Below are 72,089 nucleotides of genomic sequence, written 5' to 3' on the forward strand. Positions count from 1 at the left end.
GAAAATGATTTCTTTTTCAATTAATGAATTCTATTTTTTATGGGCACGAGCACATTTTGCAAGTTTGTCCGCATGACCATTGCTATTGCGGCGAATGTGCGAGGAGGTAATGTCTACAAATTTCGGAATGAGTTTTCTGATTGTTGAGATGTGAACTTTTGATTGCCATTGTATCGTCTTTTTGGAGTTGCGCATATGACTGATAAGACTTTAATTATTGTTTTTTAAATGGAGAAATCTCATGTTCTTTTCCAATGCCCATAAGATTTCACATAATATTGTTTTGTATTCATTTTTTTGTATTTCTAGCCTGAAGATTTCTGATTCGTGTCTATAATATTAATAGAAATTGGTCTGTAACACCGCCTCCCCTTCTTACTCTAGGTTGTCATTATACTTTAGTTTGGTTAGTGTATCCTTATTTTTTGAGCAAAAAAAAGAAAAATGAATTACCATTAGTTGTAAATGGAAATTTCTCATGCATCTTTATACTTGTAATTACTATTTTTGTTTCTTCTATTATGTAATTCTTTTCTCTCGTAGAAGTTCATTATACTTCTTCGACGTATGAATAAAATCAGCTTTAACATTATTTGGCTGGTGTTATTATTTTGACATGGTATCACGAGCATAAGGCTTCTTCAATTTTTGATATTATTTGGGATTCTTATCATTATTGTAAGCTTTTCTATTTACACTCAAAGTTAGTATTTTTATTTTGGGTTAATTCCGTTTTGGCCCCCAATTGATGACCAACTCACTATTTTGGCCCCAATAAGTGTCCGGCAGTTCGATTTGACCCCAAAGACCACTTTTCGAGCAGTGTTGACATCATCAAGTCAAATACAATACTTTTCTATACCCGAAATACCCCTCTGACCATATCTTCTCTTTCCTATTTCGAATCCCGAGCAATCACATCAATCCGGCAAATAAATGCCTTATTCTTTACCTTTCCAAGAAATTTACTTTCTCTCCATTAACTTCATCAGACAACCACAACTGTGAAATTAATTCTTCTTCTCTCTACTTTCCCATACTTTTTCTCTCTAGAAATTAATCTCCCTTCATGAAGTTAATAGAAACCTCATCTCTTCACATACTCACTTTATCTCATCTTTCTTCCTTAATGCTCACAAAAGAGAAAAGAAACATTTCTCTCTTAAAAAACTTTCATTAAAACAAATTTGTATATATACTATGTTGTTCTTCCCATATAAAAAGATTTATTTGTTAAATCACAAGTAAAAATTATTTCTCTCTTTCTCTCCCCCTCTCTCTCTCTCTCTCTCTATATATATATACATATATATAGCCAAACTTGATTATTTTGCCCTAGCTAAGTTAAATCTGATAAAGAACCCAGCTTCATTTAAACAGTTAGAGAAAATTTTGAAACTTTAATTTACGATAAACTAAGTCAAACGATAGGAAAAATATATGAACTTTAATTACTGTTTGTATACTGTAATGGTGATAACCCACAATTGCTCAAGCAAGCTATTTTGGTTAGCTATTGACGAAATACTTTAATGGGAACATGTCTGCTATAACCAAATACTGTTCTTGACTTAAAAAAAAAGATATTGTTCTTGAGGTTTATTTCAGTTATTTCATGTAAATCTTACTTGGGTAAGTTTTAATATGATGTTGCACTAGTATTGTCTTTATCCTTTACCCTCAAGATCTGCCTATCCTTTATCTATGATAGAGAGAGGAAGTTACAGAGAGAAAGATTTCAGTAGCTTTTTTCGAATCAAGCATCAAACATATCATCACGAAGTTCATCTTCGTAAAAAACAAATGCAGGAAAATTAAATCTTACAGAGTGATCTCTTATTTGGTTATCTAATTTTTGCTACACCCATTTTCCCATCCTTACAGTAGTTTACCTTCATTTCTTTAATGGAGATGATGGAAAGAAAGTAAATGTCTTTGGGAAGGTAAAGAATAAGGCATTTATTAGTCGAATTGATGTGATTGTTCGGGATTCGAAGTGGGAAAGAGAAGATATGGTCAAAGGGGTATTTCGGGTATAGGAAAGTATTGCATTTGACTTGATGATGTCAGCACTGCCCAAAAAGTACTCTTTGGGGCCAAAACGGTGAGATGGTCACAAATTGGGGGCCAAAACGAAATTAACCCTTTATTTTTCATTATTATCATTTTGTTAGTTCCATTTAAACCAAATCTGGACTACTGTACCTAATTAGACCTAGAACGGTTAGATTTAATTTTCTTTGCTTCATTCAGGCGTTTATACGCACCTCTTTTGAACCTGACTCAGACGTCTACAGGCACCTTTTTCCTGATCCGGTTCAACCCAATTGAATCTAACCCGAGAAAATTCTTTTCAGTTTTAGAAACCCTCAAACGCTTCTTCCCCAACGTCATTCGTCGTTCCCTTCCTCTCTTTTTTCCACGTTAACAACATCAAACACTGGTAAAACACACATTATATTATGGACTGTAGTTTTAGTTTAAAATCGTGTCGGTCCCTTAATAATGACAAACCAAGATTGTAGAATTCCAAATGTTTGTTCGACATCTTTTCGTCGCTTTTCGGCTTATTGCAAAACTTTTTTTTCTTACTTAAAAAAAACATTTTTCGTTGGATTTCGAGAGTACTGTGAGATAGTTTACGCAAGAGTTGTCCAGTTAACATATATACCATTAACCAATTGATATATGTTATCTTACTCATTTCTTTTGATATAAATGATCAATTTTAAGAGTAAAATGAAGTAATAAAAAAAAATTCTAATTCGGTCATAAAAATAGTAAATTTGGCAAATCATATTTTGAATGAGTGAAATTTTTGTCAACAAAAAGGGTTTTTTGGTGTGTGTTTTCGCCGACACACGGCTGCAAGAGCATCCCCAACGGCCCTGGAGATCCCCAAAAATTTGGTGATCTCCAGGGCCTTTGTTACCCAACGACACAGCAGATTAGCAAATATCTCCTGTGCCGTGAATAGTAACCAAAATGGTGAGAGGTGGGTCAGGGGTATTAATCACTTAATATTTGGTCCTCTTTTTGTTTCTTCTTTTATTTTTGGTCCCTCTTTATTTTTTTCGTAACCCTTTAATTTTTTTTTTTTTGTGTTTGGTCTGATAAATTTTTTAATTACTTAACTAAATTACAATAAAACCGAAAGTTAAACATTTAATCTTAATATTCGGAAAAAAAAACTACCTAAATATTTTTATTTATACCCTTAATAACACATAATCGAACTATTATGATTTTTTCATCTCCACCGCTATCGATTTTGAGTACTCCGGGTTTTCGGAGACATTACAATATTATTAGTCCTAAGTGAACAACTCATTGAAGAATCAATAATATTCATCATTGCCTTTTTTTCATAGATGATCAATCAAAGCGTCTTGTAATTCAAAATGAACCTTTTTATCTTTAATTTGCTTGTGCATAGCAAAGGGACGCTATTAACGAATGAAGTGATAAGGAACGTGAACTTGAGATGGAGAAAGTTATTTATGCACGAAAAAAGATGGAGTATAGCGTTATGCATATGGACGTCAATACAATTACAAATGACAAACATACTTTCGAAAAGAATAACAACAAATATATTAATTTGGAAAACAAAGTGGTAATTCGTTTGGAGGTCCGTACGGAGGAGGAGATGGAGGTGAAGGTGGAGATGGAAGTGGAGATGGAGGTGGCTATAGCGGTGGATGAGGAAGTGACTACCGAGATGATGATTTACATTCGTATTAACGAAGTAGTTTAAATTCGTAATTTTAGTAAAATGTCGTATTAGTTTCAATTTGTAGGTTTAGTAAAATGTTGTAGTTTTAGTAAAATGTCGTATTAGTTTCCGTTTATAATTTTAGTAAAATGTCGTATTAGTTTAATTTGTAGGTTAAGTCTTGTAATTTCAACTAGTGAAATTTATTTTACAAAAAATTAGTTGTTAAAAATGGTATAAATGAAATTAAGTGCAATTAATAGTGATTTGGTGGGACTTTATAGTGTTTTGTCTTTGAGTTCAACAATTTGAAAACACCAAACCATTTAATGAAGATTCTTTTTTGGTGATATCTTTAGTGGCAACCATTGGAGATGCTCTAATCGGTCTTAAAAAGCTTTATGCAAGTGAATCAAGCAAGCAAGACAAGACACTCGTGATGGTACTCATCATGATTATTAGTAGTTGTAGTTCAATACGAGACCAAAAAAATGTGAGAATTCCTTTTGTTTGATCTTCCAAGGTACATGACAACATCAATTATCTCAATTTTCAAATAAGAAATGGCAAAAAAGTCTTGGAGGGTGCTTGATTAATACTCATACTAAGAACACCAACCATTTGTTGGTGACATCCACTTAATCTTGTCGTATTAATATCAAATCTCTTAGAGAATCATTTTTAAGATTTTTATGGAGGGTGAGAGACTGAAAGTTTGGTAAGAGAAGAATATCCTATCTAACTGTTTGTCATTTTTATGGTGGAGATTAGAGTGAGAAGGGAGAAAGCTAAAATTGTCAAGTGGGGTTTGACTTCCAAGAAAATTAGATCAGTAAATGTTTATGAACCAACCAAAAGAAAATTGACCCGCGGTTCAGCTACTATTTTGGCTTAATCCAGCTGGGATATGTAGCCGGACAAGAATTAGGAAGAGAAAGTATGCTTTTTCTATTTAAATTTTGCACGACCAGTTCTCCAGCTGGGATAGTGGCTAGCATAGTATCTCGGATGCAACCAAAGCAATGCTCTACGTCTATACCTTCGCCAAATCCTAACACTCCAGTCCCCTTAGTCTTGGTCCACTTTCTAGGAGTAAGTCTAGGTTAAACTTAACTCCACCACATATAACAAATAAAAAGATCAAGAAGAAGAAGACAACAGGTGATGCAGGCGCATAACGGGACGGACCCGCAATCCAGCGCGCCCGAGGCCTAGTCGGCCAATCTAGTTAGTTTAGAAAGTTTTAATTTAAGAAGGATTCATAATGACTCTAGGTTTAGGAAGTTTTAGGTATTTCTATTATTTAGGAATCCTAGCTTATGTCTATCTAGGAAAGTTTAGTAATCTATAAAAGGAGGTCCAGTCTTGTTTATTATTCATATTGAAGAGAAAAACCCCTTGAAGTTTAATAAAGTTTAGTTTATTTATAGTTATTTACCGTTCTTCGTTTATTTATATTGTTCTTCTTTTAATTCCGCTGCGTCTACATCAAGTGGTATTCAGAGCCATCAAAATTCTGGAATTTTTTCAAAAAAAATAAAAAAAAATCTATGGATACATCTCCTCTTGAATGTTGGAAAATTTTTCCACGTTTATGTTGGGATCCCATTAGAGATACAACTCAATTTTATATTGATCGGAAAGATAAAAGAAAAATTCATCAAGTTTCTAAAATTCCACTCTTCCATGGTCAATTCCATATAAATTTCTGGATTCAACACATGGAAGATTGGTTCCGAAATCAAGAAGTTCATGACAATGATAAGGTTTTTTTGGTTGAGCAACATATATCCGAAAGAATCTATGAAGATTTCAATACAATGCAATGGAGACTCATTAATGAAGGAAAATCGATCGTAGATGATTGGAATAAAGTGAAAAGTATTTTTCGATACGCTTTTCTCTCTTTACATGAATACTTATCTTATATGGAATCTCAAATCCAATCGACCAAATTATTATCCGAAATTCCTTCGACTACCATAGTCAATATTATTGAAGGAGAGGTTCTTGATTAAAAAAATCATAGTTTTTCAATAGGAGGAAGATGATTTATCTTACCAAAATATTTATTTCAATGATCTATAAGAAGATAACTTCTCCTACTATGAGGCAGAAAATTTCTATGAGTCGAATATGGATGATTTTGGATACGAATGGGACGATTCAAAACATAACTATGAAGACAAAATACATATTGAAGAAAATCATCAAAAGAAGAATTCGACATGTTCGTATGATTGGGAACCCGGAGACGAATCAAGTAAGTCATATTTTTTTCTTCTCCTCCATCTTTGTACTATTCTACAGAACAACCAAATCAAAACCATTCTTCTACAAAACCCTTGCCGACACAACCACCACTGTATTCTCCTCCACCATATCCACCGCCACCAACGTATTCCCCTCATTATGTGACACCAAGCCATAACCTGAAACGTGAACAAAACCCTAGCCATGTATACTATAACACAGATTTTATAGGCACCCCCGGTTTTCACATACCCAATATTATTGTCCCAACTAGAAGCACCACCAAAACTCCATCCCTACCCAATCACCACATCCCACCCCAACACCACCAATCGTTACTTGCTCCATTCCCAACCTTAGGGATTGCAACACCAACACCAACACCAACACCATCACTAACACCAACACCAACACCAACACCAACACCAACAATCAATTTATTAGGAGAATATGGAGGTAATAAAGATGGTATTGGTGACATGGAAGTTTGGAGGAAGTTTAGACAAGCAGGTTTATTGATTGAGGCTTCTTGTGAGAAGGACCATGAAGCCTTCATTAAAAGGATTTCAAAACTTGAAAAAGATCTTTTCACATATCAATACAATATGGGTCTGCTCATGATTGAGAAGAAGGAATGGACATCAAACAATGACGAGCTTTGTCAGGCACTGGCAGAAGCTCGGGAGAGTCTTAAACGGGAACATACAAGGCACTCCAAGGCAATAGCTGAAGTAGAGAAGCGTGAAGAAAATTTTAGGAATGCTTTGGCCGTTGAGAAACAACGTGTTTCTGATCTTGAGAAGGCTTTGCGTCATACACGAGCAGAATCAAAAGAGATCAAGTATACATCTGTTACACAGTTGATAGAAGCCCATGCTTTGGTTACTAACCTTGATGAGAAATCTCTGGATGTAGAAGCCAAGCTACACATTATTGATGCCAAGATGGCTGAGGCAACTAATAAGATTTCGGAAGTGGAGAGCAAATCGATGGAGGTGGAGGCTCGTGAGAGTACACTTTGGAGGGAACGCCAGTCTTCTAACGCTGAACGAGAAATGCACAAGGAAGTTATATATATACAAAGGGAAGAAATGCGAGAATGGGAAAGTAAGCTACGAGAGCGAGAGGAACGACTGCTTGATAGCGGGGAACTCTAAATCAACGAAAGGAGAGAGCAAACGAGATCGAGAGGACTTTTAAGCAGAAAGAAAATCATATAGAAGATGCTGAAAAGAAAATTGATGAAACCGGCTTAAATTTGAAAAAGAAAGAAGATGAGTTGAACATACGACTAGCTAACCTTATTGGAAAAGAGAAGAAAGTTGATGGGCAATATGTTAATCCAAAACAATTTAAGCAATTTCTTTCGGCTTTGAAGATTGGTGTTTTGATGAATGATGAGCGTGTGGGTTTGAAGTCGAAGACGACGGAATTTGTCTCCATTACATTAAAGAACGAAGGAAAGGAGGTAGAAGCAGAACACATCAGGTTTGGATGGTTTGCAACTGAGAGAATTGACAAACATATTGATGTTGATCAGTCAAATTACATAAGATTGTTCATTGACGTCTCTAACGTGCTCGATAAAATACTTCTTAGAGAGAACATTGAGATAAGTATTTTTGCTACGATACCTTCTACAAAGAGGAAAACTTCGGCCAAAGATATTATTTATGGTGCTATGTTGATTAAGAAAGTAATTAAATTTCTACGTAATTACCGAGTTAGGGTATATAAACTTCACGAAGATGAACGTGGGAAGACCATTTTTGAGTGGCATATCGACGCTACATGTTTCAACATCATTAACTTTTTGGGAGTTGGTTATGCTTATACTTTGGCTATTGATGAAGTATTTTGGAGATTCGTTACAATTACTATTACTTCACATTTGCTCATAGTACTTCACACTTTCTTGAGGATTATTAAGTGGCTGAGCCTACCATGGGAAGTTGGCGAGATGTACATTATTTATTCACTAAGGCTAATTTTGCGAGAATCATTGGCATATGAGTTTGAGTACAAGGTTGACGATTTTTTGCACATTAGTATCCTTCAATTCCAGTTCAAACTTCATTCGAAGTGGGAATTACGGATCGCCTTGACAGAGTTCATCGTATGCGGGTGCATCAACTTGTTTTCTTCATCGAATCGGTTCGGGATGAACCTTCTGGGGAACGGGGAGCTGATGCAGGCGCATAACGGGACGGACCCGCGATCCCGCGCGCCCGAGGCCTAGTCGGCCAATCTAGTTAGTTTAGGAAGTTTTAATTTCAGAAGAATTCATAATGACTCTAGGTTTAGGAAGTTTTAGGTATTTCTATTATTTAGGAATCCTAGTTTATGTCTATCTAGGAAAGTTTAGTAATCTATAAAAGGAGGTCCAGTCTTGTTTATTATTCATATTGAAGAGAAAACCCCCTTGAAGTTTAATAAAGTTTAGTTTATTTACAGTTATTTACCGTTCTTCATTTATTTATATTGTTCTTCTTTTAATTCCGCTGCGACTACATCAAGAGGCCACACGGAAAGGAGAAAGAATCAAAAGAGAAAGCTCCTCCTATCCTATGTATGCCGATTGTCATCATTAGAGAAACCCCTTTAATTATTAGTGGGCTGGGGGGCTGAGGCTGAGGCTGGGCTGACACCCATATTTTTTCTTTTTCTTCTTTGGTTTCAAGGTTTAGTGAGTAAAGCATTTGGCTGAATAAATGAAATTTGGATGTGTTCTTATCCAAGGCTCGGCTTTGTGACAATGGCTTGAGGCCCACTTCTCTATGGATTTTCTATGAATTTGTCTGGGTGCCTCTAAAGGCGTTTTTCTTTTTTACTCAGACCATGCAGTGTCTGAAACATACGGACTATGTAGTCCAAGGGCATTCGGGCTGACCTTAGCCTGTGTTGTTCAAGCCCAGTACGGATCAGACTCAGTTCGAACAAACTTGGACTCGCCTAATACGTGGGGTGCAAAAGAGAAAACATACATGAGTAAGGGGCCTATAGTCTATAAACGCACCCATTTGGGGTTGGTCAAACAGTAAGCATTCCAAAATAGAAGCCAAAACCCAGATAAGAATACATAAACATAAGTTATACAAGACCCAGGTTTACAGTCCGAACTGTCTTATACTCTTATTTGGGGACAGTAGTCAAACTCAATACTCCTTTTTAAATACACCTTTTTTTTTGTTGAAAGATATGAATGTACACCTAATGACCTAATATACTTTTTTTTGAACAGGAAATTGGGCAGAAGGCCCAATTCCTATTTTTTTTTTTGTTAAAAAGACACCTTCTTTATTTAAGAAGCTAGGGCCCAAATAAAGTTTCTAAATGCTCTTGAAGGACAATTCTGTAGGCACTTACATTTTCAAGGTCAAAATTATCCTTTGTCTAATCAAATAATACCCAATAAACCAATTTAAAATAAAAAATATCAATTAGTTCCTCTTTCTCAAAAATAGGAAACGAGCACCAGAAAAACGAGAGACTTAGGGCGATTTTCACCGAGTTTGGTTGCACTTGATTTTATGATGTTATGATCATCAATCTATTTTAGGGTTTTGTGATTGAATCTCTTTAGTTGTTTAGGGTTTTGAGGTAGTTTTTTCTTAAAATTCTAGTGAGAGAAAGTTGTAGATTGTTTGATTTTGTTTATGTTGGATAGATGTGATTAATTTTCATTGTTCAGAGATTAATATTTACGCACGCTAACTGCTTGATAAAAATACTGAATGAAGATTGAATTGTTTGGGAACCTGACAATAGGCAACCTTAAATCTTGGTCTTGGCAGCTGATACATATTGTAAATCAGTTTCCAATCCGGATTGCAAATCAATTTGCAAACCGTAGTGCAAATCAGTTTGCAAATCGTAGTGCAAATCAGTTTGCAAACCCTGTTTGCAAACCATATTGCAAACCACTGCATACCAGTTTGCAAACCATATTGCTATTCACTTTGCATACCAGTTTGCAAACCACTGCATACCAGATTGCAAAGTCATAAAAAAAACAGAATCCATGTGCAACTTAGATGGAAATTACTTTTAGAAAGACTTACATATCTTTCAATTCAAAGTAACTCAATTTATGTACACAATGTATGTTAAACTTTGATGAATTACAACGTAGTTGTATTACGTAACGTTTTACAGGGGTTCGGGGCACAATCCTGCATCTATTGAAAAAAATTTAAAGAAACGTGTGAGGATGTTGTAAATATCCTGCATCTAAAAACCACTACAAATCAGTTTGCGAACCACTGCAAATCAGAATGCAAACCAGATTGCAAACCACTGCATACCAGATTGCAAACCACTAAAAATAACCAATGCAAATCAGTTTGCAAACCACTGCAACTTAAATTCATAAGACCAAATAAGTAAAAAACACATTCATCAAAATATTCATCAAAATAAGTAAGCAAATATATACTCAACATAATAAGATCAGAAAAATATTAAAGATTCGTCAAAATATTCACAAACACATTCATCAAAATATTCATAACAAATATTATATTCAAACGTTTTTTTAATTGAATCCAACAATATTTTTCATCTGAAACAATTTCAGCGACTATCTTTCCTCTAAGTTTCGTAATCTCATAGGGTTCAAACCTCTATTTCTTCAAAATTCTGGCCTTTTGTAGCATTCGAAATGAATTGACATGCGTATAAACCACAATCAACTCTGTAAAGAAAAAGACAAGTCATTTATTTCCTCCCTGACTATCTTCATTTGCACCATCTTTTTCATCTTCACCGCTTTCTTCTTTTTCGTGATTCATTTGTTGGAACTCATTATCAACCTGCATTAAGTACATTATTGAAAAATCTATTAAGTTTTTATCTAAGATCAGTTTGCAAATCAGTTAGCATACCAGTTTGCAAATCAGTTTGCATACCAGTTTGCATATCAGTTTGCATACCAGTTTGCAAATCAGTTTGCAAATCAAAACCTTTGCAAATCAATACTCGAGCAAAATAGTAACAACAAAGATCTTACATTCCAAATCATAACCATTGCAAATCAGGGAGCATACCATATCAAGATAGAAAGGGCAAACACACAATAATTTAAGGGCGTCTAATAGAACCTGAACCTATATATGAATTAACCGGAGAAGAATTAATTGGCTTTAAAGGCCGAAATATAAAACAAACTTGAACAACATAGTTTTTGTATTTGTCTTGTGCCGACATACAAACAGATTGAATCCATCCCACATATGTCAAGCAAACACTAAAGATAATTGAATCAAGTTACAAGAATGACTACATCGCCTTAGATATACTAGCACAACTCCATATGTGCCGAATTTAGACACAAAAAACAGGATGCAAAAAAATGACAATTAAGTGGTATCTACTTTGATATAGCAAAAAGCCCCCTGCTGGGTTATCACTTTTCTCCACATGGTTAAAATTCAAATGGGTTCCTTCTAATTGCCAAACATTTTCTTAACGATCAATAAAAGAACTTTGCAGGATCTAGTGAAGTCCAAAACTTAATGTAACGATTCCATGGAATGATGGAAACTAACCGAATTTTTTAATCGTAGAATCTTCCCCAAATCGTGCATCAAAAACTACTTCGAAACTGATTCCCACTTAAATACTTAATGATATGTTATCTGAATGAAAAGTATATTACTGCGAAACAACTCTTAGTTGATGCTTAATAAGCTACTTTTTCAGTTTTTTGGTGCAAATCTTGCCAAACATGTTTCTTTTGAAGCATACGCACTAATTTGCCAATAAAGAAGGGGAGACAGATCCTATATACTTGCTGTATGATAACATTTAAAAATAGTTGTTGAGTATAAAATGAAGTCGATAAAATAGGGGAAATGACTGTTTCTCAAACAAGAACATAAAATGATTTGGTTGAGAAATTTCAACGAACAGTTGGTAAGCAACTATTACTTTATGCATACCACGACCATTTGAAACCCCAAATATCTACCATTGACAACAACATATCATATACGAAAAGAGAATACACAATTAGTGAGAAATAAAGTAGTAAGAGAGACAGAGGATACCTGAGCTATGGAGGAGGATTAGAAATCCAAAAGTTTAAAATGAACAGCTCAAGTGAGAGAATTCAAGGGATCAAAGTGACCTGGTTGAATTTGAGGAATTGTTGAAGATTGTTGCCAATAAAGATCTCTGGTTTGAAGAATTCGTCTGAAACCATAGACAAGTTCGGTTAGAGAGAGAAAGAACGAGAGAGAGGAAAAATATTATGAAAATAAAAGAGTTTTAATTTTCTCTAACTAATAAGGTTAGTTTTGTCTTTTTCCTATATTTAATAATTTACAAAAATACCCTAGGGAGCTGAAGCCCACAAAAAATTGATAGATTTTTTTAACCAAACCCCTAATTTTTTAGGGAGTTTTGGCCAAATTTCCCTTTTTTGAATTGGGGTAAATCCCACCGATTCAGTGGATTTTTGACCCACCCATAACCTGATGCTCTTAGAAGAGTTTCATAGTTTGAATTATCCAATAGGATTAAAATAATCAAAGTTTTATAACTTTATAATCAAAAGCATGTGTCCAAGAAAATTCCTAATATACAAATTAATGAAGTTTTTCATAATTTTAGTTCAGTGTGTACTTATTAGAAGAACTACTCGAAAAGGGTAAACGTGGTTATTTATTAACGGGACAAATGTAGTGGTCAAAACTCGTACTAGGTCCACTTCGCCTAAACGTCGCCTAGCCCTAGCATATTTCGAATAAATATCACTTGGGCCCAACCCACTCGCCTATTGGTTGGACACTCTCCAACGTGGAATTTGACCCGTTAGAAGTCTAAATGGCTCTAAGCCTTTGCAAACGCCATCTAGACGAACAATACTCCATCAAAAGTAATAATACTCCAAAAACCCCTTGGCCGCTCAACCGAGCCTACGAGGTACTGAGTCAACCTTAACTCCGAAGATTTCACCACGTATCCATTGACTAGGTCCCTCGAAGCCCCCACGTCGCCTCAAATACCTTTAGGCTATCTCAGATTACGAAGAGTCTAAAGTCGAAGAGGCATAATCATACGATCAAGTTACTTTATGCGACAGATCGACAGCTAGAATGAGTCTCCCTTAGGGTTCGGAGTCACCCTCGACCCCAAGTATTTCGGATCTGACAACCCCCACGAGTCCATCAGTCGCCTATAAATACAAGGAATCGCAGACTCGAAAGGCATCAGATATCACCTAGAAATCTACTAAACCAATCTTCACTTATATTTTTCAATCAATACTCTAGACGACGATAATCTACCTTCTCACTCTGACACTCTCAAAGGTCTGCTAGACTCTTTGACCGATTCCACCTCTCGCTTTGCCAGTATCTCCAATCAAGTCTTCCTCTTGACCTACTCCAGAAAAATAACTTAACAAGATATCTCGTAGAGTCGAAGTTTCGGCCACTCTATGAGTCTAGCCACCTCCAATGATATGACATGGTGATACCCTCAACATTCCACCATTTATTTACTTTCTGTCTAGTTTGCTGACTTGACCGTCGGAGCCCCTTTGGCTGGCACCATCTTGGTGTCTCTAAGACTTTACGGCTCAACTTGTTTTTTTCTCTGTCTACAGGTCCAGTCAGAACTTCATCCATCTAGAGGTCTAAAGTCCAAGTTGTTGATGGCCCACCAATCAACGACCTGTTAATTGTGTGATTTTCTATTGTCCACAACAAACATCACACAAAATTTTATTCAATGAATTAGATTTAATACAAGGAAATTGATCTAAAACGAATTTAAACCACACTAAAGATGGGTGGCCTAATCACCGATGTCATACATCAAAATTATTCGAACTACTAAAAACTGAAGAAAAAAAATCCTAGGTATCATGCTAAGAAAATAGAGGCCATCAAGCGGACCACCAAGTCAATCATCCTTGGCATTGCTTAGTCCTGAAATGTACAAAAAAAAATGAGATAAATGTGACTTCACATTTGAGAGATTTTGTATTTTCGAGAACAGAGATAAGACTAAATTTGAAAGATGGAATATGTAAACATTGGTGAGAAAAAATCCTTAGAAAAGGAGATAGAACTGATATGAAAAACCACTGATCGAGAACCATAAGGTAAACGGATATAATAATTTGGAGGGGCAACCAACATTTATAAAGAAAATAAGAAAAGGTGCAACGAATGTTTTCTGTTGCAAGGGAATCGATTACCCAAGGAAGTGAGGTTAAGGACATACATGTCAAGTTGAGTTATGGGTCTGAGGTACCTGTAGTGATGGTGCTTGCAGAGAATTTTTGTTGTTCAACCAAGGTGACCAGGTAGTTGTATGGGTTCGTGGGTCATTGATGTCACTAGAGGAACCCCCTATTGGGGTTGTTCACTTGTAATCGATCCAACTAAATTGGCTTGTTGGGTGCAGGGTGGGTAGCCGTGCAACTTGTAGCACGTCCACTGGAGGTGTCCATGCATGCGGATCACCAAGGTAGTTGTCCTTGTCGTTGTTTGGTCTTGAAATATACAAGAAGATGAGTTAAATGTGACTTCACATGTGAGATATTTTGTAATTCCGGAAACAAAGAAAAGATTAAATTTGAAAGATGGAATACGTAAAACATCGATGATGAGAAAAAAAATCCTTAAAAAAGAAGATAGAACCGATATGAAAAACCTGTGATCAAGAACCATCGGGTAAACGAACATAATAATTTTGAGGGGAAGCACATAAATATAGAAAAGAAGAGAGGGTACACCAAATGTTCTCTACCACCCGTGAATCGATTACCTTAAGAAGTGAGGATAGACATACTTGTTAAGTTGACTGATGGTTCTGAGGTGTCAGTACTGGGGGTGCTTGCAGAGAATTTTTTTTGTTCAAGCAACGTGGCCAGGTAGTTGTATTGGTTTTGGGTCGTTGATGTTGCTAGAGGCACCTCTTGTTGGATTTCACTTGTAACTGATCCAACTAGATTAGCTTTTCGTGTGCGGGGTGTGTAGCCGTGTAACTTGTAGCACGTCAACTGGAGGTGTCCATGCATGCGACAATGTTCACAATAAGGTAGAGGCCATTTTCTAGCAAGGGTGGTCCGATCGATCAGAGCGCTCTAATCGAGAAGAGGTGGTGGAGTCGTGGTGGCCGACGGCTAGGGCAGCAGCCTTGGTGCCCATTAAGACATCATTTATCACCTTTTGTTGTATTTCTTCTTGTTTAACAAAACCATGGATTCGAAGAATCGATTGAAAAGGATCCATGAGTAGAATTTGACTCCTAATGGCGGTAAATCAATCATGAAGTCCTTCAAAGAACTCCATACATCCTTCTTGATTAGAACGTCAATGAGAGACTTAACATGCCCACACATGCACGGATCTACTCTCATTAATGACTAAAGTTCATCTTCGAAAGATTTGAGATGAGTAAAAGAGGTTTATAGTTAGACCATCCTTGTTTTAAAGAAGTGATAGCAAGCTTGAGTTGGATAGCCTTAGGAGCGCTGGTTTGAAAATATCGATTACATAAATCTTGCCAAATATGGCGGCATTGTCAGCGTAGAGAAGTGAAGCCCGAATATCTTGAGTAACTGAGTTAATGATCTAGCTTGCCACTAAATCATTACACCTTTCCCTAGAGGGTAAGTCAGCAAAAGATCATGCTTTTGGAATGCTTTAATCAATAAAACCTAGTTTTGTCTTTCGCTCACAAAGCCATCTTCACACCACAAGACCAGGAGGCATAGTTATCTCTCGTAAGAAATGATGTGATTAATACCGTAGTAAGAGAATCCGAATGGTGGACGTTGAAAAGAGGTGAAGCTTGTGGGTTAAGAGGGGCAAAATTTTCCATGATAAATCATAGATCATTGATCGAAATCATGATTGAACGTAAATATCAAGAGAAGAAAATAATAACTGGCTCTTATACCATGTCAAATATTATGACCCGAGTAACTTGATCGGGTGAAGAAGTAATTGGGAGAATGAGACAGAGAAAAAACCGATAGCTAGAAGAAGAGAAGTAAAATAGAATACTGTTTTTCTCATTAATATCTATTGAGTTTACAAATATATATATACTGACAACTTAGGGTAATTCTATACATTTACATAAGATTGAGAAAAATCTAAAACTAATTAGTGGTTATCCTAAAACTAAATAATGGTTATCTCAACACCCACAATGGGCAGGGCCGGCCCAAGTATATCGGAGGCCCCATACAATGGATATTAGAAAAAAGAATTTAAACAATTCAAAGAGTAGGAATCGAACCCTTGACCTTTTATTAAAGATCTAAAATCTTTACCATTAAGCTACACCTTAAGATACGTTTGAAATTGATTTAAAGTATACTTAGTTTTTCGAAAGTTACATACGAAATAAGAAACATGAGGCCCTTGATTATTTGGGGCCCAAAGCGACCGCTTTGGTGGCTTTGGTCACGGGCCGCCCCTGACAATGGGTTAGCCTAGGCCATAAGAGCGGTCATGTACCCCCTTTCGCATCTATATTGTACTTAATGGAAGTTGGTGGAGTTTTTTTTTGTTGCAAGTACTAATAAATTAATAAAGAAGAGTATTATTACAATAAAGTTGCATTAGAAAATGGGGAATAACAGTAAAAGTCCTATTATAATAAGGATTTTTGAGTGAAAAGTCCAATTTTTGGGGGGTAAAACCAAAATAAATCTAACTTTGTCAAAAAATGAGTTTCCAGTCCAAATGTCAGGACAGCTCATTGTTTCTTGATTTTTCTTTTTATCCCCCTCTAGCCCTTAGACGGGACATGCTGACGTTTCCTGACAAAAAAAAAAACTGGATGGTAAATAAAATAATTTCCCGTACACAAAAAAATTCAAAATTTCTTTGAAAATTCAAACGAAATTTCAAATTCCCACCCAGCAAACCATCTCTTCCTGGTAAATAAAATAATTTTCCGTACACAAGAATATTCAAATTTTCAAAATTTTTTTTAAATTTAAAATTTTCAAACGAAATTTCAAATTCCCGCCCAGCAAACCATCTCTTCCCGGTAAATAAAATAATTTCCCGTACACAAGAAAATTCAAATATTCAAATTTTTTTGAAAATTCGAAATTTTCAAACGAAATTTCAAATTCCCGGTACAAAAGTGTCTAGTACAGAAGAAAATTTTCGGTAAATAAAATAATTTCCCGGTCACAAGAAAATTCTCGGTACAAAAGTGTCTAGTACAAAAGAAAATTTCCAGTAAATAAAATAATTTCCCGGTGCGTCGGACAATTTTTCAAAAAAATTTCGTTTCACGAAAATTTTTCGGTGGCAATTCCGTAAATTTCTGAACAGTACAGATTCTGATGGACGGGTTGTCAGATTCTTTTTCAGAAAAAAAATCGTTTCCCGAAAAAATTTCGACGGCAATTTTGTAACTTTTGATGGCATGAACCGTAAATACTTTGTTTTCCAAGGGCCATTTCGTCATTTTTTTTTTCCCAACCTAACTCTTTGGACCTGCCTTTCATTTTTTGGCTACCTAGGATGGGAAACCTATTTCTTCCCTCATTTTGGATGGTTAACCCAATCCCTTTTATAATAAAGTTGCATTAGAAAATGAAGAATAACAGTAAAGATTCTATTACACTTATGAGGAAGAAGAGTATTATTACAATAAAGTTGCATTTGATATTGTGGAAATAAGGTAGAAGCTTTCTGATATTGGTGATGTGATATTGAGACTGCCATTGAATTGATGCCCTTGTGTCTTTGAGTCGATTGATAATTGCCCGATTGTCACTTTCCACCTGGATATATTTATGATTGTTCTCTACTACCCATTGAATACTAAATAGGATAGCTTTTGCCTCCAGGGGCGAGTCCACATAGGGGCCCGTGGGGGCGCAGGTCCCCACGACCTTAACGTGGCTCGTTAATGTTGTGTGATATTTGCCACTATATTAGATACATATATATATATATATATATATATATATATATATGTTTCCGTATTTGAAACACAATTCTTCCCTAGCTTAGTTGATGAAGTGATTATGTTTCAATATTGAGGTTAAGGGATCGAGTCCCACACACAACATTCTTTTTTATTAGAAAATTTCTACTACTTACATTTTTTTTTCTAAAATATCTACTACTTAAGTTAGTTGAAATTATTGTTTGGTTTAAGATGACTACTTATTAAAAATACATTATAAAGACCATGTTTGGCTTAAAATTGGTTCTTATGAATTGAGATAACTCAATTTTGACCTCCACAAAGTGCCCCCACTCATAAAAGTTTCTGGCTTCACCACTGCATTAAATAGGCAACTTTATTAACCGTGCACCTCTTATTCTCCATTAAAGAGGCCAGTTTCTTTACGGTCCACTGATTCCCATTTACTTCACTTGCCAACGGCAACCATTAAATAGAATGTTTCTTTTATCCTTAACTTTTTTTAATTAGAAAACTCCTAAATTCTTAAATTTTTATAGTTGTTATTTCTATTTTACCTTCTAATCTACCATTATATACTAAAGTCCTAATTTTAATCCAAATAAAAAACAAAGATATAGAAGTTATTAATTTTAGTAGTCGTGTTTCCTTGCAAATTTGCAGTCTCATCTTATCTTTGTCGTGACATCAAAAGAAGTCATAGAGAATTATTTTAAACGAAAAGTTATGGATGAATCTTCATCACAATTCAAGAAGCCTCGTAATAGTTCACAAGAAAAGAACAAAGACAAGAATTTTGAAGAAAATCATGATAATATCCTGTTGCCATCACCACCAATGGAACAAGAAAATAATTCAAAAGATGCAAATAAGGAAATTGACCTTACTACTCTTCTTGCAGATCCTGGATGTCGAACACGTATTTTAGATTATCATCCTAATATGGAGATTGTGAATGCTATGAAGTTAGTAAAATATGCAAGTTACGACTACAAGAGATGCGGAATAGTGGTTGGAATTCTTTGCTTATTCAAGTGACTTCTTTTTGTGACAAACACAACATTGAAGTTCCTAATGTGGATAATGTGTTCAGACGTGAAGGTCGTCCGAGACGTAATACGAAGTCTAGCGATGAGTTCATAGGATTATATAATGGTGCTTGAAGACCAACTTGAGAATTATATAATTGATATGAAGTCTAGCGATGATTTCATTGGATTGAAAGGGATCGCTGATCTTGCAAACAAATGGTAGAGAAAAGAAAAGATAAGGTGTACCCGCTTGTTTACTTACTATTGATATTGGCATTAACACTTCCAGTTACAACTGCTACAGTAGAAAGAGTGTTCTCTGATATGAGTATTGTGAAAAACAAGTTACGAAATCGAATGGGAGACGAAGGGATAAATGATTATTTACTTGCGTACATTGAAAATGATGTATTTTGATACTATTAGTAATGAAGTTATTATGCGACGATTTCAGAAGATGAAAACTCATCGAGGACAACTATAAATAGGTAAAATATTATGAATAAATAAAAGTCATTTTCTTATAGCATATGATATTGTTATTTCTTTTAACTTAAATGTGCCCCCACATTGAAAAAATTCTGACTTCGCCACTGTTTGCCTCGCTTTCTTCGGATTTCTAGCTCTGCTCATGTAAGTCTTTTCTAAATTTAACCCTATGATCATGTATAATGCAACTTGTACCAATAACATAATTAATGTTTGTTGCATCTGTATTAATCTTGATATAAAGAGGCATAAGAGGTGACCAAAATTTGGAACTTTTGCTATGTTGTTGAGGTGTAACATGTAGATCGGGAAATGTCAAAATTTGGTCTATAACTTGTTTAATAAACACTAAAGTTTGTTCTAAACAGTTTTTTCATCTAGCTTCCCAAATGAACCAAAGAATAGTCGCATGAAAATTGATTTGAGCGTTGTTACCTGCATCCAACATTGGTTTCGAAGAGGTGATCCATTCAAGTATAAAACTGATTTGCTTAGAAATAATATTAAAGTAGAACTAAATATTTTTTGCAAAGGAGCGGCGAAGTAAAGCATGCTCTATCGATTCAGGGAGTTGACATCGAGAAAAGTTAAAATTATTACTAATAAATTTACCAATGCGATGTTTAACAGGAAGATTATTTGTACAAAATGTCTAGAGAAATAGGTGAATCCGAGGGATCGTTCTGGATAATGCCCCATGGAACCTCTATCTGTAGAGTTGGGTTACTTTCCGCTGCTATTTGACGGTACATAGTTCCAACTAAGAATTTTTTTTACTTTGTTAGAGACCAATGTATAGTATCCTCAGCTTCAGGATGAATTTCAATCGATCTAATGTGATTGTAAATATTCGAGTTAAAAGTATTAGTAAGAAGATATTCATTCCAATTTTTTGTTTACTATGAGTTGCAAGACATGAATTAAAGTAGAATTGTGTTGGTTTTTGAAGAGGGGGATGATTTGGTTCTATTAGTCACTCCAGATATCGATGGTTATCCCTGAATGAACCTCCAAGACAGTGAATTCTTTTAGACGGGTGGTCTGCTTACAAATAGATTTCCAAATCCAAAAGTGACCTTGTGTAGCCGGACCTGGGTTGTTGGTATTCCAAAAGTATTTTGCCTTGAGAAAGTTTACTCAGATGACGTTTGGTTTTGTTTTCATCTGCCAAACAAGCTTGTTAAGAAAGGCTTTGTTATCCAAATGAGGCACTCGGGTGTCCAGACTCCCATGATTCTTAGGCTGACAAATGTAAGTCCATGCCTTAGTGAAAATGCCTTAGGATTTTCCCCACTAGAAAGACTTCTGCAAAGTCTCAATGTGTTTGCATACACTTTTTGGAATGACGGAGCTTTGCATTTGGTATCGGGGAACGGCTGCAGTTATTGCTGAAAGAACAATAGTGCGACCAGCTCGAGACATAAAATTATTCTGCCACCTAGAAAGCTTGGAATAGATTTCCTCGACCAGAGAATCGAAAATCTTGGTTTTATTTGCTCCAATGAAGAGTTGAGAACCCATGTATTTATCCGTGAAGGAAGCTTGTTTGACTTTGAGATTTCTAATTATCATTCTTTTGAATTTCGTGAGGAGTTCTTGGAAAAGAAGATATTGTATTTAGTGTAGTTCATCATCAGTCCCGACGTAGTATAGAAGATGTTCAAAATTTGTTTTAGGTTGTGAATGTTATCAAGGGATTTTCGTTCGCAGATGATTACTCGTTCACAGATGATGTAATCATCTGCGAAAAGGAAATGTTTGATAACGAGATTAGGGTTCGTTGTTGGAAAACCAACAAAAGGGACTTCTAAATGATTTGAATCTAGGAGCTTACTCAACCCTTCCATTGCAAGGGGTGAATAGAAAGGGAGATAGAGGATCACTTTTCCTAATACCCCTACTAGGGTTAAAGGTGGGTCTACCAATAATTAAGACTGTCATGGAGGAGGAAGAGATGCAAGTATGAATCATTTTAATCCATCTGGTAGAAAGGCCAGTCTATGCATGATTTCCATTAAAACTGACCATTCAAAGCGATCAAAATTTGGACATATCAACTTTGAGTCTGAAGTAGCTTTTGCACCTTTGGATTTTTTTTATATGAATGCACTCATTCCTGACTAATAATAATGTTATCTGTGATTTGTCGACCAGGAATATATGAGCTTGATATAGAGAGATAATGTTCATGAGAACAGGTTTCAGCCTAACCGTGAGAATTGTGGTAATAATTTTGTAGGTGGTATTGAAGAGACTGATATGACTATAGTCAGCAGGAGTTTGAGGGGTATTAGTTTTAGCTAATAAGAAAATGTGAGTATTGTTTGTGTTCTGAGGTAGCTCGAGGTAGATGAAAAATGCACGAACCATCTCTATGATGTCATTATTGAACGTGTCCCAGTTTAAGTGATAGAAGAAAGGGGAAAACCATTTGGGTGTGGAGCCGCATCTGCACGAAAGTGTTTGGCAGCCGTACGAATTTCTTCTTTAAAAGGGAGAACAGTGAGAGTTCTATTTTGGGAATCGGATATTGAAGGGTGAAATAAGTCTATAATCCCATTGCAGAAAAAAAGAAATAAGTCTATAATCTCTTCATGGGTGGAGGTATTACTAGAGGTAGAGATGTTCTAAAGGTGGGACGTGAATATCTTAGCAATAACCGCCTCTTTAGAAATCCATTCACCAAATTAATGGCCGAATGGATTTAGTTAAAGTAAACTAAATCATTTTAAAGAAGTGGTAAGCCATGGAAATCTTTTAATAATTAAAGCAAGATTGCTATTTAATTTTGGGTTGGTCTTTTCATAACTGATTGGCTAATTGCAAATAACTCTAGAAGCACGTCTTACTCTCTATAAACTAAAGGAGCCCACATTTGGATCTGTGGGGGCCTGTGGCCCCACGGGCCCTATGTGGGCCCACCCCTGTCACCAATGTCGTTTTTAACGGTAAAAATTCTATTAATTTTACCTCCGTTGATGGTAGTGTGGGAAAATTTGGTATTTATGTCTGCGAGAGTGATTAAATTATTCCTCGATTTCTCCTACCAAATTTGCTCTTGGTAGCGGTGCAGTTCCTCAAGCTTGTAATGGAGGGTTGTCTATTGAGACATATCTTATGTGTTCTGAAGGAGTTCGAGATTTTTGAGATCTGTTAGTCTATGTTACCAAATACAAATTTACTCCACTGAGCAAGTGATAGGCCTAAAAATAGGTCTATTCTCGCAAGTATACGGGGTCAAGTTGTAGTATTTTAGTAAATCGGGAAATCGTCCCAAGGACAAGCTATTTTATCTAAATCTCGAATTAAAACCCGCTTTCATTAATTTTGATTTGTTTTTAAGAAACTATTTTAAAAAGAAAGCAATACTAAAAGACTAATAAGAATGAAATCAAGATGAGAAGAAGAATCTAGGGTTTTCGATTTCACCACATAAATGGACTACTTAAAACATGCATTAATTAACAAATCCCTTTTCTCATGTATAACTCAAAATCTAACATAATAAACTATTTAGATTTCGGAATATATTCTTTAATAACACAATTCAAAATCAAGAATGTATGATTGACTACCATATAAAACTAATTTCCTACACTATCATTCAAGATCTAAAAGGCATATCTCATCTAATAAATCAATAAAAGCATGAAATATCTAATTATAATACATGAATGATAATAAGGTTATAGAATCAACATGAAATGACAATCAATAGGCATTGAAGCTCAAAATAAGGATTCATTGATTTATAACATATCTCAAAATAAGCCCAAATATGGGTTTCCTCTACACCCTAGATACAAAATTTAGCTACTCATGGAATCTAAAATAATATTCATTGAATTCATAAAATAAATGGAATTACAAAAGATTAATGGAAAGAAATCACCAAGAATGTTCACAATCCATACTCCTATGTATCTCCATTTTGATGTCCAATTTAAGCTCCAAGTATATCAAGAATATTGCCCAAAACTCCAAATAATAGCTTAGTAGAAGATAAAAGAAGAGAAATTTAGAAGAGAGATAGAAGAAGAAGAGATTTTAGAGAAGAAGGTAGGAGAAATTAGAAGGTTAGAAGTAGAAAGAAAATGTAGAGAATAGATGAAGGTGGTAGAGAAAGTAGAAGAAAAGAATGGGGGATTAGGGTTAGAAGATAGAAGAGGTAGAGAGAAAAGGAGGCTAAGAGAGGATAAGAAGTGGCTTAGAAATTAGGTAAGGAAGCCTTTTGAGAGGGTTGTTGAAGTCTAGGTTTTAATGGAGGAGAAAGGGACTTATTTATAGGTGGGTTTTGGTTTTGGTTGGGTTAAATGGTAAAAATGTGAAAAAGAGAGGGGTTATTTTGGGAATTAAAGGGTTAAAATAACAAAACCCTAAATTATTCAAGTGTAGTGGCGGCTAGGGTTTCCTGGGGTTAGGGTTTGGAATTCTCGGCACTAGAGTGCTTCTCGGCTAATGAATGGGCGCCCGGCAGCAGCTAGTGACCGTTAGATCTGAGGAGGCGCGGAGATGGATGGTCCAGATTAAGACGCGGGCATGGGACTACTAAACTAAATGGCAACGGACTGCACGGGATAAGTATTAATAGAGCAGATCCACAGGAGTCGTTCGATCTAGAAAACGCGGAAGGGAGAGGCTGAGATTAAAACGTGGGATTGGGCGCACGGAGTTAAGTTGCAACGGGCTACACAGAAGCATTAGATTGAGAAGGACGCTCAGCAGCCGTCGATCTGGGACACGCGGAGAAGAACGATCAAGATTAAAAGGTTGAAGTGGGGCTACCGGGTTAAGTTGCTACGGGTGCACAGGATAAGTATAAAACACGGGATGCACAGGAACCGTCCGATCTAGGACACGCGGAAGGCTACGGTCCAGATTAAGACGTGAACAAGGGACTACCGAAGCTCGCTGAGACGCGCTACACTGGATGATTCACGATGGTCCCACTTCGCTGCTTAGCGCGAACACGCGATTTAGATGCTCCGACCTCCGAACTACGACACGTGTCCCTAAGCATACCGCGGGCCAGAAACTTGCCCGAACACGTACCGAATGCTGACCAAATGTTGACCTGACTTTGACCTTGGTTTATTCCTTCGTCCGGACTCCGATTTGACTTCCGTTTTCTCCTACGGACTCGTCTCGACCTCTACTTTTCAACCACGCACTGACCTTGGCCAAATTTCCAGAATGCCCTTGACTCTAAATGACCAAAATACCCTTTATGCATCTTTTTCTCATTTTTAACCGTTTTTCACACCTAACTCTGCAAAAGACACCTAATCAAGAAAACCAACCATTTTATTACAATAAAGACTCGAAACAGACTAACTCGGCTAATTTAAACGACTCTGATGGGACATTTTCATGACCCATCAGCAAGGTTTTTTCCAAGGCCACTAAGATTGTATTAAAAATTTCCCCTTTATTAGTGGCATTGTTTTTTGACCAATAGCTCGCAATGACAAAATGACATTCGGGATGAGTCATCCATGTGCGAATGAATTTGAATGATTTGGAGATATTGTGATAAGTATTAAGAAGAATGGGAATGTGGTCAAAGCCTATCCCATCAAGATGAGTGATACGAGAGTTGGGGAAAAGGGAGTGCCAGTTATTGTTGAAGAGGGCTATGTCGAGTCTTTTCTGAATGAGAGTGCCTGAAATTGTCTAATTGACCAGGTGTAAGATGAGCCAGAATGCCCTATGTTGTGCCCAATCGGGGTTAATGTGAACAATACGGGTAATCCAAGACAAGCAATAGGAATAGTAAAGAATAATCAAGAACATCACACAGAGATTTACGTGGTTCGGTTGGTGAGACCTACTCCACGGCGACAACGGCGCGATGATTTCCACTATGATAAGCAAACAAGTTTATACAAGAGATTCGTGAGATTGTGCTACTGATATCTCCTTAGGGTTTAGTTTATATAGCCACTAAACCCTAATCCCACCGACTCTCTCTTTACAACCGACATTATACACGGATACGCTGATACTAATAACCGACATAAGCCTAGCTTCGCATTCCAGCTCTGTCTCGGAGTCCAGCTCTGTCTCGGAGTCCAGCTCTGTCTCGGAGTCCAGCTCTGTCTCGGAGTCCAGCTCTGACTCAGAGCACTGCTTTGCATACCAGCTCTGTCTCAGTAATCAGCTCCGCTAATGGGTCCAAGCTTCGGTAGGCTGTACCGGGTTCAATACCAATCCATATTCGAGTCACTTCTAACAATTCTCCACCTTGACTTGAATATGCTCCTCTTGACTTAGATCTGCCACCATCATAGCTCAGCGCCTCTCAGCCATCGTCGCTCCAGCCCTGCTAGGGCTAACATCTGGAAATCCCAATCAAGTCCAAGTAATGCTTAAACTTGAAAGTTGTAACTGCCTTGGTCAGCATATCCACTGGATTCTTTGCCGTAGAAACCTTCTTCATCGTGATCTTCCCTTCTTCAATCACGCCCTTGATAAAGTGATACCTGACGTCAATGTGTTTAGTTCTCCCGTGATACATTTGATTTTTGGTCAAATGAATAGCACTCTGGTTGTGGCAGTAGACCTCTGTCACCTCCTGCTTCAGGCCCAAATCCTGAACTAAACCACTCAGCCATATTGCCTCCTTCACTGCCTCTGTTGCTGCCATGTACTCAGCTTCCGTTGTAGACAAAGCTACCACTGACTGCAGCACTGCTCTCCAGCTAATGGCACTCCCGCAGAGTGTGAACGTATAGCCCGTAAACGACCTCTTCCTATCAAGATCCGCAGTTCCTTCCAGGTAAAATATGAATCTACAAATCCAACTACCGAACCAAAAGTGTCAGCCCTTCTATCTTAAACTAGACCAAGCTCCGCAGTTCCTTCCAGATACCGCAGTATCCATTTCACAGCCTGCCAATGACCTTTCCAGGTCTGCCCATGTATTTGCTTACTACATTAACAGCATGTGAAATATCAGGCCTTGTGCACACCATAGCATACATAATGCTACCTACTGCATTTGCATAAGGCACCCGGGACATGTACTCTGTCTCGTCATCAGTTGTTGGTGACAGTTCCTTCGAAAGCTTGAAGTGTGCTACTGCCGATGGGAGTACTGACAGGTTTTGCCTCAGTCATACCAAAACGTTCCAACACCTTCTCGATGTACGTTTTCTGAGACAATAACAGTTTCCCAGCAGATCTGTCTCTCCGTACTCAATATCTTCCTTGAGGCACCCAAGTCTTTTATCTCAAACTCACCCTTTAACTGATCTTTTAACATGTGGATTTCCGACATATCCTTGCAAGCTATCAGCATGTCATCCACATACAAGAGTAGACACACATAAGAACCATCCGATAGTTTCCTGTGGTACACACAACTATCATACCTGTTTCTACCATAACCGTTTTTTACCATAAATGTGTCGAAACGCTTATACCACTACCTAGGAGACTGTTTTAGTCCATACAAAGACTTCTTCAGCAAACATACCTTGTCTTCTTTCCTGAGAATCTCAAACCCTTCTGCCTGGCGCATATAGATTTGTTCCTCCAGCTCTCAATGTAAGAACGCAGTCGTAACATCAAGCTGCTCCAATTCCATATCATACAAAGCAACCATAGCAAGTATCACTCTAATAGAGTTATGTTTAACAACAGGAAAAAATACTTCATTGAAGTCTATCCCTTCTCGCTGTGTAAACCCCTTAGCTACTAACCGTGCTTTGTAACGTGCATCTTCCACCCCTGGGATTCCTTCCTTCTTCTTGAAAAACCCATTTGCTACCAACAATCTTCTGGCCCTTAGGCAGCTCGGCTAATTCCTAGACCTGGTTCTTCCGAAGAGACTCAATCTCTTCATTCATGGCAAGAGACCACTGTCGTGAATCATCGCTCCTCATAGCTTCTTCATAGGTGCATGGCTCACCTCCATCTATGCTTTCTCCCACACTAAGTACAAATGCAACCATATCTGCCATTCCATACCTTTCCGGTGCCCGGATGTCTCTCCTTCCCCTGTTCCTCGCAACACTGTAATGAACCAGCTCTGGTTCATCTTCCTCAGCTTGCTCCTCTACCTAAGGTCGAACCTCTACCGGAGTATCTATCTCAAACTCCACCTGTTCTCCAAGATCTTCCTGAAGGAGTTGAAGGAGATGTCCTTCGACCAAGGTGACAATGCGAACAAATTGTCGGATAGGACAATTGATGTGGAAGATCATCAAGTCCGATTGATTTAGGGATCGTAGAGTTGTAGCTAGAGACCAACTACGATCGTCGAATTACGAAGTAATTCGCGGCTAACTTCGATCGGATCCTACAACGGGTTACACATAAGAGTGACAAATTGATCTAGGATATGACTAGTGGGAGTGAGATATAATCATGGGAGTGTCCCATAAACATATCTCATAGGCCTAAAAAGGAATTAGGCAAAGATAGTACAAAAAGGCCAAAAATAGGGTTTTTGGGCCTAGACCGGTTCGGGTACTTCTAGGACTCGGATTGGGCTGAATTTTGGAGGGTTAGTTGTTGATATAATAAACATTATATCTGACAATTTTCGTGGTGTTTGGGCACCTCCTCCTTAGGGAATTGAGAAAATACCAATAGTTGCTATTTTCGACTATTTCCCTAAATCTTATTCTAAAGGGTGTTTTAGGAAACCTAAAAGGAGGTGGATTCTTATTAGGGTTCTATATAAACACTCTTAGGGCAGAGAATAAGGTGTGGAATTTCTCTCTAAGCTTTCTTACTCTACCACATCAAGTAGAGAAGAGAAAGTGAGCTAATTCCCATTACTATCAATCTAGTCAAAGAAGAAGGTGTTCTTCTTTTCCAACCACCATTGGTGTGCTAGCTATACAACAAGGTGGGAGATCAAATTGATTGCTCGTGTCCCAAGTAGAGGAGCTACACTTGAAGCTCTTGGTCTTCTTCAATCAATTCAACTAGTTCGAGGGAAAAGCGATTAAGGTAATCTACTATCTCCATTAGATTAATTACTAGTTTTGCATGTGATCCTGGGAATACTAGTGTAGACATTAGATGTCATATTTCCGCTATAAACACTAGTAGAAGGGTGTAAATCCCAACACTTCCTGCTCCACCTGTTTACCAACACTCTCCCGAGCATCTACAGGCGTTACCTTCTGAGTTACCATGGCTAACTCATCAAAAGTAACATCTCTACTTATGAGAAACTTCTTCGATTTTCCATCCGAATTCCACAACCGATAACCCTTAACTCCAGGCTCATACCCAATAAATATACATTTCTTAGCCCTCAGAAGTTTACCTTCTTTACCATGTGCATAAGCCGGACAACCAAAGATCCTCAAGTTTTCATTATTACCAGGATAACCAGACCACACCTCATTAGGAGTTTTACACTCTATAGATATACAGGGTGAAATATGCACCAGATACGCTACAGTGTCTATCTCTAATCCCACCGCCTCACCGACTCTCTCTTTACAACCAACATTATACACGGATACGTTAATACTAATAACCGACATAACCCTAGCTTCGCATTCCAGCTCTGTCTCGGAGTCCAGCTTTGCCTCAGAGCACTGCTTCGCATACCAGCTCTGTCTCAGTAATCAACTTCGCTAATGGGTTCAAGCTTCGGTAGGCTATACCGGGTTCGATACCAATCCATATTCGAGTCACTTCTAACACCCTAGGTCAATGAGTTCCAAGTTGTTTGTGATAGATTGAACTTTAGAGGAGTCGTTGAGCTTTTCACTAGCATGAAAAATGCAGTTGAGATATCCCACAATGGTTCAAGGGCCTTTCATAGATGTACTAAGGATTTTGAGCTCTAGCCAAGGACGAATTTTGTTTTTGTTGTACGGACAACTGTAAAACCCTGTGAACATGAACTGTTGGCTATTGTTGTTGCAAGCACGTCTAGTGTGAATCATATTACAATCAGAGTACATGATTTCAATTTTGAGATGGTGATTTCCATACAAAGCTAAACCACCTGCCTTATTGATGGAACAATAGTATGGATAGATTAATCTTTATTTAAAGCTAGCAATTTTTTAGGGTACCATTAACGTTTTTTTCCGATAAGAAGATGATGTCTGCCTTTTTCTGATTCATTAATTTGATAAGATGTTTGCGGTTTATGTAGTTTCTGCATCCTCTCACATTCCAAAAGAGAAGTAGGTTGTTGAAATGGTGAAAGTTTGTGTCCATAGGTGACCAGGAAACTATGACAGACAAAAAACAGATCAACAAATAGGTGTCTGGAGAGAATCGACCCAAAAGTCTAAATAGGTGTCACGTAAGTGACATTGAAACTTGGCACAAGAGAAAACGTCTGGCGTCTAAAACATACAAAGAAAATGGGTTGGCCCACACAACAACTATATGGGCACTACAACAATTGAACTAAATAGGTTGCAGAAAGATTCCGCACGGGCACAAAATAGACAAAAATGGTGTAACTAAGAGAATATACAGTCCATTAACAGATGTTGGACAAGAACCACACCAAATTGGGAACTCTCACCTAAAGAAAGAAAGGCCAGACAAAGGAAAGGAAAATAAAAAGAAACTAGGAAACTAAAACTAGGAAAGAAACAAGAGGTGAAGAGATAGAGAACATAAACACAAAGAAGAGCTAAACTGTGAATCGGATAAACCGATCAATGGAGATAGAGACTAAATCGGTTTTCGCCGAGTGATAGTAAAGAGATAAACGATTAAAGCTTGGATTGAGAATTGAATTCTCTGTGTATTTTCATTGATTACATAATAGGTATATATAGTTACATGGGTAAGCTTATCAACTAAGTTAGGATACAAAGAGATATACATAAAATCATAACTAATCTTGACTAATTCAAATTAATTCAAATAGATTCTTCTTGATCTTCTCTTGATCAGTTTCGGTGGGGACACCTTCATGTGGTCATGTGGTCGAGTGGTGTGTGACCCTTAATACTCCCCCTCAAGCTGGAGCAGGAATGGATATGATTGCCAACTTGCTAAGTATCCGTTTAAAAGCGTCAGCACCAAGAGGTTTGGTAAAGATGTCTGCTAGCTGTTCTGTGGTTCGTACAAATTGGGGAGATATCACATTTGTCTTGATCTTTTCACGAACAAAATGCAAGTCAATTTCAATATGCTTTGTACGTTCGTGGAAGACAGGGTTATCGGCAATATGAAGAGCCGCTCGATTATCGCAATGTACAGTCATTGGAGACGAATGATCAATGCCTAAATCTCTAAGTAGATATTTCAACCATTGTAGTTCACATGTGAGATTGGCGAGAGCACGATATTCGGCCTCAGCCGAGGATTTCGCAACCGTTTGTTGCTTTTTAGATTTCCAGGAAAGTGGACTAGAACCAAGCATGGTAAAATAGCCTGTGGTGGATCGTCGAGTGGTGGGACAGCCTGCCCAGTCGGAGTCACAGTATCCAGAAATATGTAGAGAACTTTTGGCGGATAGAAATATTCCATGGCCGATAGTACCTTTAAGATAGCGAAGTATACGATGAGCGGCATCAAGATGCGTAGATGTTGGAGATTGCAGGAATTGACTAAGGTTGTTCACCGCAAAGCTGATGTCAGGTCGAGTGACAGTAAGATAAAGTAATCTGCCAATCAGGCGGCGATAAACTGACGGGTCAGATAGAGGTTCACCATCAGTGGGACTGAGCCGAAGTTTTTGTTCCATTGGAAAAGCAGAGGGACGACAGGCAGTGAGTCCAGAATCCTTAATTATATCAAGGGCATATTTTCTTTGACATAAAAATATTCCTGTGGGAGATCGAGAGACCTCAATTCCTAGAAAATATTGAAGATGCCCCAGGTCTTTGAGGGAGAAAGTACGATCAAGAAATACTTTAAGGTTGGAGATGGCTGAATCGTCAGTACCGGTGATGATGATGTCATCAACGTATACAAGTACATATAGAGAAGAAGAAGGTGTATGAAGAGTAAAGAGAGAATAATCGGAGCGAGATTGACTGAATCCTTTGTTTATGAGAACAGATGAAAATTTTGAAAACCATGGACGGGATGCCTGTTTGAGACCATATAGAGATTTCTGAAGTCGACAAACTTTAGACTCCTCCTGTGTAGAAAATCCGGGGGGAAGTTTCATAAAAACCTCTTCATCAAGATCCCCTTGGAGAAATGCATTGACATCCAGTTGATGAAGTGACCATCCTTTGATGGAAGCAAGAGAGAGAAGTACTCGAACTGTGACCAACTTTGCAACTGGTGCAAATGTGTCATGAAAGTCAAGTCCCTCAATCTGAGTGTAGCCCTTTGCAACGAGGCGGGCCTTGTAACGTTCAATGGAGCCATCAGAACGAAATTTGGTTTTGAAAACCCATTTACAACCAATAGGATGTTTACCGGGAGGTAAATCAACAATCGTCCAAGTGTTGTTGGATTCCAAAGCCAAAATTTCTTTGGACATTGCGTCCCGCCAGTGAGAAGATTTGACGGCCTGAGAGTATGAAGAAGGTTCATCTGTGGAGAGGACAGAGTTTAGAAAAATTTGATGAGAAGCGGAAAAAGCGTTGATGGAAAAATAATTTGTAAGTGGATAATGGACAGAAGAATCAGTCGTAGTTTGACAAATATAGTCATTAAGACGGGATGGTGGTCGACGAACACGATGAGGCCGTGTAGTGGAGGTGATGTCGGAATGTGGTGTGGCGATAGTAGGCAAAAGGTCCATTTCCAGAGACGAAGGAGTGTCCGTATGAGATTTAGAGAGGGTGGACGGAGATGGAGTGTCTATAAGATTGTCACGGACAAGAGAATCTGTTCGTCGGGAGGCAGGCGCGGTGCCTATATGATGTCCAGAAGAGACGGAATGTGGTGGAGTGCTTATAAAATCGTCACTTGAAGAAGTGGACAAAAGAGATCGGTGGACAGGATGTGAGGGAATGGAGGTGCCTGTGGAATTTGTTGTAGTTGGGACAGTGGCTGAAGGCAAATATTCAAATGAACCATTGTCAAGGATTGAAACAAACGGGTGATAATCATCCGAACGTGGAATGGTCGAAGAGGGAAATGTGAGAAATCGATTCTCGTGGAATAATACATCGCGTGAGGTGATGATTTTGCGAGAGGATAATTCATAGACTCGGTATCCTTTTTGACCATTTGGATAACCGACGAAAATGCCCATTGAAGCTCGTGAATCGAGTTTTGTCGTGAGTTGAGAAATGGGACGACGAACATAACAAATACACCCAAAAACTCGTAAATGAGATAGTGTTGGTGGGGATCCGATTAATTTTTCGTGAGGTGAAAGTCCATGTAATATGGGAGTAGGAAGCTTGTTGATTAAGTAGACCGCCGTTAGTACACATTCACCCCAAAAGGAAATGGGTAGTCGGGCTTGTAGACGAAGAGAACGGGCAACCTCCAAAATATGACGATGTTTTCTCTCAACAACGCCGTTTTGTTGAGGAGTATAAGGACAACTCGTTTGGTGTGTTATGTCGTTGGATTGAAACCAATTTTGAAGATCTTTGTTTAAGAACTCTGTTCCATTAGCGGAGCGAAATGTTTGGATTTGAGGAACCTTAATGGTACCTTGTCCCGTGTTTAAATGAGAAATTGTTGTCTGAAATTGGTTCGTTACATAGTTGGAAAAATTGATAACGTGTTTTGTAGTATCCGATTTTTTTGACAAAAGGAAAATCCACGTGGTACGAGAGAAGTCATCAACCATAGTAAGAAAGTATCGACAACCGGAATGAGATGGGACGGAAAATGGTCCCCATAAATCAACGTGTAAAAGTTGAAAAGGTCGAGAAGATGTAGAAGTACTAAAAGAAAACGGTAGACGCGTTTGCTTGGACAATGGGCAAATATCGCATGGCGTTTTATTAATAATAATAGACTTCATACATGGAACATTCGAAACTAAATACTTGAATCTAGAAATAGATGGATGGCCAAATCACCAATGCCATAGGTTAAAAGATTCATTATTATTTGACCTAGGACTAGAAAAAACAGAAAAACAAATGGCCGGATCCATGCGAAGAAGATAGAGCCCATCATCGAGTTTACCAAGTCCAAACGTTGTCTTCGTTACGGGGTCCTGAAAAATACATGTCCCGGAATCAAAAATTACTAAACATTGAAGTGATTTAGTAAGTACAGAGACGGAGATTAGATTTACCCGGAAATCTGGAATATGTAAAACATTATGAATAGAAAATGAATTAGTAAACATAATAGATCCTATGTGGAGTACTCTAATACGAGTTCCATAGGGTAATCTCACAAAATAATTGGGCGGAGCAATTCTAAAAGATGAAAACCGAGAGAGGGAGCATCAAATATGCTTGGCTGCTCCTGAGTCAATGATCCAAGGTATAGATGATAGAGAAGTACCTGTTAATTGATCGGGTGAACCGGTGGTGTGAGCAATTGGAACAGTGGTGCCTACAGAATTTTGTTGCTGATCCAGTAAGTGAATAAGACCTTGGTACTGTTCCTGAGTAAGGGAAGTGGCTGCTGGAGGCACCTCTGTGCCAATGGAGGGTGCTGATAAAGTGGCAGCAAGTGGAGATGACCGTGGACGTGCACGAACTTGATGATTGGAAGGTGGATATCCATGTAGCTGATAACAAGTCACCTTCATGTGTCCATGACATTTACAATATTCACAAAATGGACGTGCTCGCTTTTGTCGTGGACGATCCCCACGGTCTGACCGAAAGTGATCATGATTGGGAACGGCTAAAGCCGCAGCCTCGGACCCATTATTAGTATCTGCCATGATACTTTGTTGAATCTCTTCTTGTTTTACAAGAGAGTGAATACGCAAGATAGAGGGAAATGGACCATGAGGAGGATTTGGCTTCGAATAGCCGAGAAGCGATCATTGAGACCTTGCAAAAACTCCATGGCTCGTTCTTGATTTGTACGGTCAATGAGCGACTTACCGTGACCACAAATACAAGTATCAACGACCATGAGTGATTGGAGTTCGTCTTGAAGCGACTTGAGACTAGTGAAGTAAGATGAAACATCTAACCCATCTTGTTTGAGAGACGAAATGGCTCGTTTCAATTGGTAAACCTTCGGAGCATTGGTTTGAAAGAACCTATCATGTAGGTTGCGCCAAATGTCCGAAGCATTGTCATCATATAGTATGGAAGATCAGATATCCGGAGCGACGGAGTTGATAATCCAACTTCCAACGAGGTCATTACACCTCTCCCATGAATGAAGCTCGGATGGATTGGATGGTTTAGCGATTGAACCATCCACGAAACCGAGCTTGTCCCTGGCGTGAAGAGCCATTTTCATGGCCCTAGCCCAAGAAGCATAATTGTCTCCTGATAAGAGAGGAGTAATGAGGACTTTGAAGGTGAGTCAGAGTGGTGGACGTCGAACAAGGAAGATACCCGTGGTGGTGAGTCAGGTGTGTAGTCGGATGATTGATCAGGGGAAGCCATGAGAGAAAAAAAATTCAAAAACTTGAATGTGATATAAATGGAGGGAAGGTTTAAAGGATCGAAAAGCTCTTATACCATGTGAATCGGATAAACCGATCAATGGAGATAGAGACTAAATCGGTTTAGCCGAGTGATAGTAAAGAGATAAACGATTAAAGCTTGGATTGAGAATTGAATTCTCTGTGTGTTTTCATTGATTACATAATAGGTATTTACAGTTACATGGATAAGCTTATCAACTAAGTTAGGATACAAAGAGATATACATAAAATCATAACTAATCTTGACTAATTCAAATTAATTCAAATAAATTCTTCTTGATCTTCTCTTGATCAGTTTCGGTGGGGACACCTTCATGTGGTCATGTGGTCGAGTGGTGTGTGACCCTTAATAAAAACAAGAAGGGAAGAAAGGACTCCGAAGGAGAGAAAGACAACAATGAAGAAGCCTTCTAGCTTAAAACTAAAAGGGACAAGAAGCAAAAAGAGAAAAGGGCAAAAAACTAATTCTAAGCTACCGGAAGCAATAAAAAAGGACAAAAGAAAGCTAAAACAAGAAAACAAAAGAAACACTTATAACAACTAGAAATTTAAATGCAAGTAGAAGTAGAAACAGCCAATAATTTAACCAAGTGCAAGTACAATAGATCTCTCAGTCCCTTGATACAATTGATAATAACAAAAGAGTTAGCTAAATAACCAAGTGTGCTAACAGGACAGTCTAAGTATTTGGAATAACCAATACTACCACCTTCTTTCAACTGTAAATGAAAAAGACTGAGACCAAACAAAAGCTTGAAGCTATATTACCTTCCAACTTGCAACTAGTAAGAACAAACTAACTATTAAGACTGACTATAACAAAAGAAGCCAATCAGTAGCAACGAGAAATATACACACACAAAAGAAGTGAACTAATAAACCAGATAAGTTTTCAGACTTCATTAGGCTCCCGATCTTCATCCTCTACCTCTTGGTTCACATTGAGCATTTAAGGGTCAGGGGGTAAGATTGAGTCAGTATATAAGGCAAGAGCTGACAGGTTGAGGATTAGAAAATTTTCTATCTTTGGTTGAGATTGAGCACTGCTTTTATCCAAAGTGAGGTTGTTGTTGGAGTGAAATATTTCCTTGAACTTTTTGGACAGAGAGATGCTACCATCAGGGAAACTGTTTCTAGATTCTGAGCTACTAAAATCCACCTCCATTCTTTTACCTCCGAGGAGAAGATTAGATGGGGAGGGGAGTCACCCCATGCATATTGGCTAGGGCTAGAGTTAGTTTTGGAGTTGGGGATACTTTATAGGACTGAGATTTCCTCTTGGATATGAGAAATGCATGGAACAATGGAGTGATCCATGATTCGACATATTTTACATGTGGCTCCTGAGAATTTCATATAACTAAGGGTTTTTTTCATAGGTGGGAAAATCGCTTTTCGTACGAAAATCAATCTCCACTGTTTGATAAGGCCAGAAAGATTAGAAAATCATTTTCCATTAGGAAAAAAGGTTGAAAACAAACCTAAAAGATTTTACCAACAAAAAGGTGGTAAAACTGTTTCCTTACTCAATCCCAAAAGCACGTTCTCTCTCCTCAGATTTGTCCTCACGTTCATCTAACTTCTCCATTACTCTCTCTCTCTTTTCGTAATGCTCTTTTCTCTCTCAAAAACACATTGAAGCAAAGAAATTGAGCAAAGCAATTAACCAATTAAGAAAGTTAATTAACCAATAAAGTAAGGGAATTAACCAATAAAGCAAGATCTGAACACAAGTGAACACCTTGGGATATATTGAAGATAACCCAAACAACTCAAGAACAAAGTAAAGCAATAAAACAAGATTCGACCTCCATCATTCTCTTTCTCGATCTCACTCTACCTCTCACTAGATCTGAACACAATGAACACCTCGATTTGAACACATTGAACACCTAGATCGGAACATTGTAAACACCGCGGTCTCCATCGTTCTCCTTCTCGATCTTACATAGTGACCCATTAACACAATGAACACTTTGATTTTAATAGTCCTCTTTCCAATCTCACTCTACCTCTGGCTATGTCTGAATCGGCGTTTCGCCCAAATCTGGAGGTTCCTTGCCTCCCATTAAGATTTTCTATTGGCGCCCTGAGATATTGCTACCGACACCCCCTTTAGGTTTAAAATAAGACGCCAACAACAATAGTGCGTGGTGCCTCTAGAAATTTACCTCAAATTCTCACATACCTGCCAAACAATAGAAAACGTAATCTGATAGAAAAAAAACTTAATTCTCTTTCCTATCGGGAAAAAATGTTTTCACACCAAACATTTTCACACGTATCAAACGGACCCTAAAGTTAGTCTCTTTTCCACCGTCCGAGAAAATAGAGTTGACTACAACATGGAACAATGTAGTTGGTGAAGTTTAGATTTCAACAAAACAAAAACTGATAATACGAATAAGGGTGACTATCTTTTTGGATAGCATCCTTAATACAATGTGGTGGGTTATTAACTTATTTCCCACTTCAACTGATAATACGAATAAGTTTGAGTCAAAGAATGAATCCCACTTCAACTTTAGCCACAGTCAATTCGAACATTCTCAACTGATGCATTTTAAAATTGGAAAAGCCTTAGGAGCGTTAATTTGAAAATATCGATCATATAAATCTCGCCAAATATTGGCGGCATTGTCAGCGTAGAGAATTGAAGCCCGAATATCTGGAGTAGGGTTGTGTTGGGGGTCGTGCGAGCAAGGCGCTCGCACGCTCGCACTAAGCCCGCACCTTTAAGGGCCCATTTTCAATAAGGTCTCTGATGTTGCATATATATATATATATAAAGATACAATTACAAAGACCTAACATCTCTTTGCTTAGTTGGTCAAGAGTGTTTAAGTCCATCCCTGAGGCGTAATGACTACTCACATGCCCTGCAAAATTTTTTTGTGATGTTGATGGTGTTATTGCCAAATGAAACTTTATTTCTGTTTCGTTACACTTTTTCTTGACCAACTTGTTATTTGGGTGCATTTCTTTCCTCTTTTGAAGTGTTTTTAGGGAATAGTTTGAAAACATGTAAATATATATATATATATATATATATATTGATGCAGGGGCACCCGGCGTGGAGACTATTTCCATGACCGGACCCGGTCATGGACCAACCGGCCAGAGAGAGTAGAGTTAGGAAGTCCTTATTTTAGTATGATTATTAAATAATTTAGGTTTAGGAAATTATGCTATTTTAATATTTCCAATAATTGGAAAGGTCCAGTTGAGTCTAGTTATTTAGGCAGTTGCAGTATTTAATTATTTAGGAAGTCTAATTCAAGTCTATCTAGGAAAGTCCAGAATCCTATAAAAGGATATCTAGTTTGTCTATTATTCGCAGATTGAGAGAAAAACCCCATTGAAGTTTTAATAAAGTTGAGTATTTAGAGTTATTTGATCTTTATTTTCATTGTTCTTATTTAGTTATTCATCTCTTTTAATTCCGCTGCGTTTCTACATCAAGTGGTATCAGAGCCATAATTTTTTTTTTCTTCCTTCATCACTTTGATCATCATGGTTAATACTACTATCTCTACTACACCAACCAAGGAGAAAACACCAACTTTCTCCTCTGAATGGGACAACATTAAAGAAGGGCTATCTGCAGGTAAAAAGTTGGAAGAAGGTTTCAATGAGTACAAGAAGGAAACAACAGAAAAATTCGATAAAATCGATCAACGATTCAATCAACTCAATGACTCCATCAACATCATCTCCAAACAACTAGAAGGTATGTGTAAAAACCAAATTCCACCTCCCACCACTATCACACATCAACAACCCCCACAACTATCGACTACCACCAACACCACCCGGTTTCCACCTCTCGGTTTTCCTTCCGAGCCCACGACACCACTATTCGGTCACACCATTAGCAACCCTCCACCGGTTATCACACCACCCTTCATCACCTCCTATTCACCAAACACACCTTTTCAAACACCTACGTACCCCCCCTATACCCACACGTCAACACCACCATCGTTCTCCTTCCCCGAGCCAACTACAACATCACATCGACCACCACACGAAAGCCACTTCTCGGCCGACCACCACCTCCTCACCAACCTCCAAACCAACAACCGAAACATCACCAACCAAGCCCAACCGATCGCCCCTTTAGGAACCATTACAACCTACCAAGAACCCCGTCTTCTTTACCCGTATACCCGATTTCCTTCAATCCCTCCCAACCAAACCGAAACCCACTCACCATACCAACACCATCACACCCACCACAACCTCCATACCGAAACACGATACACCCCCACGGTTCTTGATCAAGTTACACCACCTCTACAACACCGCCGTCCACATGAAACCGAGACAACCATCAACCTCCCTCTCCAACCCGACAACACCACAAACCCACGTCACCGAGACCAACCCCACCCATTAAACCGAAATCGAGAACACAACTTCACCCATTCCCAAACCCGAGACCCTACCACTCCTATCAACCGTCTAATCAACCTACCACAACGACCCCCCTTGGTAGTCCAAAGCACTCAAACCGAACCCCCCACTCCACCAACCGACACCGACTGTCCAAACCCTAGTTCATCGTACCGTATTCGGATGGAAGTACCTTCATATGATGGTTCGATAAATATTGAAGATTTCTTGGACTACGTCTCTAGACTTGAGATTTTTTTGATGTTATGCAAGTTGAAGGTCCTGAACAGGTACGTTGTGTAACTGGTTATTTATCTAAAACTGCTCTTACTTGGTGGAAACAGGAAGCTGAAAATCGTCGTTTATTAAACCTACCTCCTATTTCTTCTTGGTTAGAATTGAAACCATTAATGTTCTCCCGTTTCCTCCCTCCGGATTATGAGAACCAACTATGTGTTGATTATTTACGTTGCCGGCAAGGAAGACGTTCCGTTGAGGAATATGCTTCGGAATTCCAAAGACTAATTACAAGACTTAATCTCCCAGATTCAGAGTCAATGAAAGTAGAAAAATTCAAGGACGGACTTCGTAATGATATTAAAGATTTGGTTAATTTGAGAGCTTTTAATTCGGTTTCTGAATGTATTAGTGTAGCTCGGTCTTTTGAATCAGATTCACGTTCCATTTTCCGAGGACACAGTACGAGAAGTCAAGCAGTTCGAACTCTACCGGATGACTTAGATCAATCAAAACAGGCGGAGGACGGTACTAAATCACTAACAGAAAATCCTTATAAAAAACCTCCACCAGTTAAGTGTTATCGTTGTTTTGAAACAGGCCACTATTCTAATGCTTGCCCCTCTCGCGGTAAAGCAAATATTGTGGAAAAGAAATCAGATTCAGATTCAGATGAAGATCAATTGGAACGAATTAACACTATTCCAGACAACGGTGATCGGGTTATGTTACTCACTCGGAGAGTTCTTTTCACACCTTTCAGGAGGAATTTATCTCAACGAAAGAATTTGTTCGTTACACGGGGAACAGTACTGAATAAAGTGTGTACTATTGTGATTGACAATGGTTGTGTAGAGAATTTAATTTCTACAAAGCTGGTCAATTTCTTGGGTATTCCTACAATGATTAAATCAAACCCGTATAAAACCGCTTGGATTCAGTCGGGTACTACTACACGGGTTGATCACATGTGTACTATTAATCTTTCTATTGGTTCTTCTTATTTGTCTACAGTTAATTGTGATGTCACCGATATGGATTTATGCCACATCATATTAGGACGACCATGGCAATCTGATGTTGATGACACTTACCGTGGTCGTTTGAATGTTTATGAATTTCCATGGAAGAAGAAGATCGTGACGTTATTGCCAATTGAAGATGGATCGGAGGAACTACATTCTCTTCACAAACGGTTCGGGACGAACCTCTTGAGGAAAGGGGATGCTGATGCAGGGGCACCCGGCGTGGAGACTATTTCCATGACCGGGTCCGGTCATGGACCAACCGGCCAGAGAGAGTAGAGTTAGGAAGTCCTTATTTTAGTATGATTATTAAATAATTTAGGTTTAGGAAATTATGCTATTTTAATATTTCCAATAATTGGAAAGGTCCAGTTGAGTCTAATTATTTAGGCAGTTGCATTATTTAATTATTTAGGAAGTCTAATTCAAGTCTATCTAGGAAAGTCCAGAATCCTATAAAAGGATATCTAGTTTGTCTATTATTCGCAGATTAAGAGAAAAACCCCATTGAAGTTTTAATAAAGTTGAGTATTTAGAGTTATTTGATCTTTATTTTCATTGTTCTTATTTAGTTATTCATCTCTTTTAATTCCGCTGCGTTTCTACATCATATATATATATATATATATATATATATATATATATTATATAAAACACAATGGTGTTTTTTGAGGTGGACCGTAGATTTATGTTTGGATATTCACGTCCGTCCGATATTGATCAAGAATTTTCTAATCTAACCACTAAAATTGAATTTCAAACCCACTAAAACAGAAATTCCTTAATTCTCTCCCACCTTTTCGATAACAACCCACAAAAAACCACGACATTCCACAACCAAATTTGAATTTCAATCCCACTAAAACAGAAGTTCCTTAATTTTCTCCCATTTTTTTTTATAACTACCCACAAAAAAACCAAAACTACCTAACATGCATATAGAAATTTTCGTGCCCATAAGGCACGGGCTATACCCTAGTATATATATGTGAAAATTATGATACAAATGGTACCATATTCAAGAACTCGCCTTTAGATCCTAAACTATACTTTGTACAAAGAAACAATACCTTTTTATAAAGAAATTATACCTGGTTCAGTTTTCGCTTGCAATTTTTTTTATTCTTGAAAAGGCCCATATTAAAATTTCGCACGGGCCCCATAAATTCTAAGCCACGACCCCGATCTGGAGTAAATGAGTTAATGGTCCAGCTTTAGGATATATTCCCTCGGTCTGAAGGAATGGTATCCTTCCGAAAGGAATGTCCTTCGATCAAGATGTCAATGCGTACGATTTGGCGAATAAAATCTTGATGACCTCACTTGGAAGATCATCTAGTCCGGTCGAATTAGGGGTCGTAATGCTTAGCTAGAAGCCCCTTACGATCGTCGGATAACTTCGGTAATCCGCGGCTAACATACACCGGATCCTACAAGGGTTACACATAAGAGTGATGGTTTGAACAGAGAGAATTGACTAGTGGGAGATTGACAAATAGGTGGATTGGGTCCATTATTAGTAAGTCCAAGTAGTTCGGAGGAGTCCGAACACATACACATACACCTACATCTGGGCCCGAAAGGGAGACCGGGGAAGGCTTTAAGGGGGTCGGCCATGTGATGGCCAACCTAAGCAAGGGGTTGGCCATCTCATGGTCGGTTAGTGCCTAAGTGGGCCGGCCAAGGAAGCCCATAAAGGGGTTATGTTGGCCGGTCACACTAAAGGAACCCTAAAAGGATATTTTGGGAAATACCTTCTAATTGAGTCTTTATGAATCCTAGTTTGGGTCAAACACCTAATCTAGGGTTTCTATATAAGAACCAAATTAGACCACCTAAAAAAAACCAAAGACAAGCCAACTAAAAAGCAATTCAATGTATATTTCTCAGAGAGATAGAGAGAGTTGTCTGGGAGAGAAAGAGAGTTTCTCTTAATTATCTAGTCAAGAAGAAGGAGTTCTTCATCTCAACCTTCAAGAAGGTCCTAACTGACTCGAAGGAGGGAGTTCAAGTCATACAATCGGTGTCTCAAGTAGAGGAGCTACAATTGGAGCTCTTATCTTCCGAATACTGGTCGGGATTTAGTTCGTGGGAAAGTGATTAAGGTAATCATCTGTCCAATTCTAGTTCATTGATATGTTCACATATAGATCCTTGACAACCAGTGTTAATCATATGATGATTGATATTCCGCTTACAACATTAGGTAGTATCATAAGCATGATAATAGATAGATAGATAGATAGATAGATAGATAGATACAAAACCTTACACCAGCTTGCCACTAAATCATGACACCTTTCCCAAGAGTGTAAGTCAGCAAGAGATCATGGTTTTGCAATGCTTCCATCGATAAAATCTAGTTTGTCTTTGGCTCGCATGGCCATCTTCATACCACGAGACTAGGAGACATAGTATCTCTCGTAAGAAATGGTGTGATTAACACCATAGTGAGAGAATCCGAATGGTAGGCATCGAAAAGAGATGAAGCTTGTGGGTGGGGAGGTGCGGTGTTTTCCGAGGATAGATCATAGATCTCAGGTGGAAGTCATGATTGAATGAAAATATCAAGAGAAGAAAAATAGTAACAGGCTCTTATACCATGTAAAATTATCACCCGAGTAACTTGATGAGGTGAAGATGCAATACCAATCCAGCCGAGTTCGCAGGGTTAGCCTATGAATCGGCCATTAGAGCGGTCGTGTACCCGCTTTCGCATCTATATTGTACTCAAAGGAAATTGGTGTAGTCCATGAAGTTTACATTTCAACAAAACAAAAACTGATAATACTAATAGGGTTGACTATCTTTTTTTTTTTTTTTTTGTTGAAATATTGTTAAGTTTGAGTCAAATAATGAACTCTACTTTAGCCGCAGTTAATTCCAACATTCTCAACTCCTGCATTTTAAAATTGACATTCCTACTTTTCAACAACTTCCCACTAGACCAACCAAACAATCAAATAAATTTTTGGACTTTCTTCACTATACATTTTGAACTTCCTTGTGTTCAAGACATTTTGGGTAATCTGAAGGTTTTTTATTTCAGTAAAAGGGTTTTGTTCATCAGAATCCTAAATTATTATTATTATTATTATTATTTTGGATTTTGTTGCATGAAATGACCGACTTTCAGATTCCCAATGAATACAACCAGACAGGTTATAGAGATTAGAATATTGTAATCTATAAGAACTCATGTTTCTGTTTCCATGTTTTCATATCTTTGTGATTTTTTCCTCTACCCATGTGCAAAAAGTCATAAATTAATGTTAAACTAGTTCAAAGATCTAGATAGTTCCATTATTTCATTAAAATAGGTTTTAATTAACTGTGTTTGATCTGTTTTAAATGTACTTAATGAGCTAATGTTAAGTTAATTTATGAGATACAAGTCTGAAATCTAAACAAGAAAGTTTGCTTCTATGAAAATGATGAAATTTTGGCTGAAAACAAGTAATGATAGATGCTTATAGTGTGTTCAAGAGTTGAGATTCAATATGGATACTAGTGGAGTCACTCTTATGAAAGGCGAAAATGGAGAGATCTTGATGAAGGAAAAAAGAGAAGGTGAAGTAGTTTTAACTGTGTCAAGTGAAGAATCTATGAAACAGAATGATAGTAAAGATCCAACTTCAAGCTATACTTCGAAAGAATCGGAAGCTTCGATTCCACCTAGAATGTCGAAAGATTCAATTGGAGAGTTAGATACTCTCAAATCAAAAGTTCAAATGTCTACATTTATGAACTGTCCTTCTCCTGAGATTGGATCAATGGCTAAAGTCATATCGAGTCCTCGTAGACCTCCAAGAGTACCAGACAATGTAACTCCCCGAAGAGCGCTAGCAAGGTCGGCATTTTCCAAGCCAAAATCTAGATTTGTTGAGCCCATAGTGCCAACAACACCAGATTCGGGTGATCGAACTTCAAGTTCGCCTTTTAGGAACTCGCCTAACAATAGATTTTCTGCTCATACTCCAAGAGCAGGTAATAAAACAGCACCGGTTACTCCAAAAACTCCTTTTCTATCATCGCCGGGAGGAGAGGAAGAAGATGAAGAACTCTATAAAACAGAAGATGCTGTAGAAAGGGCAAATTCGCGTAAGTGGATTAAAATTAGAACTTGTATTGAATGGATTTTATTGATTAGTATTACAGGGTGTTTAATAAGTAGTTTAACTCTTCATGAATTGCAATATTCAATGATTTGGGGATTGCATCTTTGGAAATGGTGTGTTATGGTAATGGTAATTGTTTGTGGTCGATTGGTTACAGCATGGATTATCCATGTTTTGGTTTTCTTGATTGAAAGAAACTTCTTGTTGAGGAAGAAGGTTTTATATTTTGTTTATGGGTTGAAGAATTGTGTACAAGTTTGCATTTGGTTGAGCCTAGTTTTATTGACATGGCTTTTGTTGTTCAATCGTGGGGTTAAGCGATCTAAAAACACTACCTGGTTTCTAAACTTTGTTTCAAGATGCCTACTTGCTTTCCTTATTGGGGCAGTTATGTGGTTGGTAAAGACTTTATTGGTCAAGATTTTAGCTGGTTCTTTCCACGTTAATACGTTTTTTGATAGGATTCAAGAATCGATCTTTCATCAATATGTTCTTCAAGCTCTATCTGGACCTCCAATGATGGAGTTAGCAGAGAAGATTGGAAGTGCTAGGAGTATGGGGCAATTGAGCTTCAGAAGTACGAAAACAGTGAAGGGAGGGGAAGCCCAAGATGTGATTGATGTGAATAAACTCAAAAGGATGAAGCAAGAGAAGGTTTCTGCTTGGACAATGAAAGGATTAGTAAACGTTATAAGAAATTCTGGTCTATCGACAATCTCTAGTACAATTGATCATATTTATCACGAGGATGGTGACCAGAAAGATAAGGAGATAAATAGTGAATGGGAAGCGAATGCTGCAGCTTATCGGATTTTCAAGAACGTATCAAAGCCTACTACCAAGTGAGGACATGTTTAAGCACTTACATTCTGTGACAAGTAATGTAGCATTTTCATGCGTTTTTATTTATTAGTCTAATTGTTGTTCTTTTCGGGTTTAGGTACATTGACGAGGAGGACCTTCTCAGATTTTTGACTAAGGAGGAGGTAGATAATGTTCTTCCACTATTCGAAGGGGCTGTAGAGACAGGAAAAATCAAGAAATCAGCATTGAAACGCTGGGTGGTAATAAAACCTATTTCCTTATGAGCGTTTTCATTTTTCGCATCTTATATGTAGGCTCTCAGTAGCAATCTGCTGCATTTAGTTCTCAGACCTGATTCTTCTAGCCACATATTGGTTAGGTGAATGTAGCTCCAAAGAGCAATCATCTTCCAATAATATTTTCATGAAACTTTAGACGCAGTCACAATGTATCAGGAGACTTGACCCTGTTTTCCCTCTGGGTTTATTCAAGGGCGATCATTTTGCCGAACTATATTTTTTCTTAGTATGAAGTTGCGTTGGCTTTGCTGCCATTTGTCGACGCTCTCCCATCATTTTGTACAACTAAGAGCACGAAAGTGCATTAAATTCTAGTTCAAGTTTCAAATTTTATGCATATTCTTGTATGCAGGTAAAGGTCTACCTCGAAAGGAAGTCGCTTGCACATTCCTTAAATGACACGAAAACGGCAGTGAAGCAGTTGAATAAACTAGTCTCCGGTGCTATGATTGTTGCAATTATTATCGTAATGCTCCTTACTATGGGCTTCTTAACAACGAAAATACTTGTTTTAATGTCCTCGCAAATGCTACTGGTTGTATTCATGTTTGGGAATACTGCAAAGACTGTGTTCGAAGCTATCGTTTTCGTATTTGTGATGCATCCATTTGATGTCGGTGACCGTTGTGTTGTTGATGGAGTTCAGGTAATTCTATCCAAAGTATCTTAGAGTTTTTATTATTAAAGATATTAGTTTAATTAGGTATTAACTCTGTCTACTATATAACCAACCTTATTGCAGTTGATTGTTGAAGAGATGAACATTTTGACGACTGTCTTTCTTAGATACGACAATGAAAAAATATACTACCCAAACTCGGCATTGTCAAACAAACCCATAAGCAACTTCTACAGAAGCCCAAACATGGGAGACTCAATCGAGTTCGCTATTGATGTTTCAACTACCGTAGAAAAGGTCGGAGCTTTGAAAGCAAGAGTAAAAGGGTAAGTTATTTATCTACCATTTATGTATTGTTAATTACACGACAAGAATTAGCTCTTAAGCCTCTTATGACATTAACTAAGACACTTGTGCCTTTTTAAACAAATTTTAAGATCATTTCGGTGTCAATCCAGACAACGAAACGCGAATATCAATATCATACATTGAGTTTCGTCTTAATATTGTCGGAACTTGTTCATCGTTTATCTTTGGCTATAACTTATCTTTAGTGTTCAAATTGATTCCTTATACTCCATATGGATTAATAGTTTTGTTTTTTGGTGGATTCATTCAGGTATATAGATGGCAAACCTATGCACTGGCAATCTAACCATAGTGTGGTGGTGAAGGAGATTGAGAATGTAAACAAGATGAAAATGGCTTTATTTGTTACTCACACCATGAATCATCAAAACATGGTAGAAAAAAACAGTCGACGAACTGAACTAGTCCTCGAGTTAAAGAAGATCTTTGAAGATTTATCTATTAAATATCATCTTCTGCCTCAAGAAGTTCACATTAACTATATCGGTTCGGCACCACCAACGTTTAGATCTTGATGATATTAACTTCCCTCAAGTAATTCCTTCTGCTGTGATCTCTCTTATCAAGTTAATATGTTTATGCCTTCATATTATATGGTAGAGGATTTTGCTATTATCATTTTTTTAAACTCAAGTTGTCAAGAAATTTAGCACAATATGGAGATGATTGTTAAATAAGTATTTTGTAACTTTTGTCATTCACTATTTATTGATAAGGAAACAATTGAGTTTATTATCAACTATAGTTTCTAAGTAAAGATTCAAAGTCGCAACTTTTCTAGTACAAGTTCGATTTTTTCATTGATAGAATATATTTGCAGGAAAATTAGATAGAAGACTAAACTCATGTTGGTTTGTTAGAATTGGGTTCTCTGTGCAAATCTATACAACGCAAGTGCTGAATATGTGCAAATTGTACCAAGTCACCAAGTCTAACAAGCCTTATTAGGGAGATGAGACCTTACAAAATTTGTTGGATCTTTTTTAACAAAGGAATAGGGAGTTTTCGCTTATGTTATTAGCTTTGAAGGCTCTTCCTCGTTTCCTACTTTTCACGATTCTACATTGGTGAAAACGTGAAAGAAAAGTGGGAAGGAACAAGAAATTCCAGGCAAACTCTAGGCAAAAATCCAATGTCGAAATACTAGGGAAGGTCGAAAATGATTGGGGGACACCCTAGTGTACTACCTGGCACACTATGTAGCTGAGTTGGCTAATAAAACAAGGGTTATCTTGTTTTTCAGAGTCTTTTCGACCGTGAAAGGACTAATATACCCCTTATCCTATAAGGGGTGTACACCAGAGAGTTTATCAGGGAGTCCCTCTATCAGCATTGTTGAATGTTCTGTAGACTGTAGGCTTTGTTATTTGCCCAACCATAGGAAGACAAGGAGAGTTTTGTTTTCAGTTGTGGATAACCTTATCCTACCGATACCGGATGGAGAAGCATCCAAGTAGGAAAAAAGAAAGATGACATGGCATCTGAAATCTGAAATTCTCATCTCCATTCAGCATGGCTTCAATATTTGCACCAATTTTGTACCTCTCACCATTGCTAAACTCTCATTCATAACAAAAAAGATTCCTCAACCAAGCACCAAACTTAGAAACCACCCAAACCTTAGCTCTAGACTCTAGTGTTGTCTTAGAAATGGCATCCTCCACCTCAGCTGCTGTCTTAATGGCTACACCATTAACCTCAGCAAACCAGAAGAAAATTCTTGGTTCCTCCTCTTTCTTGAAGTCATTGCCCATTACTAATCCATCAAGGGCAGCTCAACCAATAACTTCCTCATCTAAAGTCAACTCGAGGATTCAAGTGAAGGCGTCTTTGAAAGAAAAGGCAGTCGCTGGGATGACAGCAGCTGCAACGACAGCTTACATGGTAATACCAGAAGTGGCGGAGGCAGCTGGTTCTGGTGTTTCTCCATCTTTGAAGAACTTCTTGTTGAGCATTGTAGCCGGTGGTGTTGTACTTGGTGCTATTATTGGTGCCATTATTGGTGTCTCTAACTTCGATCCTGTCAAGCGAAACTAAAATTATTATTTTTCGTTTTCTTAACTATCAACTCTCTCGAAGCTGATATTGTAATTATTATTCATCATCTTCTTAAATATTAACTCTCTCTCTCTTTCCCAACTCTATATAACTACATATGCGTATGATGTCAATTGTTGAATACTATTAAAGAAAGAAATGTCTCTGTACCCTCTCCAGCTTGCCAGCTTGTGAACTATTACTAATGGCCTTGCCTTTCTCAACTGAGTACCAAGAATTTAGTTTCGCTAACAAATTCTACAGCAATTGATTTTGCAAGAGCCGACCTATGGGTCCTTAATAGCAAGATACCTCGCCCAGAATCTAGCCCTTCATTAGGTCTCCTGAAGCCTATAGAGCCTCGTTCATTTGTAACCGTCTCAAGTAGGGTAACGGAAAAGTTCGCATTCCTTTTCAGAACAGCAAATTTGAAAGGGAACACACCATGCTGGCATGGCCAGAGCGAGTCGCTGTTCCCAGGCCAGCACAGACCCCTATAGGTAGGGGTGGGAATCGGTCCGGACCGGTCGGTATCGGACTCTAACTTCATCGAACCGGTCGACTCGGACATAAACTGTTGGTGACCACCTATTTACTCGGGCGGACTCGGACGGTCACTCTCGAGAATTCTTTGTCCATTGACCGTCCAAGACCGTTTATTTTACCGGTCCAGTCGGACACCGGACGGTCTCGGTCCGGACTTTCCAATAAATTTACTTAATTCAAAACTTTATTTTTATTACCACAAACAAAATTACTTACAAATGAAGATGTTTAGCCAAGAAATCAAAAATAAATATAAAAAAGAAAAAACACAGTGGATCATCATTTGACAAGATATAATTAAGCCATGCACTAATGTTTGGTCTTCCAGAGGACTATATGGCTATAGCCAACGATCATCATATATTCATATGTCTATAAAATTCAACGGTCAACTTCTAAAAATGAGGACAGTTTAGTCGGTCAACCTATTCGGTCACTCGTACCGGTCGGTCAGCGGTCGGTCCTTCGACATAGAATTTTGACCGTGACCGTCCGCCAATTCTTTCGGGCCGGTCGGACACTGACCGTTATGACCATCGGGTGTCCATGGACACTTTTTATCTCGGTCGAACGGGTCGGATAGCGGTCTTCCGGATCTTTTTCCCACCCCTACCTATAGGTAAAAACTTGGAGCAAACACAGCTCTCTAAACTACTTCAGTGATTACTAATTTACTATGACTGCTTCAGTGATAACTATGACTGCTTCTCAAGGCACCTGATTATTGCGGAATTTTTAGGTCTCAGGTTTTACGTCAATAGTTGTCTGAAATTTGATCTAATAAAGAATAACTTCTAAACCATTCTAACAAATTAATTGAAATGTCAAAATTGTAACCACGAAACGTTGTCTTGCTATCCACTACTGAAATAAACGAAATATTACTCTGAGAATTACTTCCTAAACACTCAGAAGGCAGGCACATTGTGTCTGTACTGTTGCAAACAAAGATAATAAACAGAACACTCAAAAATACTTCTATTTCAAAGAAAACTACACGACTGGAACTTCATGCCATGACTGGAACCTCAATATCAGTTGCCACCAAAGCTGGCCTGATGTATTCTTCTTCGTCCTTGGGGTGGTGGATTGTGACAAGATCAGGCAATGGTGTCATCGGTCCTTGCTTTCCCTTAGGATCCCAATCCAACATGATCTTGACCTTGATTCCTAGAACACCCTGTTGTAGATATCCACATTAGCAATGATTATAGTTCGAAACTCGAGCTACTAGTGAGAGATTTAATGTCATGTCTAAAAGCACTTAGGGTGGTGTGGAGTACAAGTTTATAATCAAACAATGGTCGAAATACTTCCAAAATCACATTACATATATATCACAGTATAATTGCAGTCGATAAAATAAGATTTAGGGTCATGTCATACTAGGAGAGCTTCAACAGAGGTAAATGCATGTCCTTCAAATGCAGCAACTCAATTATGCGTAACACAAATAGTAGACTCACCTGTCTGAGAAGAACGTGTCTCACGGCTGAATCAATGTACTCATTGACAGGTTGTCCTGAGGAAATCATGTATCCATCCTTGAACTTCATTGACTTGGCACGCTGGGCCCTGAGCTTTCCACTCACAATAACCTATTTGTTGTTGAACAAAATAATAACAAAAATTGGATTTTTCACACAGAACGAAACAACCATAATATGGAAAAAGTTCACAATACATCGATTATTTCAACTGACCTCACATCCTTTTGCTCCACTTTCCATGACAAATCGTAAAACACCATAGCAAGCCCTGAGACCAAAAGTTCATTCATAAAATGCCACCATCAACAAAGATATACTACAAGTAAAAAAAGCAGGATGATAAAATGTGAATGAGACAACGATTGAAGAATCATTGATCTGAGAGATATTAGACAAGTCAAAGACTGTAAATGCATTTATACTACGAGCACACATCGACATGTTCATTCTAATACACGTCGTATACAGCAGAATCATTTTATGATTGCATCGCAAACTAAGAATGTGGGAAGATATTCGAAACTCCATGTACTTGATCATAGTTCAAGGAGCCTAACAAACTCCGTTAATCATTTATTTCAGCAGTGAAGAGTAGCATCTATAGCCCATTAAGATCGGGTAGATAGTTAATCATCAATGCTAGCAAACTCACATATAAATCCTACAATATTACAACCCGAAACAACCAATTTGCTAAATTGATGACTATCGAGTTTCGCAGAAGATACGGATAAATCCCATTGAACTTTCTTAACTCAACAGATTGCTCTAATAGATCACTCGAAATAACACGAGCAACATCTTAATTCACAATCATACTACATTAGGAAAACATGCCAACAACTGAATAGTAAATACTAAGAAATCACAAGCATACTACATCATTAGAAAAACATGTCAACAATTGAGTATCCCTAATTCACGTGAAGTGCAAGAAAGCGGTAAACAGTCTTTCTTGGGTTTAAATCCATCAAGGGTTTGTATGTCACTGTAGTCATACTTCGACACGAGAGTGGTAAAAGGTACCAAGCTCGCTGTAATGATGACTGGGTAAAGATACGAACAGTACTCTAGCAAAAAAATGGAAAAGAATGCAATGTCATCAGGAACAGCATAACATATCATCTCAAACGTTAATCTACGAAACCACTAGCGTAAATGAATTTCACCACAGCCAATTCAAACAATAACCTAACAATCCACTATCAACGCGAAACAGCTAATTTGCTAAATTGATGACTACCGAGTTCTGCATAACATAGGGATTAATTCCATTAAACTTTCTTAATTTTCAAAAGCTTGCTCCAATAGATCACTCAAAATAACATGATCAACATCTTAAATACCAACATGGAAACACTCAATAGATTTAAATACTAAATACTACGAAAATAGAAGGCTAGATTTGATTTTGATATATCCCTAATTCACGCTCATACTATATCATTACAAACACATGTCAATATCATTACAAACACATGTCAAGAAATGAATATCCCTAATTCACGCGAAAGGCAAGAAAGCGGTCAACAGTCTTTCTTGGGTTTAAATGCATCAAGGGTTTGTATGTCACTGTAGTCATACTTCGACACGAGAGTGGTAAAAGGAACCAAGCTCGCTGTAATGATGACTAGGTAAAGTTTCGAACACTACTCTGGCAAAAAAGTGGAACAGTATGTAACATTATCAGCAACAGCATAACATATCATCTCTAACGTGAACCTAAGAAACTACTAGCGTAAATGAATTTCACCATGGCCAATTCAAACAAGGGAGATTTTATAGGGCCCCCTCATTTTTGTTAAAAGGCCCCTCCTCAATGATTATTTCTCAAGTGAAATAGTTCATGGGGAGGCCTTTTAACAAAAATGGGGAGGCCCTATAAAACTTCCCTTCAAACAATAAACTAACAATCAATTATCAACAAAACTAGGTAAACCTACAAAAATTAGATTTGTACCTACGAACAGCAAGACCTCCGAGAAGCTTGTATCGGAGAGACTCTGCTTGAGCGATGGCACAGAGACCTCTGTTGTTGACCTTTTCAGCGTAAAGTTCAACACTGTTCTCAGGGAACTTGAATCTTTTCTGAACTACTGAGGTAAGTTCCCTAATCCTTCTTCCCTTCTCACCTAAAAGTTCATTTTAAAAACCCTAAATTAACAAATTGAAGAAATATTTTGACCTCCTAATTAGTGGAGTATAATTAAAGCAACCCTAATCAAATGTAAGTTAGGTTAGTAGATTTTACCAAGAACGTTCTGAGTTCGGGTGGCCCTGATGATGATCTCAGTACGCATCGGCGTGACTCTAACCTCGACGCCAGAGTAACCATCTTCAGCTAGCTCTCTAGTTAGGACCTCATTAAGCTCGGCAAAGAAAACTCCATCAGCCACGAACTGTAACAAATCAATGATAAAACCAATTTTATAGAACCATTTGAGCAGAAAATTCTACAGTCTAGATAGAAATGATATAAAGAAAGTTAGTGAGAGAGAGAGAGAGAGAGAGAGATGACTGACCTTTCGCTTTTTGCTCATCTGAGTCGCCATATTTGCAGAAGAAAATGTAAAGAAGCAACAGAGAGTTGCAGAGATCTTACTATTCTTCTTAAAGTGGTTATGCCTTCACAAACGAAACCCTAAAATTTTCAACTCTTAATAGTGATTTTTAATGGGCCAAGTCGAAAGATTTGTTTACGTGGACTAAACCGGGCTTTTATGGGATCCCTGTCTAAATACACCACGCCTAAAATTAGGGTTTTACTTGGGCAACCCCATACTTCCTACAATTAGCTTTGGGGAATTTAAAAAAAAAATCTCAGAACCATCAAGGTTTTTTGAGTAGGGGTCCGTTTGATACATGGGAAAATAGAGTTAGAAAATCAATTTTCTTAAGAAAGTGGAATTCCACTGTTTGACTAGCCTAAGAAAGTGGCAAATTTTCTTTCCTGTGAGAAAAAAAGCTAAGAAAATGGGATGATAAATTTTACCACCGAAAAGGTGGTAAAAGCCAATTCTCACCCTCTCCCCAAGAAAAATCGGTCTCTCTCATCTCTTTCTTAAAAAAGACTCGGCATCTCTCTCTAAACGACTCTCTTCATCTTTCTCTTTAATATGCTCTGTAACACACTCTCTCTCTCTCTCACAATTGATATCTTCAATCTCTTAAACTCTTTATCTCTCTCTAGATCTCTATTATCTTTCTCAATCTCAAAACCCTAGTCACCATCACCATCAGCATTAGCATCCATGTAATAATAGAAAAGATTGAAGACAAAGATTAGGTTTCTGGTTATTTCATCATGAGCTGATATTGAATACTTGACTAGTCAGGTATGAGAAGCTTTTTCATACAAGAGGTTGTTGGAGTATTGGATCTATAACTATTTTTTTGGAAATGGATCTACAATTATTCAGTACTTTAGTCTCTCTCTAAATCCCCAATCTGTTCAAACTAGAAAATCTTGCCCCAATTTTTCAAACTAGAAAAACCCTAAACCTAATCTCTTCAAACCACCACATTCCCCGAAGTCTTTTGATCAACCGAATCATACCACCAGACTCATCAATACTTGATTTGAATGGTTGAGAATATTCAACTTCTCTCTTAAATCTTACTGTGGGGTTGTTCTTGAATGTTTAAAAAATTAATTTGATTTGGTATTATGAGTTTGTGATCAGTTTTATAAAACTGAATTTGTATTTCATGGTAGAAAATTCGAATGATGGAGATATCACATTTGAAAAAAATCACTCAAGTTCATAAACTATCATGTGTTTCTCTCTCTCTCTCTCTGTATATCGATTTGGGGAGGAGACTCGAGCTCTCTAAAACACCCCGACAAAAGTCCAATAAGAAATCGGTTTTTAGAGGCACCTCAAAATTTCCCACAACCATAACAAACACTTGAGTTTGACTTTCTGATGTGAAAACACTTGTTTTCTTTCCCATTAGAAAAAGGGTGATTTTCTTACTCAGGCTTTTTAACGAATCAAACAGACCCTAGAAATATATATGGATGCCGCCCAGATCCACCACCTTTTCTACTTTCACGGCGACATAGGTCATCGTACAGACTAACATTGCTAGTAGCCTTTTGGACAAACTCAAGCTTTCTTATTCTCTTCCCACCACCACCTACTGATGATGTCTAAATAATTTTCTTCTCTTCGTGGTTACTTATCACATTAATTTATGTATGGTTGAGTAAGACATTCGTCGTGATTTTCTTATAGGTATTACTAAGTCAATTTTGTAAGCATCTTTTGCTTAGAGTCCATGGGTATATAGACCAAAATCATTTTCATAATAGGTATATAGACCAATCTTCCCAAAATATGGACATTTAGTCCTTTTACAATAAGGGCATAAATAACTCATACTTTATTGATAAATACCCTCCATGTCCCTCGTCTAAAAAATCCGGGGTTGTTAAATTTCGGAATGAATCCGGAAAGTTTCCCAAACCAGGGGGCGTGATTTGGGGGAGATATTTAGGTTACAAACTGAAAAGATTTAATAGGAAGTAACGGATCAAGGATATTTTCCAAAACAGATTTTTCAAAACAGATTTGGAAAACTGATATTTTCCAAAACAGATTTTCTCTCTCATCCTTTCAGATTTGGAAACCAAATCTATATATCACTTTCTCTCACTTAATTTTCAGATTTGGAAAGAGTATATTTTCTGAGATCAATTAGCGTGATTTGGGGGTTAATATTCAAAACATATATATCAACTTTCTCTCACTTAACTTTCATTTTTTACTCATACATAAACACACATCGAATATAAATTATGAAACAAGTTCGTAAATTATGTGTTATTTATGACGAGGAAACCATCATTTGTCATGTATACAACGTAATTTATCATATGCGTGTGTGTCATCCATTATGTACCATTGAATACTTAGATTATTTTCTGACATAAATTACTTGTTTTTTATGTCATGTTAGGAAATGTACCATTGAATCCATTATGTACCATTGAATACTTAGATTATCCATTATGTACCATAAATTATAGTAACTTGTTAGGAAATGTTGAAATCATGTTTTTTGTTATAAAGTATGTTATTTATCATAAATTATGTATACTGTATAGTAAATAACACAATCTTTGTACGACTGAAAGGAAATTTTATTGAACAGTAATCTGTGTTTTATTGTAAATGAAAAGAACATAGTAGACTAGGTAACTTAAAAACAAACTCCGTCAGAATGTTGCCCGAGCTCTCGATCCTTACTGTCTTTGGTCTTCCAGGTTTACGGCGAATCAAACATGGTAGTGTTTTTGACTCTTCATTAAATGTACATGGTTCATCGAAGTTAGGGGCAGGGTTTATATGTTCCTTGTAAGTCTTCACGTAAGACTCCGTTGTCCAAACAGGATCATAGAAACAATCTTCTTCATCGTAATTTATACTTCTATAGTTTATGTGATGATTCTGTAAGAAATTCCATCAGTGCTGGTTTACTACAAGAAAAAAAAACATATGTATTAGTTAAAAAAAATTATAATCAAATTTACATACATTAATAATGAAACATTTAATAAAAAACAAATGAGATGGATCATAAATAACAGGTACAGATCAATAAATTATGTATAATGTATGGAAAAGTACAATTGTTTATTAGGTTAAGAGAAGTTTTATATGCTTGTCACGGCCACTGTTCTGGTAAAAATAGGACGTGTAATGTTGGATAAAATTTTCATACTTTACGAACCTTTGATCATTAATACTATCATCTTACGTGAAATGTATGCAGATTGTATCAGAAAGTATGGTAATTTATCGTAACGTAACTGTAATTTTTATTCTGTTACAAGAATCAGAAAGGATAAACATCAAGATATTATTAGCAAATTTTATCAGAAAACATGAAAAGTTATCGTAAAGTACCTGTACTTTATATTCTGTTATAGGAATAAGTGTGGATAATCACAAAGATCAAGAACTGTACGGACAGATGATTCTGATCTGCAAAAAAACAAAAAAAGAAGAGGATTTAACGTAGATCTGAAGAAATATACAATGAACATTGGAAGGAGAAATAACATACTAACATTGAACAAATCATTAAACAAGAAATAAACATCAAAGATCTTAAAGAGTTACGAAAGTTTTAGAGAGAGAAAATATAAATCTTCCATTCGAAGGTAGTTAAGATTACAGCAAAACAGATTCAAAGTTATTGAAATGGAAAACAAGAAAAGAAACACCTAAATGAAGATTTGATGTTTTCAACGATTCTATATGAATCTTTAACCTATAAAGCAATAAAGATAAGATTTTAAACCTGAATAACAATGGCTAGAATAAAGAGATAAACAGTATAAAACCTAAATAACAATGGAGGTTTTGATAAAAGCTCTTGATTGAATATCAAACAATGAAATTTTTAACAGCTGGTGGTGAGTTTAATTTATGTTTAATGAAGATATCGTTTTTAGAGAGAGAGATGGAAAGTTACCGGATTTCAGTTACGGAATATTATCAACATAGTAATTAGTTACAATTCAAACGTGATTGGAGAGAGAAAGTTGAGATAAAAATGGAAAAAATATCTTTAATAGTTTAGAATGTAAATCACGTTTTAATATTAAAGAAGGTTAATATAGGTATTAAATCTTTAATATGTATTATATGGATTTGTGTTTTCTCTCTAGATGAGACCAAAAGGACTAGATATCCATTTAAATTATTATTTAGGTTTTGAAATCCTTTTTAAGATTATAGAGGATTAAATCTCCTATTAGGACCCAATTTTTGGTCTATAGACTCAAAAATTATTTTGCTTATGCTTCATGTCTTTTACATGATCCTTTCTCTTCAGCTCCTACCTATAAATAGTTTGCTTAACTCTTTAATTTTCTTCATGGACAACTTTTATGAAGTTATTTTTCTTCTCAGAATCGTTTCTTCGAACACTCTGATATACTTTCACGATGAGATCTTTGTTTGAGTTTGATAACGGAGTTGTTTTTCGTTGTTCCACTCAAGGAAGTTGTGTTAATTGGGAAATCAATTCAAGGAAGTGATGTTAGCCTTGGGCCCGGTTCTACTTACCGCGCGGTACGGCTGAGATTCAGGTGGCGTGATTATTTTTCTCACCACTTGATTTTTTGGTAAGATATGGTTGGAAGTTGAGGACGATTCCTGGGGTTGCTTCTTGTTCTTTTCTGATTGCAATACTGGAAGTTGGATGACACAAGGAAAACCTTTGGGGATTTCTTGGGTTTTAACTTTTCCAGGTTGTCGTTATCTTCCTTGAATGGCTCGATCTATCTTTTCTCTTTTCATACGCCGATGAGGAATGAAGTTGATTTAGCAGATATGGGAGACTTGTTTTACTGTCTTCAAGGTGGAATCTTGCGTCTCGTTCTTACTAGCAATCTGGATCCGGAACGCCACCTTAGATTGCCCTTTAGTTTTCTCTTTGCGGTTTTCCCACGTGTTTGTAATTTCTTCAATAATAGACTCGGATAAGTACGTAAAGTCGGTTTTCTATGGTTGTAATTTCTCTGTAATAGATTTATTGGACATGAATAAATTTGGTATTCTGCCTTCTATTTTATCGACGACTCGTCATGTAGTTTTCCTTTCCTATTTTCTATTGAATAAGCTTTTTCGGTTATTAATAATTAAGTTTTCCTCTGGACCTCTTAATTGTTTACGGTGTTCTTATGATGATTTCGCTTTGAGTTCACACGAGAAGTCTTCTTAAGGTGTGTCTATACTTTAATGAATCGGTATGTGTGTGGAACGTGGCATTCAATCGCTTCAACTATCAACCTGATTCTATTACAAATTGTTGACGACATGCTTATGATGATTTCGCTTTGAATTACTGCGAGAAGTCTTCTTGAGGTGCGCATATCCTTTAATGAATTGGTATGTTAGTGGAACGTGGCATAGGGCTTGTTTGCATAGGATAAGGCCTTTGGAGCCTGGACAATTAGGAATACTTTCACAAAGGCCTGGACAATTAGGAATACTTTCACCCTAAACTTTCAGGACTTTGTTAAATTTTTCGTATTGAATCTCTTCGAGCGTCACCTCGACATGTAGATTTTTTCGTCGTTTGATGACCCAAGAAGCAGGGTTTATTTTTTCTTTGGGTGACCAGGTCATAGCGTGGACTACCAAGGCTTACGTTTTTCTTTAGATTGCATAGTCATCGCTTACGCCACAACATTGTCCAACTTTTTGGGACATTATTTATCTGGGGTTTTTGCAAAGCAAGGCTTATTATTATCGATGTGTCTGGCCAGTAGGGCTTACCATGCTACTTGATTTATCAGAGCTTATCACGTTAACTTATTTGATGCCTTATTATAACCTTCATAATTTCATCCCTTCGGCTTACAAGGCTTCTTTTTAGTGGCTGATCGGCCTTAGCAGTTTCGTCGCTTCGGCTAACACGACTTCTCTTTGGTGTCTGATTATGACTTTAGAAGTTTTACCGCTTCGACTCGCATGGCTTCTTCATGGTGTCCGATTACGGCTTTAACAGTTTTATCACTTCGAACATCATGGCTTCTTTTTGGTGCCTGATTACGGCCTTAGCAATTTTATCGCTTCGGCCAACATGGGTTTTTTTGTTATCTGTCGGTCATAGCTTAGGCTACCAGGGCTTATCATGATAATTTCACCTGATGTCTGGTCATAGCTTGGGCTTGTTCTACTGGGATTGGCCGCGAGCAGGGCTCACCACACTGCTTGACCTTTGAAGGCTTACAACCTTGTTTTTGTTTGATGTCTTGAGGTTCTTTCGTTGTTACAACTTGTCGATTACTTGAGAAGTCAACTTGTGCGCTTAATGAAAGATATAAGTACATATATACACACACACTATACTATATATATTACTAGAGAAGCCAATGCTATTTGAACATCATGCCTTGCAATTGAATGAGAATGACCATCAAAGAGTTAGTCCAATTCCCTAAGAAAAAGGTTGTCATTCTATTATCTTCTTTTTAATATTGTCCACAACTATGTGCAATTAAAGTTTGGATATGTGTAATATTTTGCAGTATGTGAATTGGTTCTTTTAATTATTTTTGCAGTTACTAGTGGTTAATTTCTTTTGCTAGATGACATACAAGAATTAAAACGCATAAGATGTATTCTTGAATATCCTCTAAGAATTTTTTTTTCTTTTTGTAAGGTGCCAACTGTAGAAACCTACTTAGTGTGATGGTTGGTGTTGATAATATGGTCGAATGGGATGCGACAATTCAAAAAGTCTTTTTATCTTCCGGGAACCCACAAGTAAAACTATTTCCATTTATCTTCTTTCGATTCTCACTTGTTTTTATGCAAACTCTTTAGTTCTTCTTATATTATCTTACGTACCTAAATATGGAGTGACGTTTGCACGTGACACATCATCCAAGTAATTATTTTACGGTTCTCTATCTTAACAGTCTACTTATTAGCTTTTGTCTGTTTAATTAATTGTTGTTTGAATAGTTTTCGGTTGTTTGGTCATTTTGGTATGACGAAATTGTCGCGACAATTTTGATCACTAGGGTTGGACCCCACAACCAGGTTCTTCTCCTTTCCTCTTCCTCCCTTTCCACTCATATCTTATTTTATTGATGCTGTGTTTTTGATTTAGTAGAATCATTTGTGAAATTATTGTTAATAGTGCATCCACAACAAGACAGAGTACCTTTCAATTCGTGAAAATGAACAACTACAAGTATTACCCAACTATTACAAACTCTATGATGGTGTTAAAGAGAGGTACTACATTCTCATTCTTACAAATATTGTTAGTACAATTTGGTGAACGAAGATTTTAGCTAATCATCTACTTTACAGAATCTGAAACATAACCGAAATGGGTTATAAAGATAAGTGATAATGTTGATATAATTTATATAAACGAAAATAGTTGTATTGGTTACTTTGAGTGTTGTACTGTATAATGACTAATTTATCGAGTGTTTGGAAGTAAAACGAAAACATCATATCCCTATTTTTTTTCTATTAACAAGGGTCCATGATTTCTTTTTATTAGGCTTCCATTTCATATGTAAGGTTTGTGTTGGCACTCAAATTTGCCCACTTTAGGTACAAATATGTAAACCTTATATAAGTACGCATATAATATTAAACAACAAGGGTATAACCCGTGTCTGATGGGCATGAACAATTCTATAATCTCAACCTTTAGATATAAGTTTGGGAGGAGTAATCTTGGCCATTAAAAATAAGATTGGGAGATACAATCAACCATTGGAGATAAGTTTGGGAGGTGTACTCTTACTCATGGAAGTGGTTTTGTTGTAAAATAAATACCATCCTCTCTAATTATATAGATTAACATGTCTTTTGGAAACTAAGACTAGTAGTTAATTGTATATTTTATCAAATATCATGTTTCCTGAAAAATTCGGACTTGTTAAGATGCATGTCTTCTTCTAGAGGTTCAACGAGACATTGTTTTATAATTCATTTAAGAGGTAGTGTTTTCTCATGTTTCTTGTATTTGACTAAACTTCTTATTTGTCATCTTAAGATATATTCAAGTAGGGAATGCATTTATTGTTTTGGTTGCTAGGGTATTGGGTTAGGCACTTCGATTGGTATCCCAAAGCACATGCCACTATTTATACTCCCTCCGAAGAAACGTTTCATCATGCATCGGACACACGTTCATTTAAGAGGTAGTGTTTTCTCATGTTTCTTGTATTTGACTAAACTTCTTATTTGTCATCTTAAGATATATTCAAGTAGGGCTTGAAGTCTTTGCCGTTACTTATCACATTAATTTTAGGTTTAACTGAGTCAGAGATTCGCTGCGATTTCTATAAAGGTGTTAATTACTTCGCAGTTTTTAGGCATCTTTATTTGAGTTTCATGTCCATTTTATGATCCTTGCTCTTAAGCTCCTGCCTATAAATAGTTTGCTTAACGCTTTGATTTTCTTCATCGACAACATTTCCTAAGTTTTTTTTCTTCTTTGCTTTGTTTCTTCGAACACTTTGATTTGTTTCACGATGAGACCTTCGTTTGAGTTTGATGGTGTAGTTGTTATTTGTTCGTTGTTCCTCTCAAGGAAGTCGTTCAAATTGGGAGATCCATTCAAGAAAGCGGTGCTAGCCTTAGGCCTAATTCTACTTACCTCGCGGTACGGATGGGACTCAGGTGTCGTGATTATTTTCTCTCGCCGATTTATTCTTCAGTAAGATCCAGTTGGAAGTTAAGGACTATTCCCGGGATTGCTTCTTATTCTTCTCCAATTCCGATATTGGAAGTTGAGTAACACAAGGAACGCCTTTGAGGATTTCTTTGTTTTTATTTTTCAGGTTGTTGATATCTTTCTTTGAATTGCTCAATCCTATCTCTTCTCCTTTCATATGTCGATGAGGAACATAGTTGATTTGCCAGATATGAGAGACTTGTTTTATTATCTTCGAGGAATCTTGCATCTCGTTCCTCTTGGTAGTCTGAATTTGGGACGTCGATTTTGAACTATATATATTACTATATAAGCCAATGCTATTTGAACATCATGCCTTGTAATTGAATGAGAATGACCAACAAAGAGTTAGTCCAATTCTTAAGAAAAAGGTTGTCATCCTATTATCTTCTTTTTAATATTGTTGACAACTATGTGCAATTAAAGTTTGGATATGTGTAATATTTTGTAGTTTGTGAATTGGTTCTTTTAATTATTTGTGAAGTTACTAGTGGTTAATTTCTTTTGCTAGATGACATACAAGAATTAAAACGCATTAAGATATATTCTTGGATATCCTCTAAGGAATTTTTTTCTTTTTGTAAGGTGTCAACTGTAAAAACCTACTTGGTGTTATGGTTGGTGTTGATAATAAGGTCGAATGGGATGCGACAATTCAAAAAGTCTTTTTACCTTCCGGGAACCCACTAGTAAAACTATTTCCATTTATCTTCTTTCGGTTCTCACTTGTTTTTATGCAAACTCTTTAGTTCTTCTTATGTTATCTTACGTACCTAAATATGGAGCGACGTTTGCACATGACACATCATCCAAGTAATTATTTTACGTTTCTCTATCTTAACAGTCTACTTATTAGCTTTTGTCAGTTTAATTAATTGTTGTTTGAATGATTTTCGATTGTTGGTCATTTGTGGTATGACGAAATTGTCGCGACAGTTGTGATAACCAGGGTTGGACCCCACAACCAGGTTCTTCTCCATTCTTCTTCCACCCTTTCCACCCACATCTTATTTGATTGATGTTGTATTTTTGATTTAGTAGACTCATTTGTGAAACTATTATTAATAGTGCATCTACAACAAGACAGAGTACTTTCAATTCGTGAAAATGAACAACTACAAGGATTCCCCGACTATTACAAACTCTATGATGGTGTTAAAGAGAGGTACTACATTCTCACTCTTACAAATATTGTTAGTATAATTTGGTGAACGAAGATTTTAGCTAATCATTTACTTTACAGAATCTGAAACATAACCGAAATGTGTTATAAAGATAAGTGATAATGTTGATATAATTTATATAGACGAAAATAGTTGTATTGGTTACTTTGAGTATTGTATTGTATAATGACTAATTTATTGAGTGTTTAGAAGTGAAACGAAAACATCATATCCCTGATTTCTATTATCAATAAAGGTCCATGATTTCTTCTTTTTAGGCTTTCATTTCATGTGTAAGGTTTGTGTTGGCACTCAAGTTTGCCCACTTTAGGTACAAAATATGTAAACCTTATATAAGTATGCATATAATATTAAACAACAAGGGTACAACCCGTGCCTGATGGGCATGAACAGTTCTATAATCTCAACCTTTAGATATAAGTTTGGGAGGAGTAATCTTGACCATTAAAAATAAGATTGGGATATACAATCAACCATTGGAGATAAGTTTGGGAGGTGTAATCTTACTCATGGAAGTGGTTTTGTTCTAAAATAGATACCATCCTCTCTAATTATATAGATTAACATGTCTTTTGGAAACTAAGACTAGTGGTTAATTAGATATTTTATCAAATATCATGTTTCCTAAAAAATTCGAATTTGTCAAGATGCATGTCTTCTTCTAGAGGTTCAACGAGACATTGTTTTATAATTCATTTAAGAGGTAGTGTTTTCTCATGTTTCTTGTATTTGACTAAACTTCTTATTTGTCATCTTAAGATATATTCAAGTAGGGAATGCATTTATTGTTTTGGTTGCTAGGGTATTGGGTTAGGCACTTCGATTGGTATCCCAAAGCACATGCCACTATTTATACTCCCTCCGAAGAAACGTTTCATCATGCATCGGACACACGTTCATTTAAGAGGTAGTGTTTTCTCATGTTTCTTGTATTTGACTAAACTTCTTATTTGTCATCTTAAGATATATTCAAGTAGGGCTTAAAGTCTTTGTCGTTACTTATCACATTTATTTTATGTTTAACTGAGTCAGAGATTCGCTGCGATTTTCTTAAAGGTGTTATATACTTCGCAGTTTTTAGGCGTCTTTATTTAAGTTTCATGTCCATTTCATGATCCTTGCTCTTAAGCTTCTGCCTATAAATAGGTTGCTTAACGCTTTGATTTTCTTCATCGACAACATTTCCTAAGTTGTTTTTCTTCTTTGCTTTGTTTCTTCGAACACTTTGATTTGTTTCACAATGAGACCTTCGTTTGAGTTTTGATGGTGTAGTTGTTATTTGTTCGTTGTTCCTCTCAAGGAAGTCGTTCAAATTGGGAGATCCATTTAAGGAAGCGGTGCTAGCCTTATGCCTAATTCTTCTTACCTCGTGTTACGGATGGGACTCAGGTGTCGTGATTATTTTCTCTCGCCGATTTATTTTTCTGTAAGATCTAGTTGGAAGTTGAGGACTATTCCCAGGGTTGCTTCTTATTCTTCTCCAATTCCGATATTGGAAGTTAAATGACACGAGGAACGCCTTTGGGGATTTCTTTGTTTTTATTTTTCAGGTTGTTGATATCTTTCTTTGAATGGCTCAATCCTGTCTCTTCTCCTTTCATATGTCGATGAGGAACATAGTGAATTTGGCAGATACGAGAGACTTGTTTTATTATCTTCGAGGAATTTTGCATCTCGTTCCTATTGATTGTCTGAATTTGGAACGTCGATTTTGGCCTTAGATTTCCCTTTACTTTTCTCTCTGCGGTTTTCCCACGGGTCGCAATTTCTTCTATAATAGATTCAAATTGGAATGTAAAGTCCGATTCTTTTACTATAATGTATTCTTTAATAGATTTCTCGAACATGGAAATTTTTTTGACAGACGACTCGTCATTTACTTTCCCTTTCTTATTTACCATTAAATAAGTTCTTTGGTTGTTAATAATTATGGTTTCTTCTTGACCTCTTAATTATTGATGGTGTGCTTATGATGATATCATTTTGAATTCCCGCATGAACTCTTCTTAAGGTGCCTCCATCCTTTAATGAATCGGTATGTTGGCGGAACGTGGCATCCAGTTGCTTCGACTATCAACCCGATTCTTCTATAAATTCTCTTGGGACAGTAAATGCCATATGTATCCCTTCCACTCTTACTTGCGTCATGGTGGTCGATCCTGACCTTCATGTCTAAGGTTTACAAACTGAGAGGGTAGATATTCCTGTGATTATCAGAATATTCCTCTTTGGCGACATAACTCGCCCTGTTGTGTTGGACACAGTTATGCATGCTCGTCCGATATGTTATTTTCATCAATCACTCGAAGGGGGTCCTCAATGATTCCCCGGAAGTGTTGTTCAACGCTCCAAAACAATGCAAGTCAAGCTTCGCCGAATCACTCCAACCTTTAGCCACGCCAAACGCAATGCAAGTATAATATCATACTGTGTATAAAGGGTAATTCATCCGCGGAGGTACATCTCCGTAGTAGAATAATTATGCTTGCAAAGGTCTACATCAATAACACTTGGTGTATATGCCTTGTCTTGATTAGTAGCCTTTTTTTACGAACATGCCTCGATTGGAGCACACATCATTAAAAAGGTCTACGTCAGGAGCACTCGACGTACATGTCTTGCCGTGATTATTAGTCCTGCTTTACGAGTCTACCTCGCCTAGAGCACCATCTTCGCCTCACTAAAAGTTTATGTCAAGAGCACTTCGTAAATTTGTCTTGACCAACAACTCTGCCTTAACGTGATGTAGGATAGTAAACTCCGAAAAGAGCATTAGTAGCATAAAAAAATGTTTCTAAAAATTGAGTAAAAAGAGATGCACAATCAAAATGAGTTACATCTAAATCTATTTTTACTTCCATGCTTTCACGATAATGAGTGATGTATTCTAAAATTGAATGTTCATAGTCTTGACATAATTTAATAAAAAATGTAGAATTCCACCTTGTGTTGTTATCTAATATTAATTTTCTAGAAATTAATCCACGTTGCACACATATTTTTTTTATATATTTGGTACCTACTATCTACACAAATAATATACTTAATAATACTCCTAATTTTTTCAACAAAATTTATATCATACTCCTTCCCAGTAGAGTTAATTCCATCTTTTACAATTAAGTTTATGATATGACAACAACATCTAACATGTAATAAATCACGATAACGAGTACGAAAAATTTCTATAGCAATAGTGTTAGATGAAGCATTATCAAATGTAAGAGCAAGCAATTTTTCCTTTATTTCAAACTCATTCATAATTTCTAAAATCTTGTTATGGATGGTATAACTGGTATGAGGCCACTCTATTATCCTAAAAGCAATAACTTTTTTTCTTACCATCAATATAATGACATGTAAGGGCAACATACGGTAGTCTATTATTGCTGGACCACAAATCATAATTAAAAGTAATACGACAATTATGTTTACTAAGTTCATTTTTTATAAATTCTATTTTTTTCTATAACTACGCAAAATATCTCGTCTAAGATTATTTCGTGAAACTTTCTTAAAACCTGGTTGAAGACAATTTTTTGTATAATATTCTAACGTCGGATTCTCTAAAGAATAAATGGTTGTTCACTAAAATCCACATACTCAGCTAATCTTTCTCTTTGTTTGTTATGATCATAGACAAAAGTTACTACTTTAGAGCCTTGAACAAATAATTGTGTTTGAGTAGGATATCCTTGTCCTTCATCAGTTTTATTCAAACCAGGACATTTTCTCATATGTTTAATCATATATACTACCTGTGTCGGATTTAGCAGTACGAGGAACATGATTAGCAAGACAATATTTACAACATGATCTCTCTTGAAGAACCCATTAAGTTGATTTCTTTTTTTATTTCAAAATATTCCCAAACTAGAGATGTTTTTTATCTTTTTGGTTTAGGCATATCTACACTACTTGAAACGTCAATGTTACTTGAATTTGGAGTAAAAGGATCCACCTTTAAAAACTAAAATGTAAAATACCTTTTGAGATTGAAGATTATAATAAAATATGATCAATACTTTTGAAAAGTTCTTGATCTTGAAGTATTCATTAAACTAGCAAATTAATCTCGAAATGTTGTAATTTGATTCCCAAACTCGATCTTCAAATGTTGTAGCTTGATATCCAAATCGAATTGTAAAATTTAATTGATAAATTTACTTGTGAATACTTGTAGAAAGAAGAAGAATTAGAAGATTATGTAGAAAAATATTAGCAGACTAGATGTTATGGATACACTACTAATATTCCATTGATTTTTCCTAAAAAAGAAGATTGCAATTAATCTTAATTTTTATTTTAAAAAAATTACAATTTCAACCCCAAACTAACCGTTTTATGACTGTTGGGAGGGTATTTCGGTCATAAAACGGCTAGTTTGGGGGTTGTATTGGTAAAATACAACCCCCAAACTAGCCGTTATGGTTGTTGGGACACACCATTATGTGGTGTGTACAACACCCATAAAAGGATGTACATCACCCTAGCTAACTTTATATATTTAAATAATTTAACAAACATGGATAGTGGCGGGTCGTTCCTGTGGCGGGCCGTACACGGATCGTCCCTATAGCGGTATGTTCTGGTTCCACGGGTCGCCGTTCACGGTCCGTTCCGTGGCGTGTCTCCATTCCTAACGGTTCAGAGATAACGGGGAGGGACTTTAAAATCACAATCCCGCCAAGGAACGCCTGACCCGCAACGGGTCGGGATGGCACGGAACAAACCATTCTGTGCCGTTTCATGTTCTTAATTTAACGGGTCGTGCTGGTCCGTTTTTGGTTTGATACAACCCGTCGGCCACCACTATCTATACTATACGGAAATCAAAATTATATATATAAAAATTATATAGGTTCTTAAATATATTCATTATATTTATATTCCAAAAGGATATTGATGATTACATTCACAGGAATTTTATTCTTCGTAAATTTTTAGATGGCCAATCACTAATAATTGTCGGGTAGTAAAGATTTTCAAATATAAGATAGGTAACCCATTTAACCTTTCTTCTGACATAGTAAATCAAATATAAGACTAGATCAAGTTCAACTTTGAAAAACTTCTTTTGGCATATGCAACCCTGATGGGTATAGTTAACAAAAAATTTATGCAATCCATGCATTAGAATAAAAACCTTCCATTTCTTTCAAAAAAATTTAACACTTCAATTGGTTTTTTACCTCTCTTAGTACAAGATGTTTCAACACTTTCAACTCCGAGAACAAGTTAAGCCCATTTATATCATACGACTCGTTAAACTTTAGAAAAATTTCAAGGGAAACACATGAGAATCTCTCAAACCACAATCATCTATAGAGATTAACTTATTCAAATCAAACAAAAAACCAAATATTCTTTTGTACTCTCGAAATTGTTCAAATCTACTTCTAAATGAAGAAATGACATGATCTAATATGTATATTAAGTAATTTATTCTGAATGATTCTTCAGCTGATAGTGATGCACCTTCATTTACATTCTCGTCGAACTGTTTTAGTCTAGGAATGACACACCTTTCTCGAAATATAACTTCAACCTCCACTATAATTGCAATATCTTTAGCTTCAATCATCCTTTCTTCAAATCCCATTTCTCTATAACTTTCTAGATAGCGAAAGAGTAATTCCAATTTATCTAACGCAATAATAATGTTTATATCTTTGGTTTGAAGTGATTTGCTAACTGAATTACCTTAAACAAAATAATATACCAAATAACCATTCTAAGCAAGAACTCATAATTCCCGAACTTTTCCGTTATTATGTTTTCAGCATCATGAAATATTTTTGAATCATCACTTGTACCCACCAATAAATATAAAGCTTCTCGTATTTATGGAGCTTAATACCGTATTGCTTTAACACTTTCAACTTGACTTTGCCATCGAGTTTGTGAAAGAGATTTCAGCGTGATACAATCAAAACTATGTACATTCTCTTTCATGATTTACCAACGCTTTGGTGAAGACGAAAATAATACATACAAACTTTGCACCGCTCCAAATAAAGAAATCCCTCTAGGGCACGAGTTAACCATATTGCAAAGTAAAAGGATAAGACTATGACAACCACAAGGCGTGAAGAATGCTGTTCGATTTATGTCAAACAATTTTTTTTGCACACCTTTATGTTTACTTTCATATTAGATCCGTTGCCATATCCTTGTCCTCTGATATTATTGATATTCAAATGAAGATTATTTAATTCATTCTTAAGGACACTAAAAGACCATGTCCAGATGTATATTTCACTTTAAGAACCCAAAGAAAAATTCTTCCATTTTTATAGGAGTTGTTGCAACATTGACACATCTTATCACTAACGACATTTGTTCCTTATGACTTATATTAGGAGTTCAATCAAGTATAACTGAGTAGTACTAGGCATCCTGAATTCTTTTAACAATGATGCTCTTAGTCTTCGAAGTTAACATCAATATCAGTTCGTTTTGGATCATGTGACTACGATAATGATAATGAATTTCGCCATGTTTAGTGTGTTGAAGATGCAATGTTAGTACTTCATTAAACTCCATAACCTATTCAATAATGCCACAAAACTTTCCGTTATTTTCTTTACCAATGTTCCTTCTGTTTGTTAAGTTGTTCTTGAATATGTTTGTCAATAATTTCAACTCTTCACAATCTAACGCCCAATTCATGCCATTCAGTCGAACTTTCGTGATGGTCTTTACTACATTCATGACTTTTAGGTCTTCCGGTAAAGATTTCTCCAATCTTGAAATCCTTAAAATTTTAATTGACTAGTATTTCCACAAACGAACAACTTTCAACAAAAATAATATACTTTATTTTACGAAATTGAATATACAAGTCATATCCTATCATACTTATCACCATTATAGTAGAACGAGTATAATACGTCGAAGAGAAACGTCTACCATGTGCATCTAAAGGAAAATTGAAGTTAATAATTCTTGCAGAACCTTTTTCTACCAAAAAGTCTCTTAAAGTTTGATCAATGATGTCCCATTGTCCCGGATGAAAGGTATTTTTATGTTCGTGTTTTTTATTAACGAGTCTTCGTGAATGAGATCTTCATGAATGAGATCTTTATTTTTATTGTGTTATAAGGGTTGACTTGTATCATCTCTTTCAGTACCATCAACAATGTCCTCATTCATGTTATTATCATTTGTGGTTCCGTCTCGCATTTTCATTGTTTACTTCTGTCTCTATTGTGTAATAAATCTACCAAGAGCACCAACTTGGGATTGAATTAGTTCTTCTTCTCTTCTCTTCTCTTCTCTTCTTTTTTTGTTTTTTTCAGACCCGGAACATACTGTCGAACTACATTTGGAAGCATAACTAAATCTTCAAAAATCAATTAAAAGAAAGTAAATCACATGATAATAACTAGGGGTGGGAAACGGGCGGGCATGGGTACCCACGGGCTCTACAGTGATCGGGGTCGGGCGGGTCGGGCACTTCCTCTCTTTGAATATTCGGGTAGATGGGCGGACTCGGGCGGGTATATTTCAGTTTTGTGATGCTCAAAGCCCGCCCAAGCCCGCTAAAGAACTCGGGCAAGCGGGTAACGGGCAAGTCGGGCGTCGGGCATATCTCACTAACTAATAACATCTCAAATATATTTTTTTTAGACCTAAGATTTCATTAGGTTTGTTCTTATCAACATCTGAAGTTCACATCAGATTTGTTTTTGACAATACACATAACAAATTAAAGGATTTGCTCATCATGAAATAAATAAACAAATCAATGTACAAAAGAAAAGATATCTTCATCACATATGATTCATTCTATAGATCTATGTTAAATTGAACTATGACTTAAATAAAGATTGACCCTCTTCTTGTCTTCTAATATCTATCTTCTTGCTGTTCTCATCTCCTACCCTCACATAATATAAATCAATATTAAAGAATTAAAGGGAGACAAAGAGCCGATGAAAAGAGAAAGTAGAGTGTATGAAAGAGGCAGAGAGGTGCAACAAGAGAAGAAATAGAGGTGACAGAAGAGAGAGTAGGAAGAGGGAAGGTGAGAGCAAGAAGGGGATAGTGCGGCTGGGATTGTGGTAGAAATGAAGAGGTCAAGGAATTCAGGGTTTATATTAGGGATAATTGTGTTCAAATCTTAGGAATGAGGGAGATTTTAAAGATCCCTCATCCAACGGTGGAGGACCGCAGGTGTGAGTAAAACAAGGCCAGTGCCTATAAAGGTAACGTCAGACTAACTTCCCGGGTAGCTCAAGGACCCACGGGTGGAGTCAAATGCCCGAGCCCGCCCACTAAAATTTAGCGGGCTGGGCGGGTAGTACCCATCATCGGGTTCGGGCACCCACGGGCTTCTTCGGACTCGGGTGAACGCTTCGGATATCGGGCTCTTGGGCTCTTTTCCCACCCCTAATAATAACAATTATAATAGCCTAAAAAGAATAATATCTAGCTAGGTTTTGTTAAATATTAAATTGACTAGTGACAATCGGGAAATCTAATAATGTGTAGACTATAAACAACACAAATTTCATGTTTAATATTATAAAAGAGAGAGAGAGTGTGTAAGAGGGTACCCAAAACCTAGAGATTAGATAAATCAAAGAATCAGAATAGTTGAGAAATCAATAGACAATCCACCCATTATATATAATAATAATAATAGATTAGTATTTGAGAGACAGAAAGAGAAAGAATAAATATTACCTTTGTGTTGTGGTGATTTAGTTGTTGACTTGATGGTGTGTTCTTGGAGTGAAGAAGAGATTCAGTGGTGGTCTTATAATTGCAAGTTGGAAGTTGGCAACTGGGTTCTAGGAATTTAGTTTTTAGTTCGTTGATTCGAGAGGTAGGATAAAGAGATTGAA

The 72,089-nt window shown here is 36.9% G+C and overlaps 4 protein-coding genes across 4 annotated transcripts; 3 read left to right on the forward strand and 1 right to left on the reverse strand.

Moving 5' to 3' along the window:
* Nucleotides 1-6,447: 6,447 nt before the first annotated feature.
* On the forward strand, nt 6,448-7,125 carry LOC147556849 (protein CROWDED NUCLEI 1-like). The gene has a single exon (XM_086658714.1). It carries the CDS (start codon nt 6,448-6,450, stop codon nt 7,123-7,125), a length of 678 nt encoding a protein of 225 aa, XP_086514840.1.
* Nucleotides 7,126-42,392: 35,267 nt separating this feature from the next.
* On the forward strand, nt 42,393-47,493 carry LOC147556850 (mechanosensitive ion channel protein 10-like). The gene is made up of 5 exons (XM_086657833.1): nt 42,393-45,505; nt 45,604-45,727; nt 46,119-46,412; nt 46,509-46,711; nt 47,005-47,493. Exons 1-5 carry the CDS (start codon nt 44,046-44,048, stop codon nt 47,267-47,269), a joined length of 2,346 nt encoding a protein of 781 aa, XP_086513959.1. The 5' UTR covers nt 42,393-44,045; the 3' UTR covers nt 47,270-47,493.
* Nucleotides 47,494-48,305: 812 nt separating this feature from the next.
* On the forward strand, nt 48,306-48,893 carry LOC147556851 (uncharacterized). The gene has a single exon (XM_086657835.1). The coding sequence runs from the start codon at nt 48,405-48,407 to the stop codon at nt 48,789-48,791; it is 387 nt and encodes a 128-aa protein (XP_086513961.1). The 5' UTR covers nt 48,306-48,404; the 3' UTR covers nt 48,792-48,893.
* A 1,239-nt stretch (nt 48,894-50,132) lies between these two features.
* On the reverse strand, nt 50,133-53,649 carry LOC147556852 (small ribosomal subunit protein uS3x). The gene is made up of 6 exons (XM_086657834.1): nt 53,350-53,649; nt 53,079-53,226; nt 52,788-52,959; nt 51,041-51,095; nt 50,804-50,935; nt 50,133-50,517 (listed from the first exon to the last, which is right to left on the reverse strand). Exons 1-6 carry the CDS (start codon nt 53,377-53,379, stop codon nt 50,347-50,349), a joined length of 708 nt encoding a protein of 235 aa, XP_086513960.1. The 5' UTR covers nt 53,380-53,649; the 3' UTR covers nt 50,133-50,346.
* Nucleotides 53,650-72,089: the final 18,440 nt, after the last annotated feature.

The sequence above is a fragment of the Eschscholzia californica genome, unplaced genomic scaffold (genome assembly GCF_041429995.1).
Source record: "Eschscholzia californica isolate CP2 unplaced genomic scaffold, dmEscCali1.0.p SCAF_2, whole genome shotgun sequence".
NCBI lineage: Eukaryota > Viridiplantae > Streptophyta > Magnoliopsida > Ranunculales > Papaveraceae > Eschscholzia > Eschscholzia californica.

What these genes read in the sequence shown, in the direction of transcription:
- LOC147556851 (XM_086657835.1), top strand. Translation starts at nt 48,405, where the DNA reads ATGGCATCCTCCACCTCAGCTGCTGTCTTAATGGCTACACCATTAACC.
- LOC147556850 (XM_086657833.1), top strand. Translation starts at nt 44,046, where the DNA reads ATGGATACTAGTGGAGTCACTCTTATGAAAGGCGAAAATGGAGAGATC. An exon ending in GTGTTGTTGATGGAGTTCAG is followed by an intron (nt 46,413 to 46,508) that starts GTAATTCTATCC and finishes ACCTTATTGCAG; the next exon opens with TTGATTGTTGAAGAGATGAA. An exon ending in TTGAAAGCAAGAGTAAAAGG is followed by an intron (nt 46,712 to 47,004) that starts GTAAGTTATTTA and finishes GGATTCATTCAG; the next exon opens with GTATATAGATGGCAAACCTA.
- LOC147556849 (XM_086658714.1), top strand. Translation starts at nt 6,448, where the DNA reads ATGGAAGTTTGGAGGAAGTTTAGACAAGCAGGTTTATTGATTGAGGCT.
- LOC147556852 (XM_086657834.1), bottom strand. Translation starts at nt 53,379, where the DNA reads ATGGCGACTCAGATGAGCAAAAAGCGAAAG. An exon ending in GTGGAGCAAAAGGATGTGAG is followed by an intron (nt 50,936 to 51,040) that starts GTCAGTTGAAAT and finishes AACAACAAATAG; the next exon opens with GTTATTGTGAGTGGAAAGCT. An exon ending in GACACGTTCTTCTCAGACAG is followed by an intron (nt 50,518 to 50,803) that starts GTGAGTCTACTA and finishes TATCTACAACAG; the next exon opens with GGTGTTCTAGGAATCAAGGT.